We start from the raw sequence: 72,089 nt of genomic DNA, 5'->3' as shown, positions 1-72,089 counted from the left end.
AAGAGAGAGTGGCTGAGATCAGAGAAAAGCTGAAGGCCGCCCAATCTCGACAGAAAAGCTACGCAGATAAGAAAAGACGAGAAATAAGCTTCAACCCAGGAGATTTCGTTTATCTCAAGGTTTCACCCATTCGGGGAACTCGAAGGTTTTAGGTACAAGGAAAGTTGGAGTAGTAGCGTACCGTCTAGAGCTACCCGAAGAAATGTCGGATATACACCCAGTGTTTCACGTCTCATAATTAAGAAGATGTTTGAGGGTACCCGAGGCAGAACACGTGCTAGTAGAAACGATAGATCTGCAGCCAGACCTGCGGTATCAGGAGATACCGATCAATATTCTAGACACTGTCACCAGGAGGACAAGAAACTCCGAAGTACGGATTTGCAGAGTCCAGTGGAGCAGACATGGAGTAGAAGAAGCGACATGGGCACGTGAAGATGCTCTGAATAAAGAATTCCCCCATCTGTTTATGAGCCAGCCGAATCTCGAGGACGAGATTCATTTTAAGTGGGTTAGGTTTGTAACATCCAGGAAAATTTACTAAATAAATCACTCGCTAAATTATTTTTAAAATTATTTCATCATTGAGCTCAATTAACCCTAAACCCTAGTCCCATCCTAGAATTTTCCGCTGTCCTGACATCCGTTTTCAATCGTCGTTCCATCTTTCCTTTTTCCGCCGCCCGAACCCTCCCTCTTTTTCCTCGCCGCCATCTCATCCCGTACCGCTCGGCTGCCTGTCGGCCACGCGCGACCGCTCGCCGCGATCGGCGCCGGCGCATCTCTCTCTCTTTCTCTCTCCCTTTCTTTTCTTTTTCCTTTTCCCTTTTCCTTTCCTTTTCTTTTTCCTCCTCCTCCCTTCCTTCTCTCTCCCTCCTCCCTCTCCTTCCGCGCGCTCCCGAGTGCCGCTCAGCCGCGCACGCCCGGCTCCGGCTCCCCGACCTCGCCCCGGTGCATGCGCCCCGCCCCGGCCCACACGTGCACGCGCGCGGTGCTCGGCGCACCGAGCCGCGACTCCCGTGCCACGCCGCGGCCGCCCATGCGCCGACCCGGTTCTTCGCCCACATGCGCGCGCACGCCCGCACCCAGCCACCCCACGCGCACCCGCGCGTGCGCCACACGACGCGCGCCGCCCACCGTGCCGCTCGCCGCTTGCGGCTCGATGCCGGCCGCCCCCGGTCCCGCTCGCCCTTGCTCCCGGGCCAGCCCACGCACTGCTCCCACGTGCGCTCGCCGCGCCGCTGTCGCCTAGCAACAGTGCTGCCCTGCACGCCGAGCCCCACGCCGCCGCTGCCACATCCCTGTGCTCGCCACTGCTACCGCTCACGTCCCGTCACCCCTCTGCCGGCCTCGCCGCCCGCACGCCTCTCCGTGATGCGCGAATGCGGCCGAACGCCATTAAGGCTCGTCGCGCCACTCGCCGGTAGCCACCACCTGGCCCGCCCGCTCCACCGCCTTGCTCGCCCTATAAAAGTGGCCCTGCAACGCTCCCGAACCACACCACACCGCCCAGCCCCCGCGCGCCCCCTTCCTGGCCTTGCAGCGCCGCCGCCGCAGCCACCTCCGCCCACCGCCGCCGGCCCTCGTCGCCCCACCTCCTCACGCCGTCCCAGCCCGAGGTAGGACCGGGAATCGAGTCCCCATAGCCCCCTCCCTCTTCCCCCCCACCCCAGCCGCCGCCATGGCCCGGAGCGCCGGGATCGACGCCGCCGGCGCCCCTATTTCCCCCTCCCCTGTTTCGGTCGGGAGGAAGGAGAAGACAGGGCAGTTTTGCCCAAAGGCCCCTGGCCTTTCTCTCTTTTATTTAAAAGCCCTTCCACCCTTTTTGTCTTTTGCAAAAGAAACCCCCATGTTCTCCCTATTTAAAGAAAGACCCTTCCACTATATAGAACTAATTATAGATAGACCCCTACCCCTTTCCAGAGTGTTCCGGATATTTTTAGAAATTCTATTTAAGTCCTGTCACTCCCAAAAATAATTACAAATAGGCCCCTGGACTCTGATTTAGCCCATAAACCTTTATATAACCTATCATTTTATGTGCCAAACAACCTCCGATCGATCCGAAACTTTACCATGCCATTTCTAGCATAGTTCTGCCCATGCCATTAGGAAATCGTCCAAAAATATTAATTCTATCTCCATACCTTATTTGTTTCTGAATCGAGCTCAACGATAAAGGTTTTAGTTCTTTTTCTTGATTGTGTGCTTGTTTGTATACGTCGTAGATCACGGTGTGAATGAAGGAGAGCCCGTCGACGAGTAGTACTACGAGCAAGTGAACGAGGACCAGTTCTGCGACCCCGAGCCCGAAGGACAGCACCTCGATCAGGACTTCCCGGAAGGCTTTGAAGACGTCAAGTTCAATCCCATCCTTTGATGCATGCTTTTGTCCTAGTTTTTATAAACACAACCTATTGGCCTGTTTTAGAAAATTACATATGTTTTGCCTGCTGAAAACACGGTTGGATAGCCACCCCTTGATTTGTTATTACCATTCCTTGACCACCTAGATTAATGTCTGAATGTGTTGTTTGGACGTTAATCACTGCTCGAACGCTTAGGACCGCATACGCAATACAACTTGTTTTATAAAGAAAATGTGTGTGTGCGTGGGAAGGGAGAAAAGTGGAATTTCAAAAGATGAATTTAGATGGGATGGATGGCATTTCTGTGTGATTTGCCGATGGGTGTGCTCGTGCCTGTGTGGCAGAGCAAGGAAGGGAGATATCCATCTTGTCACAATTAAGGACCGAGTTGGTGTGTCATCTCACCTAACTCCACTATTGTGCAAACCACTTGACCGTTGAATGGGCAACGGCTTAGCATAATCCCCACTAGTTAGTCTGATAGCCATCAGGAGAGCTGAGAGCAACGGGTGATCAAGCAGAAGGGATTAGCTCTGTGTGACTTATGCCCCGGTTAAAACCTCTGTGATAGGTCAATGACCCTTTGGTGGATCCCGTGATGGCTAGTCAGGTCTAGCTAAAGTATGGCTTTGTTGGGATCTACACCGACACTACGGTGTTCGAGCTGTGATACCCCGCTTGTGGGTAAAGTTGCACACCTCTACAGAGTTAAAAATCTATTCGAATAGCCGTGCCCACGGTACGGGGCGAGTTACGGTGTGGTCACATAACTAGTGTTTCTGTTGGGATGGGTTGGCGTGAGTTGTTTTGGGAAAAGTGTCCAGCAGTTGTGCCGTGTGTTACGGCGGATGAGGAGTCCGGTAGCAGTTTAAAACTTGGATCCTGTGTGGGTCAACACTACATGTTACTCGGTGCAAGAAAAACTTGCTTTAAAAATCCTTTCTTTCAAATGAACCCCTGCATAAAATATTGCTTTCCGCAAATTAAACCCTAGCCTTATCCTTGATTTACCCTGTGCATTATATTCTGTTTATACCCCCTCCGTGGGTGTGGTTGGACTTGCTGAGTACGTTTGTACTCACCCCATTATTTTTTTTACAGAGGAAGATCCAGACTTCGTTCCTGACGACACTGAGTAGGGGTATCGTCCTGTACCCAGCCTTGCCTGTGGTTAGGGTCACCCACAGGAAGTTCCGCATGGCGCAAGAATCTGATGACCCCCTCTTTGTAGTTAATGTAGTCGTGTGGGTTTTAGTTGTAATCCTCGCAATAGTGGCGCTTCACTGCCCATTACCGCATAGAGTTGTACGGTGATGAAGCATCTGATGTAATAAATGTGTCATCAGCCTCCTGGGACTAATGTTGGTATCACATTTAAGTCTTCTCTTATGAGGGGACGCTTCAATGACGATGAGTACAGAATCTTTGTTGAAGGCAGAGATGGTCGTGTATTTGAAAATGAAGATAACGTCCCTAAGGATTGGGGCAACTTTGCCATGGATGAGCTTAGGGTTAATGATGGTCATGACAGTAATTGGGTGTATAACCAAATAGAGATCACAAGTGGTCAATTATTTCATGATAAGAAGCACTTGTAGCATGCTGTTAAGAAGTGGTCTTTCTTAGAGAAGAAACCATTCAAGGTGGTCGTTTCCAATCCGACCACTTATGATGTCAAGTGTCTCGCCCCGAGTTGTCCCTGGCACATTCACGGGTATCTGTCGAAGGCTGAGAGCAACTTTGTGGCCTCGATTGTTATTGGCCACTCGTGCAAGCTTTCAGAAACTGATGTGAAGCATAGAAACATGACAGCAGAATTTGTGGCTACTCAGCTGTATGGAGAAATTGTGAAGAAGACTTCCATATCACCGTTCCAGATTATGCTTGCAATATCAAATAGGTACTCCTATGAAATATCATATGACATGGCATGGCGAGCAAAGCAAAAGGCCCTTGAGTGGAGGTTCGGGTCGTACAAGGATTCGTACCACCACCTCCCCCATCTCCTGGCACTACTAAAGAGTAGAAACCCTGGAACTATAATCGATATAGATGACTATCAGAATACTAATGGTGATAGAGTTCTTAGGCATGCGTTCTGGTCCTTTGGTTGCATGATTGAAGCTTTCAAATAGTGCAGACCGGTTCTTTGTGTCGACGGTACATTTCTTACAGGAATGTATAAAGGTCAGATGCTCACTTGCATTGGGGTGGACGCAAATGACCAGGTTGTACCGATTGCCTTTGCTTTTGTCGAATCTGGAAATGCTGAAAGTTGGTTGTGGTTCCTTTCACTGATCAAGCGGGCGGTGGTTTGTGAGCGGCCAAACGTGTGTGTCCGCCATGATCGCCATAAGGGCATACTGTCAGCTGTGAAGAAATTGCAGAAAGGCCGCAATGTTGACGTTGCTTGGCCCGACTTGCATAGTCGGTGGTACTTGCAGCATATGGGTGCAAACTTTTACTCGTAGTTTAGAAGCAAGCGTCTCGAGGATCTCTTCAAGAAAATGTGTAAATAGAATCAGCATTGCAAGTTCGATGAATTGTGGGCCCTTCTCGATAAGCTGACAACCAGCCATATGGAGGATGTTTGTAAGAAACCTGTTGTGGCACGTGAAGAGGAACCGCGGGAGTTAGAACCAATTGAGGGTGAGCCTGCACGCGTCACAAGAAGGAAGAAGGGGGGAAGATCAGTCAAATGCTTCTCCGAGTGGATTAAAAATGAGCCCCTAGAGAAATGGGCTTTGATTGCAGATGCCCATGGTTCAAGGCACGGAATTATGACAACAAATCTTGCTGAGGTCTACAACTGGGTGCTAAAGGCATGCCGCTCCCTTCCTCTGGTGGCAATTGTCGAGTGCATTCTTCGGGGTATAGTGGCATATCTTCGTGAACGCTTTCAGGAAGCTTCGATCGCAGTGCGAAATCCTCAAATGGTGTACTTCTCCAAAATGACTGAGATATTAGACAAAATAAGTGCCAAGGGGACGCTTCATCGAGTCGAGTTCATAGGCAACCAGGATTTTGTTTTTGAGGAGACGGTGCGAGACAAGGGTGGTGTGGGGATCGGCAATACTATAGTAACAATGGAATGTCAGCTATGGCTGGAAACAAATCAATGTGTGTGCTCATGCAACAAACCAAAACTGCTACACTTGCCTTGTTCACATGTGTACGCAGCTCGGGGGAAGGCAGGAATTGAGGGGACATACGTCTCGCCGTATTATCTCAAGGAGGCAGTGCTGGCAACTTGGAGTGGCGAACTTCGTGGTTGGAGAGCGCTAGCTGACTTTACTAGGCCTCTGGTGAATGGCCCAGATTGGATACTGGATCCGGACACCAAGATCACTCAACGTGGCCGTCGGAAGAGTCGTCGTATTAGAAATGATATGGATGCTTCGGAGGCAAGAGGTGGTGAAAAAGTTTGCTTGGCATGCGGTGAAACTGGCCACGGTCGCAAGGATTGCGAGAAGTACCCAACCCATAGGGTTGCTGGGGGGCGGCGGAAAGGCATGTTCCACAACGCACCACTAAGAAGACGTAGTAAGCAGGCCGTAGATGTGTCACAATCTAGACTATGTGTTGTACGTTTGCACCCTATGTGTTATTTATGGTTGAACTGTATGTGTTGTTGGTTTGTACCCTAAGCGTAGTTTATGGTTGAACTGTATTTGTGGTTCATTTGTACCACATGTGTTATTTATGGTCTAGACTTTATGTGTTGTACGAATGTTTCGTTGTTGCTAGTCTATATTTCAATGTTGCTATTTTATATGTCATCGTTGATGTTGTATAACTCATCGTTTACAGTTTTACATAATGTCATTGTTGCATTACATTCAATAACAGACATGTGTTATCGTTGTAGGTATGGCGAACCTTGAGCTGATCGATCCGGTGATTGACGCGAAGCACCATTCACACTTGGTTGACGGACAGCTTCCTCCGGCTCTAAGGTTACGGACGCACGACAAGTGCTGGAGCCTAGATGCACGTTGGCTCCCTAGGTATAGCATTGTCTTCAAAGTGAGCCATCATTTTTATTTTTATACTTTCAACTCTGTAATTAATACATTTTCGTTGCAGGTTGAGTGCATCCGGGTTGCTACCGTTGTGCCATTTGGTTGAGCCCACAAGGGAGGGCAGTCTTCGGTTCCCGGTCGATCGTGCAGTGCTGTCGGCCTTGGCGGATCGGTGGAGACCGGAGACTCACACGTTCCACTTGCCGGTTGGTGAGATGGCTGTGACACTGCAGGATGTTTCTTTTCTGCTTGGTTCACCACACGCTGACCGAGCAGTGGCCGCCAGGGCTGTTGGAGCGCACTGGAGGCAGGAGATCTTGGACAGGTTTGCTGGGGTTATCCAGCCAGCCGAGGGCCATCCTGCTCAGATGGAGTTCACTGACAAGCACGGGCCAATGACGGCTTGGCTCCTTCAGTTCCGTCTAGAGCACCTGACTGACGACGCCGAGGATTGGAGGGTCAGCAGACACCTGGAGGCGTACCTGTTGTGGCTCTTCGGGTAGGTGATGTTTACTAGTTCCCACTATGACAGCGTCGACAAGCACTTGATTTGGTATGCTCAGCAGATTACCGACGCTCCTAAGGACAGAGTTCCTCAGTTTAGTTGGGGATCCGTGCTGCTTAGCGCAACGGAGAGAGCCTTGTGCGACGCGTGCACAAGGCGCACCTCCACCGGTACGTTGGCAGGTTGTCTGTTGTTGCTTATGCTGTGGTCGTTCGAGAGGTTCGACATTGGACGGCCGCAGCTTAGTACCTACGAGCCGTACGAAGATTTGATGTACCACGTAGACGCCGACGGTGCCTTCGACATCATTGATAGGCCGACCATGGGGACGATCTGGACAAAAAGAAACGTACGTACAATTTATAGCATTTTTTCGTTTCATACAATGACCCTACGTGATATTTAATTCTGAGTACTAAAATATCTGCAGCCTAGGTGGGCCACAAGTACCGGACGTTTGACGTATACAGCTTTTGTCGTGTCCTTTGACTAGTTGACTGCGGACAGGGTTTGGTGGAACCCTTACACTGCAGCCTTGACGGCGGCACGTGCTCCACGAGGTTTGAGCTTTTTGTGCTACTAGGACCAGCAGTACTGGTTCACGAAGAAGCTTTGGTTTTTGATATTTTTGTGGAGCCCTACTGCGTGCATCGAGTGATGCAGCAACTAGGTTTCCGACAGGAGTTTCCGCTGCCACGCGAGAACATCGACAAAACTTCGCATATGTAAGTCTTTGTAAAAGTTGGTTGTTATGTATCAAAGCATATTGCAATATTGTGACACGATGATTTTGTGCAGGCTGACGAGAAAAGTCCAAGGTGTCGCGTACGAGGGTATTTGGGCGACGAAGATGGAGACGTGGGCTGATCAGTGGGATGCAGCTTTGGATAAAATGCACCAGGCCGTTGCACCGTACGATGCGTCCACCTACGCCGCGTACCTGACATGGTACCACGGCGCCACATGGTGGCGGTGCTTCCCCATCCCGGAGGACCCCGAGCCCCACCACACAGAGATTACGGACACGTTTGCCACAGAGCCAGTAGCTGCTTTCCACGCTCTCGTGAGTGCTCCAAAACTTTTATTTTTCAACCCAGTTGTTAAGTGTTTTATTATATATGTGTGTTAATAGATAATTGTACACTTGATGTTCCAGACGGATATTTGTAGCGACGTGAGCGAGGAGTTGATTGTGTACGCAGGACGTCTTGAGGCAAACCCGCCTCGTGTCGCGAGGATGGAGTTAGCGAGTGGCCTACGATGACTCGCACAACGTTGCATTCCGGGAGTACGTCGTGCTTCATGCAGGGGCATGGCGGACGCGGCCGTTCCACAGCACAGGCCGAGCACCGCGCGCACCACACACGCTCCTGCGCCTTCGACAGCTGCTGGTCCTTCGACAGGTGAGTTTTCAGGCACCCATACGCTCACCGGATCAGCTGGTACGCTTAATTGTTTTGTGTTACATTTAAATCCAATTCATCCGATTCTGTGTCTAATGCATATTACTTTTCCTCGCGGCTGTACATGTAGCTTCAGGTAGCGAGCATAGTTTCTTTGCGGCCGATCAGGACTTGTGGCCTCAAGCATACCCTTATTCTGTGATATGGGCACTTGCAATAGGGATCAGTGCAGAGTACCTCCTGTAAATTAGTATCATTATTGTTGATATTATCTTCCACGTAACCGGCGCTCACTTCCCTTTCTAGATCGAAGATACGATTCTGCAGGTAGTAGATGTACTCCGCATGCGGATGAATAGGAGGAGGATCGACTCATCTAGCGAACTTGCAGCCTTTCGAAGCCTCGAAAGACTAAAACAAATAAACCCGTGTTAATTTTAGAAAACATGAGAAAAGTGTTGTGGAAACGAAGAGTGATAGCAAGTACCCATGCTCGTGGGCATCTAATGAAGCGACGACCTTTATCCGTTTCGTCAGTAATCATCTGCACTACGCAGTCCTCACCATACGAATATTTTGGCCACTCTTCTCTGCGATTATAGTATCCCCTCAGTGGGCTATCTTTGCTGAAATCATACTTGCACTCAACTGAGAACTCATACACAGCTTCACCAAAGAACTCCGGACCAACAGTAGGTCCGTCCCACACTATAGGAGGACCCTTCCTGCCCCCCTTTCCGCTCTCGCGGCCGAAACCCTTTGCATTAGAAGACCCTTCAGACATATCTACTTCAGTTGAGTTGTGGTTTTGAAGTTGCATCTCAAGCGTTGCGTGTATATATAGGCACATGTGTAGTTGGAATTGTTCCAAATTTTTTATTCACGGTCCATGGAAGAATTGTTCCAATTTTTTTAATTAAGGTTCGTGGAAGAAAATACCTGCCTGCTTAGTCCTGGCTGATTTGACCCTGTGAGTGACTGGTCATGCCTTGCGATGATAGCCCTGCACCGGCCTAGCACTGATAGCCCTGCACCGGCCCTAGCGCTAATAGCCTTTGCAATTTTTTATTTTCGCTATTTAATTATGCAATTAACTATTAAAATAATGTTATTTAAAAAAATTCCATGTTAACATATTATTATAGGCGTGCAAGGGGACTAGTCGGCTCCTCAACGGCCGACTGGCCTTTACCGCCGACAGGGAGCCTAGTCGGCTCCTCAATGGCCAACTGGCCTTTTACCACTGACTGGCCGTTTGGCGGGACGAGTCGGCTCCTCAAGGGCCGACTGGCCTTTATCGCCGACTGCATTGTCGGACCGACTGGCCTGTCGGCCAAAAAGGTGTTGTCGGCTGTTACAGGGCCGACAGGCCCAGTCGGCGCCGACAGCTCCCGCAGCAGCGGTCAAACGGGCCAGGCCGGGGGGTGCCACGGTGGCCTGCCACATAAGTCGGCAGCCCAGAGGCCGATAGGTCACTTCTCGGCTCTTGGCTAGCCGACAGGTGCATATTTTTACAATTTTTTTCGCTATTTATTTTTGCGATTAACTATTAAAATAATATTATTTTTTAAAAAAGTCATCAATGGATGACGATGGCGGGCCAGTGACAACGCCAACGGGTAGGATAAAAGGTTAATTGGATTTATATCATTATAATTTTTATATAATTATAATTTTCAAAGTTCTGAAATCTATCACTACAATTCACCTATTTTAGAATAAAATATGCAGAGGCAGCCAGCGCTTTCCTTGACGACCTTATATTTGGTCTCGTAACTTTTTGCATCTCTACATATTTTACTTAATCCTTTCCGTTGCTCCTCCGAAAAGTACGAAGCAATCCAATATCAATCCTATTTATTATTTCGGTTCCTAGTTTGTTAAGAACCGAACGAATACTCATGTGCTATTCTATATCTTAGATGTACCAGTTTGCTCCACGCCAATAACTAAAATGAGCAGAATTTCTCAACAAATTTTTAGTCATTCAGTAATCGTCAAACTATTACTGAACAATATTCAATAATTTGGTAAATTTAGTTTAGTATTTTAATGATTATTATGGTACGCGTACAATAATATTCTACACCTAGGGAATATCAACTTATCTCAGGAAAAATGGATCGAACAACCTGATGAAAATTGCTTAGCACTTGAGATTAATCAGGAAACGAACTTTATTGATTGCATGTATAGCCATGCACGGCCATGGGCCGTGTCGACCACGCGACAACTCTCGCTTGCCGCGCTGGTGGGCCCAGCAGTGATGCGTGGCGTGGAGGAAAAGGCCCGGCGAAGTCGCGGAGCGCTGCGCTCAACCTTATCATCTCCGTCACCTCGCTCGTCTGTTGCTCGTTTTCTCGGTCCAGGCAATGAGCTAGGCAGGCATCCACTCACCGCTTAATTTCTGTCTCGTCTATCCTCCTCCCCTGCTGCCATACAACAGCCGCAGTCGCTCGGACATCTCCTTCTCCAATGCCCTTTAGCAACTCAGTTTTGAAGATTTGATTGATTCCGGCTATGAAATAGCTAGATTGACCATCTTTTAACTTAGAAAAGGACCGGTTGATTATTTCGAGACCGGAAAGATATAAGTAGGTCTAGGTCCTCGCCAGTGATTGACCATCTTTTAACTTAGAAAAGGACCGGTTGATTATTTCGAGACCGGAAAGATATAAGTAGGTCTAGGTCCTCGCCAGTGATTTGAGTATAGATCATACCGGTATTTGGTGCTAAGAATTGATATCGTCACGTGGCCGTAACAACATGAATGCAGGGATAGTACAAGCTCGCCAATGACGAATGACAGCAAGGACGTCGGCAGAGTCAGCCCCGGTTATTGTGGTACTGGTTGATGTCGACCGTGAAGCTGCCGTCCGTTTGATTTCGACAGTAGGGGATGGAAAAGTAGTCATATCAGCAATTCAGCATTGAACTCAGTCAATCAGCCGTAGACACTTGCTCCTCGCCCACTGGACCCACGAGAGAACATGACCTGTTACACAAATGACGGCAAATAAATGACGCAAAACAGTAGATCAATCACAGAGGACATGAAGATTTAACATGAAAAACCCTCCCAAGACGAAAGGGAAAAAACCACGGGCGCCAGCCAGCAAATCTTCACTATATCGAGTGCGGTTACGGAATGCCGAACGGCTTAGGCTGACCACAGCGGAGGGAGCAAGAGCAAATTTGCTCCCTCCTCGTTTCCCACGCCCTCTCTGTCTACAGTGCCAAATAGTGCATCTACAGTGTCAAACAGTGTATTTGCTCCTCCATTTGCTCCCTCCACTGTGGACGGTCTTACAAGAGGTATTTATAAAGGAGTAACCCTAATGACTGAATTTGGATCACAACTCAATAACCATTACAAGATATATAAATTTGGCATGCATTGTAGAATGTAGATGTGGCTGTTTTAATACTACTATGACCCTGTTCTGCTGTTCTGCTCCAGCACTAGCCAACAGTGTTTTTCTCTCACACCACTCCAGCAACAGTCTCCAGCCACTAGCCAGCTAGCAGTGTTTTTCTCTCACACCACTCCAGTAGCAGCCTCCAGCACCAGCACTGTAAACAGGCCTATGTGTTAATGGTAAACATGTGACCACTAGCGAGCACCAATGTTTCCATGTATATATATCGCGGCCTCAGATGAGATCCTGATCGATGAGATGCTTCTTGCTCAAGGACAAATCGTCGCTTATGGCGGCACCAATCAAGTTTCTCAACCTCCCCTTGCTGATTTTCCCCATCCTACTCCTTTTCCATAGAGCCTCCGGTGCGGGCGGCATTGCGTCGGACACGCTCAGCAAAGGCGGCAACATCACCGATGGCGAGACGCTGGTCTCGGCCGGTGGCTCATTCACCCTGGGCTTCTTCTCACCGGCCGGGGTGCCAACCAAGAGGTGCCTCGGGATCTGGTTCACCGCGTCTGGTGTGGACGCCGTCTGCTGGGTGGCCAACCGCAACACCCCACTCAACAACACCTCAGGCGTGCTGGTGTTCGGCACCGGCGGGAGCCTTCTCCTCCTCGACGGCCCTCGAGGCCAGACCGCCTGGTCGTCGAACACGACTACCGGCGCCTCCGCCGCCTCTACGGCGGCGCAGCTGCTCGACTCCGGCAACCTGGTCGTGAGCGAGAAGAGCAGCGGCCGCCGCGTCGTCCTCTGGCAGTCGTTCGATCACCCGTCCAACACCTTGCTCGCCGGCATGAAGTTCGGCAAGAGCCTGAAGACCCGCGCAGAGTGGTCCCTCACGTCGTGGCGCGCGCGGGACGACCCGGCGACGGGGGACTACCGCCGGGTCATGGACACCAACGGCCTGCCGGACATCGTCACCTGGCATGGCGACGCCAAGAGGTACCGCGCGGGGCCGTGGAACGGCCGCTGGCTCAGCGGCGTCCCGGACATGGCGTCGGACTTCAGGCTGTTCTCCGTCCGGATGGTGAACGGCCCCGACGAGGTCACCTACGCCCTCAACGCCACCGCCAGCGCGCCCATCACCCGCGTCGTGCTGGATGAGGTCGGCGTGGTGAGGGTGCTGGTGTGGATGACGGCAAGCCGGGTGTGGAGGCCCTTCCCGTGGCTGCCGCGCGATGCCTGCGACGAGTACGCGTCGTGCGGTGCGTTCGGCTTGTGCAACGTCGACGCCGCGTCGGCGACGTTGTGCAGCTGCGTCGAGGGGTTCAGCCTCGTGAACCAGTCACGGTGGCCGGGTAGGGGTGGTAAAAGCCTAACATTTTGAATTAAAAAATCTAAAGGCCGGACCCTAAAAAGACCAGGCTCTACTCATATATAATTTTGAGTTAAAAAATTTAAAGGCTTTGTTGGACTATGAAGAGACCACTAGGACTATGCCCATTACCACCCCACCCAGAAGGGAATCGGAATCCTCCGGCGGGTGCCGGAGGGACGTGCAGCTGGAGTGCAGCGCCGGCAACGGGACGGCGACGACGGACCGGTTCGCGGTTGTGCGCAGCGTCAAGCTCCCCGACACGGACAACGCGACGGTGGACACGAGCGCGACGCTGGAGCAGTGCAGGGCGAGGTGCCTCGCCAACTGCTCGTGCGTGGCCTATGCCCCCGCCGACATCCGAGGTGACGGTGGCGGCAGTGGCTGCGTCATGTGGAAGGATGGCATCGTTGATCTCCGGTATGTGGAAAATGGGCAGGATCTCAACGTGCGGCTGGCAAATGTTGAATCAGGTAAGCAGAAGCTGCACCAGTAATAGATTCAGATTCTGAGGCAACACTCATCGTCTTTATCTGCTATGATTCAGATTTCCTTTAATACATGTCTGCAGCTACCAGGAAGGGGACGAATGTGGCAAAAATTGTGCTTCCAGTTATGGCGTCTGTGCTAGTCCTCACGGCCGCTGGCATGTACCTTATTTGGATCTGCAAGCTTAGAGGTAGAATCAGAGCCACTTCACTGCAAAGAATGATTTAGGAACAATGTTTCTGTACTAGTACAAGCTTTAATAGCAAATGGTATTGCTTTCCTGTCAGGCAAACGTCGTCAGAGCACGGATATTTTGAAGAAGGCGATTCTTGGATACTCGAATGCGCCAAGTGAGCTTGGTGATGAAAATATAGAACTTCCATTTGTCAGCTTTGGAGATATTGCAGTTGCAACAAACAATTTTTCTGAGGACAATATGCTCGGGCAAGGTGGCTTCGGCAAGGTTTATAAGGTTAGAAAAAAAAACAAACCTTTTAGACAATAGAGATATCTGAATTATGAGCTATAGCACTGCTTCTTCAGTTTAAAGAATGGTGAAATCATGCAGGGTACGCTGGGACAGAACATAGAGGTTGCAATCAAAAGGCTTGGTCAGGGTTCCAGACAGGGTGCAGAGGAATTCAGAAATGAAGTTGTTCTGATTGCAAAATTGCAGCACAGAAACCTCGTTAGACTTCTTGGTTGCTGCACCCATGGAGATGAGAAGTTGCTGATTTACGAATTCTTACCAAACAAAAGCTTGGATTTCTTTATTTTTGGTATGTTTGACCTTACATTTTTTTCCCAAAAAAGAATCATCTGTCTGACATATAGATACCTCTGGAATTGCTTATATATGAATCACCATTATTTCAGATGCTGCAAATAAATATCTCCTTGATTGGCCAACACGTTTCAAGATAATCAAAGGAATATCTAGAGGACTTCTTTATCTCCACCAAGATTCAAGGTTGACTATAATTCACCGAGATCTCAAACCGAGCAACATTTTGCTGGATGCCGATATGAGCCATAAGATATCAGATTTCGGTATGGCAAGAATCTTCGGTGGAAATCGACAAGAAGCTGTAACGAACATGACACCATTTATGCCATTTCGAGTGGTTTTGGTGATCGAATGACAACGCAATCAATGGGACTAATGGTGTTATTGAGTGAACATTTCTAGATCCCAGGGATGAAGTAAAAAGGCCATACAAAGCAATACACGAAGAAAGAACTCAAAGAAACGCTGAATTGGACGAGTTATACTGTAATCAGTAGCACCGGAAGAACCGATGCCTAAGCATCAGTGCATCCGATGGTTGTCGGAAGAACCGACGCCCTGGCTTTGGTGCAAGACTGAGCGTCTCTGTAGATCAAGTGAAGAAAGAGTGTAGCACCGGTTGAACCGATGGTGTCAAGTCAAGCATCGGTGCAATCAATATACTATGTTCCAGAGACGATGTCAAGCGTGAAGCAGCCAAGCCTTCAGCACCGGAAGAACTGACGCCCACCGGAGTATAGCGTCGGAGCAATGACGTCAGCAAGGGTAATGGCTACATGAATATCAAGTGTCAATGGAAGTTCCGACGCCATAGCATCGGTTCATCCGATGGTCCCTGAAGTTGCTGCTGCTGTGTCAGAGAAGCCAACGGCTACTTCAGTGCACAGAGTGACAGGAAGAACCGATGCCCTATGCACCAGAAGTTTCGATGCCTACGCAAAAAACTGGCCAACGGCTAGTAACGGCTCTCTTGAGTTGGTGGCCTATAGATACGCCTCACCCCGGCTATTTTGAGTTTGCTGGAGTTCCAAGACATCACACACACATCCAAGAACAGCTCCAAGCCATCCAAGAGCATAGAGATCAAATCTTTAGTCCTTAGCACAAACTTTGTGAGTGTTAGTGCTAGATTAGCTCATGAGTGAGTAATCAAGCAAGGTTTAGATCCATGTGCTGTGGTTCTAGAGTGAACTAACCTTGTATCTTGGTGTGCCGGCCATCCTTGGAGTTTTGGTGGCTCGTCGGCAAGTCTACGACCCTCCGGCTTGGTGTGGAGCGGCGTCGACAACATTGTGCGGGGGACGGAGACCCCTTCTTCGTGGACAATCTCCCTTAGTGGATATCGGGATCAAGATGAGCGTGATTGTATTCACGGAAGAGACTTGATTGCCGGGAAGCGATACTCTTCGTGAGTGCTTCAACAACGTGGATGTAGGGGCGCCTTTGTGGCAATCCGAACCGCGGGATAAATCTTCGTGTCGAGAGTTTGCTTCCTCTCATCCCTCCTTTAAGCTTCCGCATTTCATATTGATTCTTTGTGCCTTTACTTTCATAGAGTAGTATCTTGATAGGATTGACCATAGGATGCTAAACTCTTTTGGGATGAGGGTTTCACACTAAGATGAACCGTAGTTGTACATCTAGATAGTTTGTTTTAGATTAAGTTTTGTGAAAACTAGTTGGAGTCATAGATTAAGGTTTTAAGAGTGCCTAATTCACCTCCTCCACCTCTTAGGCTAGAGCACCCGATCACTTTCAGAAGCAAATACCAATCGAGTTGTTGGGACATAGTGAGTAATCATGCCTCGATGTTTAAAATGAAATTTAATTTTCCTATACTAATTCAGATTGTTTGAACTTCTTTTGAGCAGTGGCTATATGTCTCCTGAATATGCAATGGATGGCGCCTTTTCTGTCAAGTCAGATACATACAGCTTCGGTGTTATAGTCTTGGAAATTATAAGTGGATTGAAGATCACTTTAACTCACTACAAGGGCTTCCCTAACATACTTGCATATGTAAGTACGGTGGTATGCTTAAACTTTTCACATTTCAAACAAAAGCAAATTACTGAATTTCCTGTGACACATTTGATTCCATCGGTTCAGGCATGGAGCTTATGGACAGATGGCAAATCGATGGATCTGGTGGGCTCATCCCTGGCTAAGAGCTGTTCCCGAACCGAAGCTTTACGGTGTATCCAGATAGGACTTCTGTGTGTGCAAGACAATCCAAATTACAGGCCGCTCATGTCATCGGTGGTGACTATGCTGGAGAACGAAACTACACCACTTTCAGTCCCCAAACAGCCTGTGTATTTCTCATACGCGGGGACCCAAGGAACGACAGGAGAAAACACAAGCAGCTCCGTGAATAACATGAGTCTCTCAACAGGGTTGGAGGGACGGTAGATGGTTTAGGTTATGCTTGTGGATGTCTCATACATTATGTAGTATTATTTATAATGTTTTTAGAAACTAGCATAGACGCACATGCAACACATATTTGATTTTAAAAAACCTAACTAGATTTTAATTTGAAAGTTGTATTGAATTTAGTATTAATTAAATTAATATTCAAAATAAATTCCATAAACATGCATGATAAACGTCACTACTTAACATTTGTCATTGTTTATCATGTTTACCGGTGTGAAACCACGAGCCCTAATCATATTATTTCTATTCCCTATATCTTTTCTGTGTGTGAAGATTAATGGCTAGCAATGGCTAGCACGGAGTTTGAATGAAACCATTGGAGTGCAGGTTGATTTCTTGTGGGAATTCAAGTTTGCACGGCTGCCCATTCAAAACCAGGGGGACAGAGAGCAGCAGGATCGAGTTTTCAGACATTGTCCATTCGTATCGACACTCACCGAAAACAAAATTGATATGCCTTCCTATCTTTCAAAGTTGTAAACTTGTAAACAATTAGTACAAATTAACAATTGCGGCCTGAAGAACAAACAATTACACGGCCTGAAGAATAGCGGCGGATCGGAGGCTCACGTCGTTGGATTGGCCGCCAGCAGCCGCCAGCACAGATCTGTACGGAATAAGGGATGGGGTATATCCCATACCCTAACTGTTGCAACGTACTTGTATACAAGTAGGACTAATCAGAACAGAAGGAAACTACCCCGATTGTGTCCGGGTAGGATTCCTAAGTTAGTATCGGGCTATATAAGGGCGGTTAGAGACTTCCTCCAAAGCATCCACAACCTCAAGCCATACAAACCACTGAACAGGACGTAGGGTATTACACAACTTATGGTTCAAACATGTCTAAATCTTGTGTTGCTTGCACCTTCGAGTTTCTGAGCTCGACGACACTCCCACCTACAAATCAACCACCTCGGGGTATCCCTCGGTAGGCTTAGTGGTAAAACACCAACAGCTGGCATGCTAGGTAGATGTGCTCATCGATGATCCACTAGAGAATTCGACGACAGCGCTCAACTCCACCATCGTGCTCGAGGAGGGCACAATTTTCATCTTCGGCTCCTGGGTCTGCATTACTAAGGGCGCAGGTGATTTCAACAGCCACCTCGTTGACACGGGGAGGCCGAAGGCATCGGTACCAACATCCAGTCGTGACATCGACAAACTCGCCGATGATCTCGGTGAAATCAAAATTTCTGATCTAATCGGAAACCACGAGAGCGAGTCCGGGTTCATCCCGACTTCTACTCGTGACGGGTCCGGACTCTACCTTCCGTTCGGACTATGCAACAGTGCCACCGTCTACTAGGAGGTGCTACAGTCTGAGTCCTTTTCCGCATTGGAAAAGGACTTAGATGACTTGCTTCAACTCGGAGCGGAAAAGACGGGGGAAGCCGCTGCATGCTTGGAGGCTCCAATCTACAGCAACTACCCGGATCCTGATAACAGCACCGAGCCCTTCATGGGCGGTCATCGGGGTCTGATGATCACTTCGACTCCACAAGACCGGTTCGTGTATTGGAAGGATATGGAGCCCTCCAAACTACTTGGCAACGAGGCCCGCCTTGTGGCCTACTTCGAGGAATGGCCTTATCAGGAAGGCAGGTCCCTTTCGCCCATCCGTGAGGATGCAGAGGGAAACATAGTGCTGGTCGACTACAGCTCCGACGAGCACACATCGGATCACCACGTCTACATGGCGACCATTAGCAACCCGAAGGATATGGGATAGCCAGTACAAAATTGAGCTACGCATTTTTTAATGAGAGGGGGTGGGGGCTCAATAATGAAGACACATAATAAGTTGCTCATTCTCTCATTTCTCTCTTGCTTAGTCCATAGACCAGTGGAGTTTAGGCTGAAGTAGCTCATCTTCGGGTCCCTAAGGTTGCTTGGGAGTTTTTGCATGTGTTTGGCTCTTATTTTTCTTTGTAATTCTCGGATACTGTAATAGATATATTGTCACAGAAACACCCTTGACAATTAATGAAATGAAGAGACCACTAAAACATAACCAAACACGGCAGCTGAGCCTACTGAGCCGGGTTTAGTGTCATGGCACTGTGCCATTCTAGGTTTCTTCCGCATGTGTAGCTACTAGTAACAAACAAGACGAACTAATTATACACTATACACGTTAGCTTAAATCTATTGCAAGGGTAAGGAAGAATAATAAACTCAGTACAGAAATGTAGCCCTTTATTATTTCTTCCAAATGTGAGTGGTGCGAACAAGAAAACGCATCTTATAGCAGCATAAAAAGGATTATAAAGAGGGCTGTCTTCAACTAAATTGACTAGGAAATCTCATGGGTGGGGCGAATCCCCATATCCAGATCCATTGCCTCCACCACTGCCGCTCCCACCATTCTGACCATTTCCATGGCCACTACCCGTGCTATTAGCCTCAGCACTTGTGCCAATGAATTGATAGGTAATACCAGAGCTAGACCCCGAACCACTGCCACTACCAGTCCCATAACCGCTGGATCCAATATTACCTCCGGCTTGCCCGCTACCACCGCCTGCGCCGCTACCACCAGCACCGAGATGTCCACGATAATTAGGCGCAACCTTCTGATAAGAGGCCGGGGTATAAGAGCCCGAGCTGCTGCCGCCGCCTTGGCCATAACCATACCCACCATTCAGCCCGCCGCCACTGCCTCGGCCGCCTCCTCCAGCAACGGCATGGGCAGCTGGTCCATCGTTCCCATTCTCGGCTGTCCCAGTGCCACTCCCCGAGCCCCCGCCAGAGCCACTCACAAATCCACCACCCCCTCCTCCTCCTCCGCTGCCGCGTCCCTCGGCAGTGGCCGCTGATGGCTCTGCATTGGCAATGGAGCAAGTGCTCAACAACAAGATAGCGAAGCCAACAACTACTAGTCTAGTCCTATCCATAGCGAACTTGGTGGAATGAAATGTGGCCGGCCGTGCTATGGAAGCAGCTAGCGTATTACTTGGTGGAATGAACTTGGAGTAGTATTTATATACCGCTAGCTAGTGGCCGACTTGCCGTACATGCTATGCATTATACTTATATTCGTTCAGTTTCCAAACAGCACGGTGATTTGATGAAGCGGTAAATTTCGATGCGAGATCTTAGCCATTGAGGTCCAACACTACCTTCTTTTATTTGACACTGACCTCGACGAAGAATCTCGATTAGTTTGAAGTTTCCTTGTTAATTTCTTTCAACGGGTTCTCGAGATCTATGCATGATTACATTTCTGTATCATCATTAGGACGTTACTCTCCCCGTTTGAGTGAGGCGAGGGCGGGAACCTGATCCTTGTGACGTTGGCTCTCCAACGTCACAGGGGAACAGTATTTTGTTAAGAGAGCTACATTGATTTGCAATTATCGTTCGCTTGAATACTGTAGCGACTTCACTGTGCGTCAAAGTTCTATAGAGCTTTTAAACTGCTGGACTCATCCCTTCTCAAGACTTGTTCACCCACTGAAGCTTTACGGTGCATCCTGACTGTTGTGGGTGCAGGACAATCCAAATAGTAGGCCATTCATGTCATCGGTTGTGTTCATATTGGAGAATTTGTTTTTTTTTTAAGTTAGCAGGCTGCTCTGTCATTTAAGGAAGAGGAAGCAAGTTCAAAGTCTTACAAACCTGATATTACATAAAAAACAAAGTCTCTCGAACTCGATAAAACTAGACGGTACATAAGAAACTAAGATAACTCTGGCCCTGCACAGGCCAAGTTTTTTACACTGACATCTAGCTTTATTTCTTGCACCACCTCAGCCGGAGTCTTGTGTTGTTGCTCAAATACTCTTCTATTCCTTTCCTTCCATAGGTTCCAGGCACAATAAATCATCATCCCAGCTTTTAAGTTCCTTGTCTTCTTTGGCAATTGCAGGAGCTCCTTTTGCCACCAATAGACAATTTCCAACCCATTTTCCGGTCGACGAACTAGTTGCTGCGTCCAAACCTCCATTTTTTCCCACACTAGTTGAGCAAAGTTGCAGTGCAGTACTAAATGAGCTGCCGTCTCCTGTTCCTGGTTGCATAGGGAGCAAACTGGATTGCATGGCCACTGTCTTGCATCAAATTATCCGCTGTTAAAATCTTAGATTGTACCAGGAGCCAAGCGGAGAATGAGTTCACACCACTTCTCGCAACGGTATCCAGAAGCCCAAGGAACAGGAGAAAACATCGGCGGTAGATGGTTAGGTTATAGGAGTACATTTATATGTCAGTATGTACGGCGATGTTTGGTTTTTGGGCTGAAAAAGATTTCGCGAAATTTTTTTGCACCTTTGACCACTAATTAGTAGTATTAAATAAAGTCTAATTACAAAACCACCTGCAGAACTCCTGGTAAACTCGAGAGACCAATCTAATGAGGCCTTTGACCGCACAATTAGAGGATAGTTACTGTAGCATCACTGTATCAAATCATGAATTAATTACCGTTATTAGATTCGTCGCGAAAAATTACACCCATCCCTAAATTTTTTTGCAAATAGACTATATTTAGTAATCCATGTATACAAGATTTCCTTTTCGCGAAATTTTTACAATAGAAACCAAACATTGCCATGTGTGAATCACTTTGTTTTGACACATTTGTACTTTTGTGTTGAAGGGGCCGTATTCACATTGTTATGAGTGTATGTGTATCTCCTTATTGCATGGAACTGTATTTCATTTAAACAAAATTAAGGGTATCTTTTGCTGGCAATATGAATGACATCACATAAGAGTAATCTCATGAAATTTGTCCTGCATTCGGGACTTCTTTCTTTACCGTGTGAACTTGCTACAATTTATTTATTCAAACATAATTCACTCTGTTCTGCTGGCTGCCAGCCAGCCAACAGTATTTTTCTCTCACACAAAACCAGCACCGGCCACCAACCAGCCAGCAGTAATTTTCTCTTACAACAAACTATTCGCAGCCAGCAGAACAGAGTGATGACACAAAGGGTAAATGTTGTATTAGTAACATATATTGCTTCAGGAAGATTGGTTGATTATATCTGATAAAAAATATATTGCACATAAATATTGGTTAATGATTACATGCTGTCTGTTGGGCTGGAGCATGAATCTGTTGGGCTGTAAGCCTATTAGGCCAGTCTTAATGGGGGTTTTATAGAGAATTTCATGACATTAAATATCATTAATTTTGCTGACGTGGCAGGGAGAGAGAATGATGGAGTTTCATGAGATGTGAGGAGAGTTTCATCACCATAAAACTCATCTGGCATAGTTACCTAGTTCGCAGTCTATATATCTGTGTCCATAAAACTCCTATTGAGACTGACCTTAGTGTCAAAGCAGCAAGCTGCACGTTCAGTTTCCTTCCAGTTGGACTGTACTAACATGTGCAAAAATCAATTCCTGACTGGGCCACAACAGTCATGAGATGGGCCGCTCGGGACAGAGAAAAGGTCTCTACTCCTAGGCCCATCTGAGCGGGCGCCGCCAGAAACCTATGCATCTTCCGGAAGTTTTTTCTCAACATAACTTCCAGTGTTTGAGATTCGTGCAACTATTACCAACCATTGGATCTACACACTCAAACCTAACACTTCCTACTCCATCCTTCACTGTGCCTGCCGCCGGCGCCCCTACTAGGCCGCGCCGCTGCGCCATGGCCGCCCCCCCGGCCACCACCACCGCCGCCCCCGGCGCCTCCGGCCGCTGCCGCGCGCTGCTGTCGCGGCCGTGCCGTGGCTGCCGCCGGCCGCCGCCCCCGGCCACGGCCGCGCCATGGCCCCCGCGCGACGCTGCCCCCGGCCGCAGCCGCACCATGGCCCCTGCGCGACACCGCCACTGCCGCCCCCGGCCGCCTCCGCTGCAGCCCTCGGCCGCCGTCGCGTGCTGCTGCAGCGGCCGCGCCGTGGCCCCGCGCGACGCCGCCCCCGGCCGCATCCGCGCCATGGGCGCCGCTCCGCATCACCGTCGGGACACCGCCGCGCCCTGACTTGGCCACACGCGCCGCCGTGCCTAGCGCCGGCGTTTGGTCGCCGGAAAATAAGGGTTCAACATTTTAAATTTACCATTTCAACATTTGACATCTAGAATTTCAACATTTTATTTATAGAGTTTCAACATTTCGAACGTCAAATGTTGAACGTGTTTAAAAAAATATTGAACGTATTTAAAAGAAATGTTGAACAGTTACAGTAGCTAATTAGGTCAAAAAGAACTTTAAAAATGAATAGATTATCCACGTTGCACAAGATGCGAGCCCCCGCCGCGCCGCCACCCGTAGAGGAGCCGGGCAGCCGGCGTTCGCCGCTGCCTGGTGCAACGAGGCGCCGTTGGGGGAGACAGCGCTCGGGGGTCAAAGCGGCGAAGTGGCGGAGGCTGAGAGCTGAGGCGGAGGAGCCACAACCACTCCGCCCTTCATCCTATCGTTGTACAGGTACAGCTACACGGACCCTTGACGCCTCGCGCCGCGGCAGTTCGACACCCACCCGCGTCGCAAGGTCGCCGTTTTGAGTCCAGGTACTGCAGTCTACACTAGAGACTACTGGTCCACTATTATTCGGGGGCTATATATGCTCTAACCTGTTTGCTTGCTTCTGGTGCTGTGGGCTTGATGAATATTTAGGACTTGGATGTTATTGCCTTTCCTGCTTAGTTAAGTTTAGAGGGTAAAAACGCGTGCTACGCATTCACAGGAATTGGTGATCTTAAGGTTTTTTTTGCAATGCCTCTCCAAAACACAAAATCTCGGCATAACCACTGAATGTGTGAGCTTTACCTGTCAGTGGCGATTTGCTGAATTTAACTTGCAGCTAACCTTGGAGATAAACATCTGAATGTCTGGTAAACCTGGCCAGGCAAAGTATTTGCTGGTTACCTTCTACACGACATAGTGTACTTACTGCTTGCTCATATTATGCATACATCATCGTTTTTGGGATATCTTGAATAAAAAAGCACACATTAGTGATCGAAAGTGACACAATATTGGAAACAACTCTGAACTTGCTACTGTTTCTTTATCTGAACTTTGATGGTTTTTTACCTAAGAATAGATAACAGTTCAAGAATTTAGAATCTAATCCATATGAGGTACTGCCGTACTGCACGGAAAAGATTAGACAGCCTTCATCTTTTGGCATTTCTGCAACTGAAGAGTGAAATTTGATTGCATTCTTTGTTATGACACTTGGCCAATAATTCTCAATTCCCTATGCATTATTTGCAACTTTTCCATGCTGTAAACTTCAGTTCAGTATGTTCAGTACAGTAAGCTCACAGATATCCTTTTTTAAGACTGTAAGTTCACATATGTCACAATCACCTATGCTGAAATTCACATAACCCTACACAGTTCATAAGACTTGAGCATTTACATAGTAAATAAAGGTTGGTGTTAAACATCTAGCGTCCCTCTAGTGTTGTGATAATTGATGCATTCAGAGAACCTTCCATGTTTCTCCTTGTTTCTTCTGTTCCATTATTCCTTGGTGCAAAATACACAGGCTCCTTTGGTGCTGGAAGCAATGTTGTTTCATTCTCTAACATAAACACAACTGATGACATGAGTGGCCTTGCATTTGGATTGTCTTGGACACACAAAAGTCCTACATGAATACACCGCAAAACTTCATGGGCCGGACAATTTTCAGCAACTGATGAATCCACCAATTCCATTGCATTTCCATCTTCCCATAATGTCCATGTCTGGAAAAATGTAGATCTTGTCTCAATCAAATTAATATAGTTCTGTTTATGCTATTAAACATATATTTGAGTGTTCTGAACTACTCACATAAGCTATAAGGTTTGGGAATTCCGATATGAATTGAGTTGAGATGATCTTCAAGCCACTTACAATCTCCAAAAGAAGAACACCAAAGCTATATGTGTCCGATTTGACAGAAAATGCACCACTCGTCACATATTCAGGAGACATGTAACCACTGCTTAAACAGTATTTCAACATTAAAGGAAGAACAATTTGAATTAGACTTGAGTATAATAGTTGCATTATTGAGCATTGAACAGAACATGAATTACTTTATATGTCCCAACAACACGGGTAGTGTTTGCTAGTTGCTGGTTTCCACCAAAGATTCTTGCCATACCGAAATCAGATATTTTGGGACTCATTTCTGTGTCCAACAGGATGTTACTTGCTTTAAGATCTCTATGAATTATTGTTAATCTTGAATCTTGGTGGAGATATAGAAGGCCTCTTGCTACTCCTTTAACTATTTTGAACCGTATTGGCCAATCGAGCACATGTTTTCTTGAATTGTCTTCCAACAAGATCAGTTTTAAACAAAGGCTATCGTTAGTCATCATGAGTATACTTTCGGTGAATGTATGAATTGCACTATGTAATCCAGAGTCAGTGCATACCAAAAAGGAAGGCATCCAGGCTTTTGTTGGGCAAGTATTCGTAGATCTGTAACTTCTCTTCTTCATGAATACAGCAACCAAGTAGTCTAACTAGGTTTCTGTGCTGTAGTTTGACAAGTAGAACTACTTCGTTTCTGAATTCATCAATACCTTGCCCGGAACCTTGACTAAGCCTTTTGACAGCAACTTCTTTGCCACCTTTCAACATTCCCTACATGATTGCATCCTTCTGAATTGGAAAATGATAAAAAACTCAATTGTTCTTCTACTTTAGCTATTCTTTTTAACGCATATTGTCATGTAACTATCACTGCTAAATTTGCCATTACCTTGTAAACTTTGCCAAAGCCTCCTCTTCCAAGCATATGGCAGTCAGAGAAATTGTCGGTTGCAGCAACAATGTCATCGAAGCTAAGAAATGAAAATTCTACATTTTTGTCTCCAAGTTCATTGGAGTTGCCCAAGTATCCTAGCATCAGTTTCTTCTGAATTTCCTCTTTTCGCCATTTACCTGCTGATCAGGATTGATACCTTTTCCTTAAAATTTGTACAGAATAATATCACGTGTTGAAAACAACTAAACAAGGCACTTATTATTGTACCTTTGAATTTGTATATGCAGACAAGGGCTATGCATATGGGGAGCAGCAGGCATGCTATAACCGGGAGTACAATCTTTACTAGATTGGTCTTCGTTTTAACTGCCACAGTGAAACTTGTCAGAATATACTGCATTATTAATTGACTTTTACAAACAAAAAGTGGCCTGCCTATTATTAATGATACCAAGAAAACTAGAAATACTATATCTTTTAATGCTTGTTTTTAATTTCGGAGGCACTACTGCAACATTTTGAAAAATCCTTGCTTGACTTCTGTCATTGTTTGGTTGTATTCTTTTTCAAATGAATGATTGTGATCTTTCTGTTTTGTTTTATTGACTACAAAATTGTACCATAAGCTGCATTGTTAAAAATCAATAGCTATGATTTCTGGAAACGTGACCCCCGATCATGTTGTGCATTTATTTTTAAGAATAGCATCTCTGTGTTAATACATATAGGATGGTATTTCATATTTTCAGCCATTTCATTCTGGTGATACATGAAGGAAACAGGGCCAGTCGACATAGGAAAAATACCTAACATGATTAACTTTTATGAGACTTAAATGTTGTGTTCTTTAAATCAGATTAGTGAAAATCTTTTTTGAGTGGATGGTACTCATTATTTTCTTTTGCTTCACTGCTAGATGTATATATCTGTCAATATTGGAGAAACTATCCTTGGATCAACAAAGCGAAGAGGTACAAGAACAGTGCATACCAGGAGGGTTGGCAAGCCTGAGGTATAGCTCCTCGCCATAGTTGCTGCTTTTCCATGTATCGACAAGCTTCCCGGTCCAAACCAAGCACCTTGACTGGTCTACCACGGCACTGCTCAAGTTGGCGTAAGCATAGGCAGTGCACGAGCAATTCCGGCTGCATTCGGCCGTGCACTGCTCAAAGGTTCTGTTCCGGAGGAGCACGAACTTGTCAGGAACTCTCATCCCGGGCAGGGCCACGAAGTGACTTCCCTTGCTGCACTGCAGCGGTTCTGTTCTCCGGCATCCTCTGGAAGAGTTGAGACCTACGGACTCAAAGCCCTCGAGGCAGTGGCATGCCAGGGCAGCCCCAGTGAAGTCGCAGTAGCTGTTCGGGCCACACGAGTCATAAAGGCCGTAGCTGCCTTCAGGGCGCGCAGAGATCACCGTCCATGCTGATGAATTGCTCTCCCAGGTCAGGAGCTTCATGGTGCCTGTGTGATCGAGCATGATCCGCGAGTATGGTGAGCCGCCGGAGACCACAATTTCAAGGTAGAACTCATCCCCTTTGTTGACGATGGTCTGGTACACCATGGAGCTGGGGCTGCTTGGGTACATGCCGCCCAGTACACCGTTCCACACGCTGATGCGGCAGTATATCTTTGTCCCGTTCCAAATGATCAACTGGAGGTTCGAGACGGGGTCGAGGCCGAACGAGAAGTCTCCGGTGGATGGGTCATCAGGGCTCCTCCAAGAAATCAGGCGAGCCGCCGCACGAGCCCTGTGGATCAACAAGAACTCCATTCCTGGGAGGATGGTGTCAGTTGGGTAATCGAAGCTCTGCCATATGACCGTTGTGTTAGGCAGTTGGAGTACCAGGTTCCCCGTGTCGAGCAGCACCAGGAAAGCGCCGCTGTTGTTGGCAGCGATGATGTTCTTTGTTTTTCAGATAGTTTGGCCTTTGGAATCGTACAGCATTAGGTCAGAGCTGTTGCTGATGGCAAGCGTCGGGGCTGAAGAGGTGGCGGTTGGGTTGTCGCGGTTGGCGACCCTCACTATGGTGCGGTTGTGCTCGGGGATGCCGTGGAACCAAATCCCAACATACAGGCTCTCGTTGGAGCGGACCGGGGAGAAGAAGCCGAGAGCGAATACGCCATTCTTGGAGATGAGCAGGTCCCCGGGAGAGAGTGGCCTTGAGCTTGTCAGCTGGTCATCTGATTGGTGTGACGGAACCGCCAAATTAAAACTCTAAATTAAGTGTAACTAGCAAGGTGCCCCGCGCAATTTGCGCGGGTATCTAGTTTTTTTTTCTAAACTTTTAGATTTTCTTACATTAGAAAAGTTGAATACAAATAGTTTTGTTTAGTTGTATCTTGTGATTATCTTGTTCTAATGATCATGGTCCAGACACATAGGTACATCTTTATTTTTTTATTATATTTTGTGGTGTGTTTTTGGATTATAATTTAGAAAAAATGAATGCTTTATATAGAAATACATCTTTTGGGTATTTACTGAAGTAACTAAATATTTATATATTTTATTTTGACATCAATATTACTTTTAAAAAATACTTGTGATGTACGATTTTTCTTGAATGTTCTAGTTATGGTGCATGATAAATAAATTACTCCAAAATTTGTAGAAGAAGATTTAGGTAAGTGGTTTAATCTAGATACCAATAAAAGTATAATATACTTTCTTTTCATTATTCTCCAATCACCTATTGATATAGCCTCGTAATGCATGCTCTCGTATTATCTTAGGTATAGTTATCTCCATAATGATTCCAAGAACCTTTGCCCGCTATACTATGGTAACCGAAGATGCATCACTGATGGTGCACGCTATTACTTTTAAACACTACATTTGGCTTTCTATCAACGGGCGTGCATCTCAAACATCAATTTTCAAGTTGCTTTGTTCTACATCTCGCATCATCGCTCCATAATGGTTGTATCATCTATCGTGCCTTCTTCTCTTATAAATATTTTTAGCTCTCGGTCATCATCAAATGACAATATTACGTAGCAAAACATCACCATCTCAGTTTTTCTTGGTGTTGCTAGTGATGATCGTCATGCTTTGTTAATAGAGACAATGCAATCCATGTTAGAGCAATCATCAACTTGGTGATAGGGCTAATATTATGTCGTGGCTATGATATGGATCCACCACCATGCAGTCATCGCTATGCTTCTAATTTTGTTAGGCTAGTTATCTGTGTTTTTCATGTTTAGAGACTCTCATCCGCTCATCATTCTCCATATCAAAATCACTTTTTATTAGCAACTTTTCTATCTTCCAATTATGTAGAATATGCTACTATTCGGCTAAGGTTCTTCGTGGCTAACTCATAAATTTTTTTCTTTTTTAGTTAATACGGTAATTTTTAAATCATCTTGGCGAATGTGATTGCTTCTTTTAACACTTTGTTTAAAATTCATATACAAATTAACTACTAAGTTTATTAATTGAAATTCTAAATTTAGCTATTTATTAATTAATTGAACATGAAATGTTTGAGAACTTGTAGTCCCGTTTATAATTCAAATTTAGGATTTATTATTTGCATTTGACCTAAACTATTTATTTAGTGATTCTTAATCATTATACAAACTAATTACTAATTGTTTTCTATATTTTAATTCTTGCACTTATATATTTATTAGTTATATTCGATAAGGACCCTTTGCTGAACTGCTAATTTTCTTATATATTTAATTTTAAATTTAGCGATTTAGCTAATAGTAACTCTTTTATATCAAGTGGTAATGCTAATAATTCTAATTTTATTATTTTTATAATTATGAATTTATATATTTAATAATTGTATCCAACATGAACTCTTTGGGTAATTCCTAATTTCCTTATATTCTTCTAATTTCGAATTTATAGTCGCGGGTAGCTAGTTTTTTATTGAATTATTTTTTGTATTTTTACCTTAACAAAAAATATGTATTTGCTATTTTATTTACCTATCTTTCGCCCTCGTTTAATATTACATGTACCTTTCTATGTATAGAAGTTTATATCAATCATTTATTTCTATACCATGTTTGCATATTTTAATACTTTAATATGCAAAATATCAATTTGAGAATCGTATTTAATATTGGGTCATGTTGAATAGATTTTGATCTCGATTTGTACCTTGCAATATTTTATTATTCTTTAGCGAAAAGATCTCAAACCTAGTTGTTAGAATACCTAAGTAGCTTCTAGTAGACTTAGGTCTAACTTATTGTGGAAGCAAATTAAAAATAATCATGGATAAAATATTTAGAAAAAGGTTGGGCCACTTTGCTGGCTTCGGTCAAAATATATTATTTTTTATTCATTTTCACTTGTCCATACAAAACTTATATACATGCTATATTATTATATATCTATATATTAATTTTTATTCAGTGAAACCTATTGGTATTTTCCTCATTTATGTAGATTTTTTTATTTATTTTTAGCCCATCTGACTGATTGCATAATTGGTCAACTTCATACTTTTGTCATCTCGGCGATGTATAGTTCCAGACATGTCTTCGCTGTTGTTTCTAACTCTTTTCTTTTGACTTCCATTTTCTTGAGCTATTTCGATTGATTTCTCCATCTTCTGCTTTTTTCTCCACATAATTGAAATCAATTAGTGTATTTCACGTCCGATGCACCTAACGGAGTAGTTTCCTGTTTAGTTCGACTCACTTGCTGAGTTTAGATTGTGTCTCTTGCTATTTTTTCCTAAGCCAAGAGGAGAAACAACACCATAGATTGAATTATTTTGTTGTAGGCTATCAACTTAGGGCTAGTTTGGCAGGACTTCGGCTATGGCTGAAACGACTCCGGTTGTAGCTCCGTTGATGGAGCAACTTCTCTAATGGAGATGGAGCTTGGAAAATATTTGGTAAAACTACTTCTATTTTTCATGAATACATGGAAGATGTTAAATATGCAAAGTGCTCCTAGCTTATGATTCCTTACAGATAAATTTTATTATTCTCCTATAATTTATAATATGATTTTATAATAATATAATTTTATATGAAGTAACATAGTAGTAATATAATAATAGAATAAGCCAAAAAATTATATTTTCTTCTTTTTTCCCCTCACTTTTGTCATTTTCTCTACCTTTCTTTTCTCTTCTCTCTTTTTCTAGTTTTTTATCCGATCTACTTTGCTCCTTCTTTATCCTTTCCCCACACAAATTATGTATAGATTATGGAATATGTAATATTTTAAAACACGGTATAAGTCAAGACACTAATGGAAATATGGATTCTTATGCGAACTTTGTATTTGCTATGGGCTCTGTTTTGGTAATACGGACTTTGGGTAATTTAAAATATTGCAACTTCATTGAATTCAACATGAACTCTTCTAGTTAGTTTAGACCACGTTCTGTCTCCTTTAATACTATTACATTCGATAATAGATAAATAATTAATTATTATACTTAGAAAGGTTAATTTTTTCTTCATGTTAATGGAAATTAACGCTTTGCCTACGCATCAAGAATATCACACGTGTGTATGGTTCAGCGTGGCGCATGGAGGTATCGTGCTTTCGTCTTATTATGGATACGGGCTCAACCACATTGGTGCCTTGCTATTCTTAATGCGCGCTGCTAGCTTCTTGCTATTTGAATAGCTCAACATATAGTTTTGCGCACTCCACAGCATCAAAGGACAAACCCGCTGAATGTCTAAGTTGAAACAATTTAATATGGTGCAGATCGATATATGTAGGGCGAATATTTGAACCACAATTCTATAGCCCCCAGTCTTGGCATATGCAAGTCCTGCCTCTTATTCTTGTCGAATTGCTAGTCAGGCTGATCAGTTTCTGTACGCATAGCAAATAAAACAAATTAGGTTGTGTTTAGATGCTGAAAAAATTTAGACAAAATTCACTATAGCAATTTTCAACCGAAAGTAGAAGAACTAAACATGATCTAATTATAAAATTAATTACACAGATGGACGGAAAATCGCGTGACAAATCTATTAAGCCTAATTAATCTGTCATTAGAGATTGTTTACTGTAGCACAATATTATCTAATCATAGTCCAATTAGACTTAAAAGATTCATCTCACAATTACACTCGGGGTTATGGAATGAGTTTTATTAGTTATTCACATTTAATACTTCTAATTAGTGATCAAACATTCGAAATTACTGCATGTCCTAATTTTTTTTGGAATCTAAACATAGCCTTAGGATGGAAGCTGCAGCACTCAAATCGAGCTCATCATCCGCGGGATCGAGTTGTTTCCTGCCTAAACGAAGTTCTCATGACTTAATTTAATTACTTTTTGTCCAAATTGATTTTTCTCATCTGCGGATTGCGGCCTAGCCAACCGTCCAACCCTATCGAGATCTTGTTCTTTATTGGATTGAACTTTTTTTCATCAATAATTATGTTGCTAATTCTTGGATTTATTAGCTTGCATCTATCTAGACCGGGTGTCTCATTATCTAAAATTGAGCTTAAATCTATTTAATAATATGAGCGACGTAGATGACAGGATGCATGGGGGTGCTGTACGTGTGTGATTAGGGAAGGGAAATATGGAATCCATGTCCATGTTATCGTATTCGGCATGAACTCTTTGGTCATGTTCCAATTTTTTTTAAATCCGAAAATAGCTATTTTCTAATTGTATTTGATATGGACTCTTGAGTTGGTCTTGACCGTTAGATCTTCATAAAATCCAACGGTGCAAATCTTCTCTTTTTTATATTAACATGAGAATTTCTAGACTCTCTCGGCGAACGTGGTGGCTTCTTTCGACTTCTTTTAACCTTCTCTTATTAATATAATAGATGGCTGTCATTTGAAAACATCGGCCGCATTAGCTTAATGGTTTAATTTGACGGTCATTTCTCAACCCACGGCCCGATCGAAACAACACTGGTAGTCCCACGCGAAGGCGGGCACAGATGCTACAAGCACGACAAATATTTGAAATTATATTGAAATTATAAGAAGGCGATAAACCGAGATACAAGAGTTTTTACAAACCGAGTTCAAATACACAGTAGCTTACATAATTTTACATAAATTTAATAATTTACAAACTTTACAATAAGGATAACCAAGTTAAAAAGGGAAAAAGGACCTACAACTACACTAGTGTTCTGCCTTTGCCCAACCGGTCAAACCGGTTCTTCTAACCGGTCAGACCGACCTGTATGCAACCTCTGCGCGACCACCAGTCAGACCGGTCTGTGACCGGTCAGACCGGTCCAGCAAAACAGACAAGGTGCCCAAACCAGCCCCACGCATGCGCAACCCCACGTCCTCCTAGTCCAACGACCTCCCATCCCTCTGTATCCCGGCGGATGAACTTGGCGCAGTAGGGATATAAGTCAACATCCTAATGTCCTGTAACAAAATTTGGTGGCAACAAACCCTGAGCAACTAATACTCAGCAAGACTTACCCGACCAGTGAGTTTACTTAGCCCACATATCTAGACATGCAAGGCTTTTTGGCTGTGGTTGGTTTTGCAGAAAAGCACTAGAAGTGAGTCCTTATTTTCCAAGTTTTAGCTCCAATTTATATCAATAGATTTACTAATCATCTATGATTTGCAAATCTACAACAATCAGGGTGAGCAAACCATTAATTAAATAACATCAGTCCTCATTGCATCTCATCTCATTTTAAACCATTTCCTTTCTACGATGTGACCAAGAGATCAAGACTCTCATAACCGCGAGACACGGCCAATCGATACGATTTAACCTTGCAAGGTGGACATAACCAACACGGCACGCGTAAGCCCCGTCGGACCACACGCACCAACTATTCCCCTCCCCGCCTCGAACTATAGAACCGCCCTACCTGCATATAGTCAGCCGAGCTCAACGAGAGACCACCAAAAGTAAATATATGCACCCCAGTTCTCCACGACTACTCGACTAGCCCTAAGGGGTGGGTAGAAGTTCTGTACTTTCGAAGCAAGACAGTACTAGTCTTACGGGTTTCGACTACCTCCTACTCCCGGCATGCGGTTAGTACAATTCAATCCCCGATTAGCACAGCTAACAACGGAACGGTCCTTAATCGACACAGACGGGGCTACACCTTCCCCGTCCGGCCTTCCATTTCCCTTTTCTTCCGTTTCGAACTTAATAATTATGTACTGAAATATAAATACTTCCTATATCTCGCGAGTAACAGAAAATTACTCGTCTTCTACCGAGTCCTATTAGCAATGGCAAAGCTATCGACCTGCACATACTAGTATAAACCCAAGGGAACATAAGGATTATGCAACTAGGGTTTCAAACAATTCCTAAACGTAATGCACAAGTAATAGATACATATATAGGTGTCACAATTTAAATTATTAGGTTGTGCATCGGGGCTTGCCTTCTGGTTGCTGCTCAGTACTGGGGTGAACTTGGCCTTGGGCCGGTCTCGCGCCTTTCCTCCTGCTGGGCTTGCTCTGGCGGCTCTTGTGGCTCCGCAACCACCTCGTAGACAACCTCCTCCGCTGCGGCAGCTACACGTATGTATATGATATGAGAAATGCATGCATGATTCTAACTCTCTATTTATGCATTTATCAAGCTATAAATGCCTTTACTTAGCATAAACAAAATTATATGGAAAAAGTTGTCAAATAATACCATCCATGGCTCTATCCCATAGAGCATAAAAATACGAAGTTAACAAAACTGATTTTGCATTTTCCCCATTTTTCTACAATTTTCTATGTATTTTACAAGCACTAAAGGTCTGTGCTGATCGGATGATCCGAAGTAAGGCCGCATGATCCGGCCCAACAGTACTTTTTGCCTCTGGAAGGTGCCGGATGATCCGGCCATAGGCCAGATGATCCGGACCTGGGCGCGCGGGCGGCGTGTGGCAGTGCTCCGGCGAGGAAACTATGGGAAAAAGGGTGGGGAAGGTTGAGGGCTCACCGGGAATCGATTCTTGGGGTTCGGGGCGAGGAGAAACGGCCGGAGGGAGCAGATCGATGGCGGCCCTAAGCTTCGAGCGGCTCCAATGGTGACCGGCCAGAGGAGGGTCGTTCCCCGTCGATTTGGCCGGGGAGAAGCTCGGCCGGGGGTTGGGGAAGATGGAGGAGGGGTTGGGGAAGGTGCTCGCGCGAAGAATCGAGGCGGGGTGCTCGGAGGAAGGAGATCGATGGTGGTGGCGGAACGAGCTCTGCTTGGCTCCGTTCGAGCAGAGAAAGAAGAAAGAGATGAGAGCGAGAGAGAGAGTGCGCACGGGGTGGGTGAAGGGGGGGAGTGCTCGGCTTAAATGCGACGTACGGGAATGACCGGGGAAGGACTCGACGGCCGGCACGTGGCGGCAACCGGCGACGGGTAGGTGAAACAGCCGTTCATGGTCAGGGTCTGGAACATCCGGCTCCTATCCGGAATATCCGGGGCGTTACAATTGGCAGAAACAAATCACGAGCAGGAGGATGAAAACGGTGAGGCAGATCGTACCCATTGTGCCTTCTCCTTTCATCTCTGACGAGTCACGAGCGAAGAAAGTAGCATCAAGATATATAGTACGGTACATGGTCCAAGCCAAACGAGGAGTGAATGCACATTTGAAGAACAGACAAATTGGATGAAAATTAGATGTTGCCGTGTAATGGATTAAAATATTTGAGAATACCTTGACCTTGCCCGGATTCGATTTCAGAGAACAGAAGTAGCATAACATTACAAGAAACGGAAGCTACGTGGCATGAAGGGAGGTGTGGATTCAGAATAGACCAAATACCAAGATTAGTCCACATTCTGACCTCATCGATTAGGACATTAAGGAGCCAAGGAGGAAGGATCTTGACAAAGCAATGCAAGCATACATTTGCTACGTGGACGTGGGCACGTGGCACCACTCCATGTCTGCAACTGTGCTGCACGTGCAAAGAAAAACTGCTGCTCACCATTTGGTCGTGAGAACTGAGAAGGCGAAAATGAAACCCTGGTGGCTCATCAGTCATCACCTTCGACGTCCAGTTTTAATATAAATGTAGGCTAAATTCCAAATGTAACTAAAGCAAACCCTGTTCCAAGCATCTTTGGAAATTGTAACAACTGAGATTGCATAAAGAAAAATGATCTAAACACATATAGTATTGTCATGCTCGCGCCATTAATAAATGTATAAATGTATTTTCCTTTGTGCAAATTAAAGTATGTAGGTTGCTCTGGCATTGGGCGCAGAATGACCTCATTGTCCAACATGATCATGACCAAATGACCGATGGCATGAGCGGCCCCGTGCTGTATTGTTCTGGCAATCTGGCTGTCCTGAGCACACAAGAGTCCGACATTGACGCACCGCGTGACATCATGTAGTGAATAGTCAGAAACCGCTATGTACAAAATCTCCTTGGCGTTTCCATCTTTCAATATGTAACGATGCCTGAAACATGAGAACAAGTTTCAGTCTTTCAATCTCTGTATGGGTTTTTCTTTCTTTGTTGTGGGGCTATTCCGATGCCCCAGCCTGATACGATTTATTATCGAATCAGGTAAAACTTTGTTGCCTCTGGCGCCTGTATTGCTGCCTTTTCTTATTAATTAACGTCGGGATTCTGCCTTTCCAAAAAAATAAGTTTCAGTCTTAGTAGGTAGGACCAGTTGATGTTCAAATTCTAAGCATTTGATGATTGATATAGCACAGTTACGCAAGCTAAGAGATTTGGATAGTCCACTCAACTACAAGCTGATGTGGTGACTGGTGAGCTGATCGTCAATCCACTTAGAATCTCCAGGAGTAGGACACCGAAACTATATGTATCGGACTTGTGAAGATACCGTCTATATCACAAATTCGGGAGATTTAACTTGAATCATTGTACCAGTATATATACCAGGACATGAAAAAACCACCACTTTCATGAATTGTACGAAACTAGCCCAGGTCCATATTACTCCCTTAGCCAATCGCCATACTTGCCAGTATCTTTCCTCGTGATTACAGCATCGGTGATCGGGATTACAGCCTGCTCCTCGTGAGAAAGAACTTCCCTGGTCATTTCAGCCTTTCAGTTCAGTTTTCCCTTTATATCTGCACCAAGAAAAAGAAATCAAGTGACTTGAAAAGTTATAGTGCAAAGACGACTGAATAAAAAGCTCCATATGAATCCTGACAGAGGATTTGTAAATGCAATCACATGAATATACATGTGCTGGTCAGGTCATACACCGACTTACTTGACAATACGCTTACAGGTCTGCAGCAGACGTGAGCAACATCTAATCTCAAAGACATACAGGACATTCAGAACAACCATGTCATCGTTGACTGCTCAGATGCTACCTTGCGTGCTAATGCGTCAGAGTTTGCGAACAGACGTCCAGACTGTTTCAGTTGAAAGCCTGAAGCCAGCAGGGGCTCGCGATTGACGATGTCCTGCGGCCGGCCGGGCCCGCGGAGGCGCTGGACGCGCCGCTGCAGGCTGCCGGAGACGCGCGGCAGCCGGCAGAAGCAGCTCGCGTTGCAAGCGCGTGCGCTGCGACATCGATGCGGAGGACCCGGCGGCACGGAACGGACCCGCCGAGATCGCCGCAGCGTTCTCTGAGGCGGCGCAGCATGGTACGGGACGAACCCGCCGAGGTCGTCGCGGCTTGCTCCGCTCCGACGCGGCCGGCATGAGGGCGGCGCGCGACGGACCTCGACGCGCGAGGAAGATGAACAGAGGCCCTTTTCTTTTGCGATTATGCTCGTAAATCTCAGCCGGTCAAGTTGCATCCAACGGTTATTATAGCATCCCGGGCGGACGGTATTTCATTTACCGTCCACCCCGAGACGGTATTTGATTCACCGTCCCCCTTGGGGATATTAGATTCTTGAGAATATTCGAATTTTGAAGCACTAAATTCGGTTTGGACCCTTTCGAAATAGGTGAATTTCGATGAGATTCGATCAATTCGGACCAAATCCCAGAACCCTGGCTTTGACGAGGGAGGCGGGTGGAGGAAGGGATAGTCCTTTTTACGATTTATCGTCGTAAATCTCAACCACTCAATACACATCCGATGCCGAAGATACACACAGGGGTGGACGGGCCACCCCTGAGGCCCTGACGTCCAGGAGCTCTGGCGCTCCCCTCCGCGGCGACCTCGCCAGGCTCATCGGTGGCAACGAACCACGGCTTCGTGGCCTCCACCGCCTAGCTTCTACACGCGCTCTCGGACGAGCGTGTTCACCAGCGCGCTGGCCCGTGGACTTCTCGTCTCCGCTGCGCCCCTTCTTGCCAGGCCGGCATAGTGGAGTGCGACACCTTCAGCGGAAGCGCCGCGCCGCCATGGCCGGAGGCTCGGGCTCCCAGCGTCTTGCTATCTCGTTTGCCTGCCATCACGCGTGGGCGCGCCGCACCTCCAGTTCTCACCTTTCTTGGAGACGTTGGATTGGTGCCCGTGTGGGCGTCTCCGAGCGCGTGCTCACCGGCGCGCGGTAGCAGCAGAGGGCATTGAGGACTTGAAGCCCATAATGCACTGCTCGAGGCAATCCCACTGTGTTGACGCGGGAAGGCCATCCAACTGTCCAATTTCATGGCTGATGCGACCGACCAGGCGCGCGAATGCGCCGGACGCGGGGGCAGAAGCATCTCGCGTCCCAGGCGCGTGCGCTGTGACATCAACCTGGGGAGGGCCCGGCGGCGTGCTCCAACTCCGACGCGGCCGGCATGAGGGCGGCGCGCGACGGACCTCGACGCGCGAGGAAGATGAACAGGGCCCCTTTTTCTTTTGTGATTATGCTCGTAAATCTCAGCCGGTCAAGTCCGATCCAACGGTTACTACAGCACCCAGGGTGGACGGTGTTTCATTTACCGTCCACCCGGGACGGTATTTGATTCACCGACCACCCTTGGGGTCGGCCCGCCTCTTGTGGTCTCGTCGCCGCAGGACTGGCCAGCATTGCCAGACGACGGCAACCACGCCGGCATGCCACCCGTCACTCCGGCAGTGCAAGAAGACCATGGCCGTGGGGGGAGTCGATCGCGCACGGCAGCATATATCCGCGTCAGCCTGTCCGAGCTCGAGAACAAGCACCTAGGAGATGGGCACTGGCCACTGGATCATTCGTGACGGTATTTCATTTACCGTCCACCCCTGAGGCCTCTGATCCCGTCCAGGAGGCAGGAGCTCTGTCTCTCGCCTCCGTGGCGACCTCGCCTCGCCGGGCTCGCCATTGGCAACCACGCCTTCTGGCCTCCACCGCCTAGCTTGCGGCTTGCGCACGCCATCGCCGGAGGCTCGAGCGCCCCGCATCGTGCCACCTTCTCAGAAGCTGGATTGGTGCCCCGAGTCGAGGTCGGTGCTGCCCCGCTGTTGCCGTGCGGCGTGCTCACCGGCGCGCGGCGCTAGCAGACGGGGGATGCATGCGTCCAAACGTGACCGGCAGGCAATCCCACTGTGTCGACGGCGGGAAGGCCATCCAACTGTCCAATTTCATGGCTGATGCCAGATGCTGAAACTCTGAAGCAATGGCCTGCTCAGTGGCTCCTACGCTTGCTGAAGATTGGGGGATTTTTTGCAATCTGAAAGTGGCTTCAGGCTAGTCAGATGTTATCAATAATTTCAGAGATTCCCAGGTGCTCTTACTCTTGGGTGATGACTCTTCAAGATATCCAAGAGAGAACAAAATGTTTTGATTGTGCACAGTTTGTTTGTTCACCAAGGCAGAGACTAGAGACTGAAACAGGGAAGTCCATATGTTAGCAAATGTAGCTTGTAGCTTGTAGTCCCCGCTCCCCTCTTGTATTTTTTTTTGATACAAACACTGCTAAGAATGATAAATAAAAGCTCTGCCTTCATCTAAAAAACATCTTGGATTCAGATTATAATTGCCAAATACTGCACAATATTTGAGAACGTGATGTATTCTAATACCTGTCACACCCGGTTTTAAGGACAAACCAAATGTATAACTATATGTATGCCAGGATCAAGTTTCATACATATAGAGACAATATAAGTGAATAATCAGTAACAGTATCACGAGAAAGAGAATTAAATCAATTAAAAGACTATCAGAGTTATACTGCTTATCCTGGAAACGAAGGCTTCAAACTTCACAGGCAGCCGACTGGGGGTTGCGTACGCCTAGAACTCAACAACATCTTCAATAGACTTCATACACCTTTTCTTTCTGAGCAGCAGTAAGCAAGGGTGAGTACACTTATGGTTGTTATTCAGCAAGGCCACAAAAAATAACCAAAATATAATCCATCTTTAAGTTAAATTAATCATATGAGAGTCCAAGCCGCTCTTGACCGTGAGCACGGCTGATATATCAGTTTTACACTCTACAGAGGTTGTACACTTTTACCAGAATTCGTATTTCCCATGTCGCCTGAGGTAGCTAGCCTCTTAAACACTTCCTTTAGTGAGTGACTAGGGATTCACTACGAGGCCTTTACAAAGATTCCCTAACTCATGACAATCCGCTAAGGTTTCAAGCCAAAGCGGTCATAACCCTCCCTAATGAGGCGATACCTTAGCCAAGGACCATAAACAAAATCAAAGCCTCAAGAGGACCGAGCTATACCCTGACGATGCATCCCCTCTTGCCCTTTCGGTAAGATTGTCATAAGCTAGAGTTTCTAATTAATTAGCCAAGACCAGAACCATATAGTATTGTGGTTGTACTGTTTTCTTGGGTGGTTCTCCATGTTCCAATTAAACAAAATATTCTTATAAATAAGCATAGATGGAAGGATGGTTAGGGTCACTTGCATTTCACCAATGAAAAGGTACTCTCACTGCTTTTCAGCTTTTGCTCACTTGAAATTCTTGATTCTTCAATCTTCGAACAACGATTCTTCTACTTGAAGCAATGAACGAGCATCCATACAAAGCAAACAACAAACACAACTAAGAACAGCAAACCAAACAAAAGAAAAGCTTTAAATGAGCGTACTAAACGATAGGGTTCGCTGCTACGGTTACGAGAGTGCAAGAAACGCGGAAAACGAAGCTAGGGTTGAAAAGAAACAACTATTAAAAGATTTGAATTATAAAAGAAAACAAAAAAACTATAAGCTTCATTTATTTTATTTCTAGATATGAAGGATATTTAAAAAAAATCCTGAATTATAATTAACTCATATTATATTTTTATTTGCAAAGGCCAAGTTGAACTTAGTCAGACTTTATACCTAATTGTCTATGTAGAAATTACACTAATTAAACAATTAATTTGAAAGAAACTTGTGAGAGCATCTAAACACACAACTTTATATGATTCATGTTAAACTAGCAAATTAAATTACAAACACATATGGGTTGATATTAATCAAGTTAACATAAATTATGAAAACCGGAGTAAACATCTAATTAGCTTTTAATTAGGAAAAGTAGGTGATAGAATATTAATCAAATTAAATATATATTTAATTTTAAAACAAGAACTATGATACAACAATGCTTCAACACGATAGCTTACACTAAAACAAATCTAACGCAACAAAAATGGATCGAAACGGCTCATAAATGTGGAAACTATGGGATAAACTAGGCTGCAAGGACCTAGTTGTGATTAACTAAAGATGTCAAGGGCTAGCTGCAGATTTTTACAAGACTCAGAAAACTGAGCTCGCAAATAAATCAAAAGTCAGGGTTAGATCTGCAAAAGATAGGACTAGGGCTAGGCTGAAAAGATCTAATCTACTAGAGAGTTTTCTGCAAATTTTTGTAGACTCAAACGAATCTACAAAAAATACAGAACTTTATAGAGACCAAATTGCAAAAGATCGAAACAGCCCTGATGGAGAACTAGCGGGCACTGTATCACAAATTCCCACCATTCCAGGGCACGGGAGAGCGCGGGATGATGGGGAATAGAGAGAGGAGATCGAGGGGAATCCATCACGGGAGAGCGCGGGATGATGGGGAATAGAGAGAGGAGATCGAGGGGAATCCATTTTACCGTTTACCCATGGCGGAGATGGATCGAGGCTTTTGGAACCGAAACCGAAAGGAGAGGCGGCGGCTCTGTTCGTGCTTGGTGGCGGTGCACTGCTCCACGAGTTCCTGGCAGCGGCGCACAGGGGCTTGCAGACCTGGCAACGCTGGGCATCAGGTGACATGCGCAGGGGGAGCGACCACGGCATGCAGGGCTGGGCACTCGCCCCTTTGGCACGCGCGGCAGGGAGGAGGCACGGGGAGTCGCGTGCAGGGGAGGAAACGTCCGTGGCTGTGCAGGAGAGGAGCAAGAGGGAGTGCATCGGCGCATGGGATGGGGCGGCGTGCAGGCGCATGGGAGGTCGTGGGGAGTCTCGGCCTCGCGGCCAGGCGAGCGGCGGCGCTGGCGTTGGTGCGTCTAGCGGCGGCGCACAGGGAACAAGGAGAGGCCCGCGAGTCAGGTAGGGCACACGGGCCTGGGATGGCCGGCTTTTATAGGGGCACACGATGGCCTGGTTTGGCACGCACACCAAAGCAGCTGCGGCACCATGCCGTGCCCTGGCAGGGCTCGATCGAGGGTCAGGGCAGCTTGCAGGTGCGGCTCGGGTCAAACTACAATGAAACGAGTTCGTTCGGGGGTGGGGCCGAAGTGGGTTCAGTCTTAGGTCGAACAACATAGCGATCGAGCTGACGCAAAAGAAAGAGTAGAGGAAAAAGAGGCTAGCGAAGCCGAACGAGTCGTACGAGAGCATGAACCGAAGAAAGAAAGGGAGACTGATCGAGCACAATGAAACTTCACGAAGCAGATTGACGGGATTGACATGCCGAGAACAACAACGTGAGCCATCCATTGTCACATGAAACCAAAACGGCACGGACGACCAACTAGTTTGGCCTGTAGGTGGTTTGTGGGCAAGGTCAGGCACGCGGGGTCGTACCGAACTCGGTCAGCTAGTCATGGCACACACATTACAAAAAAAAAGTAGAGATTAAATCGGGACGATGGATAGAAATAGAGTCGCGGAGAGAAAAAGTATCGTAGCCGAGGTAGATCGAGTCGGGTGCCAGGTTTTAGATCCACGGTGTTGGTCATCGGAGTTGATGATAACACAGTATCACCGAAAAACATCAAAACGAGATAAGTCTCTGTTTTGAGCATAATTTGATTCTGGAGAAAGATTAGAGAACAGGGAACCTGAACGAACATTTTAGGGCATTGAATATGACAAAGTAAAAAGGGTGGATGGTGATATAGCGGAACAGTTCGACTATGATGTGAAATTAAGAGTATTAGAATGAGGAAAAGATAGAGAAGGGAAACGTGCTTTGAAGTTTCATCATCTCATAGGAAAACTTCTGGATAACTCTAACTTGGTGAAGGAAAACGATCGACGGTGATTGTGAATCAGCTAGCTTCAACGAACTACTAAACTTTGGAAAGAAAAGGCAAAAAGGCGAACATACGTTTCGGTACAACAACGAGAAGCTTTTGATTTACTTTTCGTCGATGGAACAAATTTATGGCTTAGGTTGGATTGGACCGAAACGAGTTGAATCCATCCCAAGAAGAAAAGAAAAAGGACTTTATTATTTTTTTGAATATATTTCTAGGCTTAAAAGAAATCTAGATAAATATTTTAAACCCTAAAAATATATTTCGAAGATTCAAAGATTCTCGGGAAAATCCCAGAACACAGTTTGGGGCACGATAAGTCCAAGTAAAATACTTGGGACTCGTGAAAAGATTTTAGAGCTTTCCAATAAATGGATTTAGCTCTCAGGAAATATGAGAATAATCGCCAGAAAAATCTGAAAAAATTCTCGTAAATACTAAAGATGGGTGAGAACATTCTAAAAGATAATCACATCCTAAAATTAAATATTTTAGGGTGTAACAATACCTGTTTTTATTCAGACGTATTCTTAATACATATAGTTGCACCGAATAAGGGATGCAGCAAATCTGCTAAAAAGGAAATTATTTACACATACAACCATCTAGCGTCCCTCTAACACTGTCAGGTCCATATTATTCATAGAGCTACTAGTGTTTCCTCCTGTTTCTTGGGCTTCAGAATACCTCTGAGAAGTAAACAGGCTGTTTTGGGACCGAAAGTGCTATAGTTTCATTCTCTAGCATGAACACCACCGACGACATGAGCGGCCTACTATTTGGATTGTCTTGCACACACAAGAGTCCTATATATGTGGATGCACCTCAAAGCTTCATTTGGTGAACAACTCCCAAGAAGGGATGAGTCCACCAGATTCATGGCCTTTCCTTCTTTCCATAAGCACCAAGCCTGTACCCGTTAAATCAATTTCATAAGATATCAGTAAAACTTGTCGCATCGTGAAAATTTCAAGCATGCTACCGTACTTACATAAGCTAATAGATTTGGGAAGTCCGTAATGTGAGTTAAACTAATCTTCAAACAGCTTATAATCTCCAAAAGTATGATACCAAAGCTGTATGTATCAGACTTGACAGAAAAGGCACCATCCATTGCATACTCAGGAGACATGTCACCACTGTTTAGAAAAATGTTAGTACTAAGTGATATAAAAAAATTGAATTATGTGCAGGTAAATAAAGACTAAATTTTAACAGTGAGGTGTGTGGACTACTCACTATGTCCCAACAACTCGATTAGTGTTTGCTTCATGCTGGTTTCGTCCAAAGATTCTTGCCATACCGAAATCTGATATCTTAGGGCTCATATCTGCATCCAACAGTATGTTGCTTGGCTTGAGATCTCTGTGAATTATCGTCAATCTAGAATCCTGGTGGAGGTAAAGAAGTCCCCTTGATATTCCTTTGATTATCTTGAACCTTGTTGGCCAATCAAGCACTTTTTTACTTGCAGAATCTGCAGTTATCTTATAAGTAAACACGAAACTGCAGCAGTAACAATGGCTACTCTCCATTTTTTAAATTAAAAGGAGAGAGAGACTGAAACATACAAAAAATGAAGGAATCCAAGCTTTTGTTTGGTAAATATTCGTAAATCAACAACTTCTCATCTCCATGAATACAGCAACCAAGAAGTCTGACGAGATTTCTATACTGCAACTTAGCGATCAGAACAACTTCATTTGTGAATTCCTCGCCTTGTCCAGAACCCTGACCAAGCCTTTTGATTGCAACTTCTTTGTTCTCGTCCAGCATACCCTGCATGGTTCAATCATTCGTAAACTGAAAAGGCAGTGAATTGCCCAGTGGTGAAAGCTCCAAGGGAGGAGCTGAGCCGGCGGAACCCCCGCCCTGCATCTGGTCTCCAAAGAAGACCGCGCAGGGAGAGCCTTTCAAAGAAAAAAAAAAGAAGGCAGTGCCACATATTTCATACTAGCATTATGGAAAATATTTTTTATTATCTTATGTTAGATTTATGGGCTTGGCCCATATAAATAATTCTAATAAATCTCAAAGGCCCATTAGCGCTAAGAGGAGGTACACCATCTATTAGTCCCGTATTGCTAATGGACGAGGGTGTAGGAGATTTTCCTCCCAATAAATACGGACCACCTTCCTCATGAAAAAGTGCACCATAGATTGCTATACGTGGAGTCCCCTAGGTTTGGGAATTCATAAGAAAATCTATTCGGAGTTAGGGTTTTGCCTTCTCTCGCTACTGCGCCGCTGCTGTAATCTTCTCCATCCCGAGCGCCAGCGTGCACCGGCGAACGGGAGAGCAGATCTCCGGAACCTTTCGCTCTTGGGATCCTGCACCGGGAGAGGGCGAATAAGATTTTTGGGAAGCGCCTGGCGCGACTGCTCCACGATCTTCGCCACGGCTCGTCCTCCATCCAAGTCTGGTGTTGCGGCGTATCGTCGCCTGCGACGTCTGCTGCACTCTGTTCGTACGACCACCGTCATCCTGTCAGCGCCGTTCGTCTTCCCGAAGGCAAAAGCTCAGTACGTACACTGCTATTTAATTCAGTGTTTAATCATGTTTTCTGAGATCATGATTCTTCTGCGTCTTGCTACTAGTATGATGGGGTTGTTCATACTAGTTCTAGACATATTCATGATTTATTTATTTCAGAATTTAATCAGACAATTGCCTAATTATTCAACACCTTATAAACCTTTCCAAAGCCGCCTTGTCCAAGCATATTGGCTTCAGAAAAATTATCTGTTGTAGTAACAATATCCTCAAAGCTTACAAATGGAAGCTTTAGGTTTTCTTTCGCCTGAGCGCATTTTTTATTAAGAGGAAAGAAAGCTCCAGGTTTTCATCACCTAGAATCTCTTTCTTCTGAATAATATTGTTGTTTCGACGTTGGCCTAACAGAAACATCATTCAGTATCGTCTGTTGGTAGTAGGTAGTACATCGATCCGGAACATTGCAATCTGATCATTCTGAATAGTGAAGTAGCTTTACCTCTAAGCCTGCATATCAAAACAAGGTACAGGCATGCGGCCGTAAGTGCAAGCACAGACGCCAGAATGGGAAGCACGATTCTTGCCACATCCATCCTCTTCTCTTTAGCTGAAGCAATGCGTTGCACAGGAAAACATCAATGGTAGCCTTGAAATCAAGAAAATTAATTCGCTCATAATTCAATTTTCACAGTCTGTAACTTATGCTTACCAAATTCAGATTTTGCCAACCTCACGTATAGATCCTGCCCCTTGTCTACGTACCGGACGTCAACAATGTAATTCGTCCACATGACGCAGCCACTGCCAGCGCCTCCTCCCCGGATGTCGGCAGCGGCGTAGGCCACGCACGAGCAGTTGGCGAAGCACCTCGCTCTGCACTGGTCCAGCGTCGCGCTCCTGTCCACCGTCGTGTTGTCGGTGTCCGGCAGCTTCACCCCCCGCACCACCATGAACCCGTCCGTAGTCATAAGTTGCCGCACTCCAGCGGCACGTTCCTCCGGCACCCGCCGCCGGACTCCCGCATGGACCACTGCAAAGGGTTCACGGGGCCGATGAAAGCGATCGGGTGGTCTAGCCTAAGAGGAAGAAGGAGTGAATTAGACACTCTTAAAATTTTAACTTATGACTCCAACTAGTTTACACAAAACTTAAACTAAATCAAACTGGAGTGAATTAGACACTCTTAAAATTTTAACCTATGACTCCAACTAGTTTACACAAAACTTAAACTAAATCAAACTATCTAGATGTGCAACTATGGTTCTTCTAGTGTTAAAATCTCATCCAAAAAAAGTTTTGCAACCTATAGGCAATCATATCAAGATACTAAACTAAGAAAAAGGCACACAAGTTGCAATATGAAATGCGGAACTTTAAACAGGAGGGATGAGAGGAAGCAAACTCTCGACACGAGAATTTATCCCGTGGTTCGGATTACCATAAAGACGCTCCTACGTCCACGTTGTTGAAGCACTCACTAAGAGTATTGCTTCCCGGCAATCAAGTCTCTTCCGTGAACACAATCACGGTCACCTTGATCCCGATCTTCACTACGGGAGATTGACCACGAAGGAGGGGTCTCCGTCCCCCGCACAAAGTTGTCGACGTCGCTCTACACCAAGCCGGAGGGTCGTTGACTTGCCGGCGAGCCACCAAGACTCCAAGGATGCCGGCGCACCGAGATACAAATTTGGTTCACTCTAGAACCACAGCACAGGATCTAAACCTTGCTTGATTACTCACTCAAGAGCTAACCTAGCACTAACACTCGCAAAGTTTGTGCTAAGGACTAAGCATTTGATCTCTATGCTCTTGGATGGCTTGTAGATGTTTTTGGGTGTGTGTGATGTCTTGGGTCTTCAGCAAACTCAAAATGGCCAGGGTGAGGTGTATATATAGGCCACCAAATCCTGTAGCCGTTGCTCCAACGGTCAGCAGAAAACAGCAAATCACCGGTTGAACCGATGCATCTGCATTGGGTAGCGTCGGTTCAACCGGTCACTCACAAACAACAGGACTAGCCGTTGGACTTTCTGACACGCTGCAGGACCCTCGGTTTAACCGATGATTAGGCGTCGGTTAAACCGGTCACTCACAGCCTCTGGACTAGCTGTTGGACCTCCTTATTCTACTGACGTCATTGCACCGATGGGTTGCTCCGATGCACCGCCGGTTCAACCGGTGCTGAAGACGTGGCTCCTGCGCATTCTACATCGTCTCTGGAACAAAGTACGTTAAATGCACCGATACCTATCTTGACGCCGTCGGTTCAACCGGTGACCTGGCTATATTGACTTGGTCTTCGCTTGATCTCCATTTGGTGCTCAGACTTGCACCGATGCCAGGGCGTCGGAACTTCCGACAACCATCGGATGCACCGATGCTGTAGGCATCGGTTCTTCCGGTGCTACTGATTTCAGTAGAACTCGTCCAATTCAGCGTTTCTTTGAGTTTTTTCTTCGTATTTTGCTTTGTATGATCTTTTTATTTCATCCATGGGATCTAGAAATGTTTACTCAACAAAACTATTAGTCTCATTAATTGCGTTGTTATACGATCACCAAAATCACTCGAAATGACATAAATAGTGCTGTTTGTTACAGCCGAACCCCGCGATGCAGCTGCAGAAGAGCGTGGATGCCGTGTTCACGTTGCACAGCCCGAAGGCGCCGCACATGGCGTAGTCATCGCAGACGTCCCTCGGCGCATGCGCGAAGGTGTTCCAGACACGGCTGACCGGGTCCCATGCCAGCCGCTGCAGCACGCCGACCTCGTTCAGCACGAGCCGGGAGAAGGGCGCGCCGGCCGTGGCGTTGAAGACGTAGGCGACCTCGTCGGGGGTGGACGACCACCTCGTTGGAGAAGAGCTCCGAGTAGGACGCCATCTCCGGGACGCCGCTGAACCAGAGGCCGTTCCAGGGCGCCGTCCGGTACTTCTTGACGCTGCCCTGCCACGAGACGCAGTCCAGGAGGCCCCTGGTGTCCATCACCCGGCGGCAGTCGCCCGGCGCCGGGTCGTTGGGCGCGCGCCACGACGTGAGCGACCACTCGGTGCCAGTCCGCGGGTCCACGCCGAGCCTCATGCCGGCGAGCAAGGTGTTGGACGGGTGATCGAACGACTGCCACAGCACGGCGCCGGCGCCGTCGCCGCTCTGCTCGCGCACGGCCAGGTTGCCGGTGTCGAGCAGCCGCGCCACGGCAAGAGCAGATCTCGTTGTGTTCGAAGACCACGCGGTCTGGCCAGAGCCGCCGTCGAGAAGGCGAAGGATCCCCGTGGCGGCGATCTCCAGCACGCCGGAGGTGGTGTTGCTGAGCGGGGCGTCGTGGTTGTCCACCCAGCAGACATCGTCCGGGGACGCGGTGAACCAGATGCCGAGGTATCTCTTGGCTGGCACGTCGGTCGGGGAGAAGAAGCCCAGGGTGAAGGAGCCGGCGGCCGAGACCAGCGTCTCGCCGTCGGTGATGTTGCCGCCGGTGTTGAGCGTGTCAGATGCGACGGCAGCGGCCGAGGCTCTGAGAAACATCAAGAGCACGGGGAAAATCATGGCGAGATGCTGGTTGGGAAATCTGCTGGTTGTTGGTGCCTCCATAATGGATGAGGCCAGTTGCCAGATGCTCGCCCTTGCACAAGAAGGCTCCCGGTCTCACTCTCACTGGACAGAGCTTTATATATCAGCAGTCTAAAAGCTCACAAACATTGCTGCTTCACTACTTTCCATTGGTTGTGCGGAAGAAAATGGCATCCTGATCGTGCACACGCGGTGACCATCTTACGAGTAACTTACTTGGTCCTGGATGGATAAGTTGTAAGATGGGCAAAGAAGCTAGGCTGCTCATGGGCGATACGTGACTGCCAACTGCTATGTCAAGTGAGGTCACATCCATTAGCCCTTTCTTGCTTTGTCAAGCATAGGGCATCCACAGGCCCCAGCCAAGTAAAGATGCAGAGTTCAACGGCAACTAGCGCCCTGCCCCCAGGGAAATGAAAACCAGATCGACTGGGTTAATTAGCTGCATCTTCAGTGCCCGTGTCCAGAGCGGTCCAGCCAATCGTGACAGAGGGTGTCTTGTTCCAATTCCAAATCAAAACCATCAGTCTGAACTCTGAACTTACTATGATGCCTGCGATGCGATAGCTCAGCCTGTGGGCCGCGATCGGGATCGCCCTCGACCCTCGTGACGTGAGTAGGCAAGACGAGGATCAGACTTGATTACCACATTTTATATCAGAGAAGGAAGGCAACATATTAGGTGCAAATCAATCTTTCTGTGCAAATTATAGAAACTTCAGTCTGAATTATCAGATCAACATTCAAGAGGCATGGGGAATTGAATAATTTTACAATCTGGACCTGCCCTTAGATTGGGTAATCACACTTTTGCAAATCCCCCTCCCACCTCCCTACGCCCCTTCCCTTGTATGTTGATCCGATGGTCCAGATTGAAGTTTACATAGTTTGCACGGAGAGGTTGGTTTGCACCTAATATGTTCCCGAGAAGGAAACATAGGTTGGAATAACATTAGATCACACCGTACCGTTTTCGAAAAAAAATCACACATTCACACGAATCTTGTAATATCTTCTTGCCGGTGCTTGGAAACTTGGAAGGAATAATGCTGACTTTGTCTAGCTCTCTTCGAGACATCTATCTATTCCTGTCGTCGCAGTCTCATCATTACTCTACAAAGACAGCGTGAACCAGAAAGCCCTTCCATTAAAAATTACTTGACCTCGCCGAGCAGATCGTCACTTCATCAGTACCCTTGCTCCAACGTTTCGTCGAAAATTTGAGTGATTCACAAGTACGCGACGGTTGGAAAATGACGCGTGCGCTGTCGACCAGGAAGCCATGAGGAACCGGTGCATGGGAGAATAAGAGCTCCTAGCAGAAAGAGAACTCCACTTGGACACACTTGCATGGATCACGGCAACACGGCGGGGAGCAGCGGGCATTGACCCAAGGTGAGTGATGACGACGGCCAGTCCGGGACGAACTCATATAGGAGTAGGGACATTTTCAGCCACGAACTCTCTTTCAGTTGGCAAGAGTTGGGCCGATTCTGTCTCAAAACTCAAAAGGGCGCTACAGCCCGTGAAGGCTGAGATAGAACTACAGAATGGGCCGTGCGAAGCCTAAGTGCAAGTAGGTCCATCCTAGCCGAGTGGACTCCGCAAATTCTATATATCTTTCGGATTCGGAAGATTTTTCCTTCCCCACCTTTCAATATTTGAGATTCGTGCAAATCACCTCAACCGTTAGATCTCCTCAACCCTAGCTTTCTCCTTCCTCCTACTCCCTTTCTCGGGATGTGCCGCCGCCCCGCCGCCGGTCGCAAGCACCGCATTCACCCGTCGTCCGCCGCCGCGCGCCTGCCCGCCGCGTGCCGCTGCTGCCGCGCTACTATGCCACCGCGTTTCTGTGCTGCTGCTATGCTGTTGGCGCTGCTGTGCTGCCCGCTGCCGCGCTGCTGCGCTGCTGTGCTGCGCGGCTGCCACCGCTGCTGTGCTGTTGCTGCGCTGCCCGCTGGGCTGCTGCTGCCGGCACTGCGCGCTGCTGCAGCCGCTGCTGTGTCGCGCGCTGTGCCCGCGCACGCCGCCGTCGAAGAAGCTCGTCGGAGAAGAAACCTCAAATATTTTTATTTTAGCATTTACAACATTTCGTGTTTTCAATTTCAACATTTTATCTTTACAGTTTCAACATTTTGAAAATTAAATGTTGAATATGTTTAACAAAATATTGAGTTAATTCTATTAAAATGTTGAATATATTTGCAGCAGATAAATGAGCCAAAGTGGGCTTTAAAAATAGATGTTTTATCTATCTTCCACAAGATAGATAGGAACCCCAGTGGACTCTCCTCTCATCTCTATACTCTGTATATTGGGTACGAATTTTCCGAGCCTATTTTTTAAGGATTTTTTTTTGCGTTCTTCAACTTTGGGCAGAATCGGCTTTTTCTTCCTGAATAATGAAATCGTCCGTCTAGACTCTTCAAACTCGTAAAACTGTTCACATGACCTCTCTGAGCGGTTTGAGGATGAGGTTGCAGCAGTTTTTTTCTTTTTCTTTTTCTGTTTATTTTGACTGAATTTTTAAAAAATTATAGTAAATCATAAAATGGAAAATTCAATTTTGTTGGACTCCACATGAGTAGATCTACGCGGTGATCATATTATATGGTATACTTTAGTATAATTTTTCTATTGTAGCTTTAGATATATATTTTTCTATAATTAATTTATAGCTACAGTTTCCGTCGTCCAATTATGGTGAAACTTTTATGGTGGGGTTAATCATTATATAATTGAGCTGTAGTAAAAGTTTTATGATTATTGAATCATGTATGACTAAGCTATAGATTTATTTATAAGCCTAGATAAATCTTGATAAATGGCGCGCCACACTGCACTGTTTTTTTTGTAAGCAGTGCTGCATCTAGGTGTACTGTTGTTCTATCATCTATGTAGTAGCAAGTCATCAATTAAGTCACATATTTACCACTATAAAAAAGTTAACCATTGTGCCATAATATTCGAGGAAACTAAACTGCTACACCTAAACAAAGGAATGAAACAAGCTACAACTCACTTTTCAGGAAGCACGAGTAGTTATAAGCTTGTCAGTTCATATGTTTTTTTTTCTGTGATGTATTGCCTTCGTTTTAGATTCTTTGTTTTACGACGCAACCAGTTTTTGCTTGCCAAGCTAAGTGTAACGAATATGGTACTATTTATATTATTTCGAGTTATTTTGGTGATCGTATGACAACGCAATCAATGGGACTAATGGTTTTGTTAAGTAAACATTTCTAGATCCCAGAGATGAAGTAAAAAAGGCCAAACAAAACAAAACACGAAGAAAAAACTCAAAAAAACGTTGAATTGGACGAGTTCTACTAAAATCAGTAGCACCGGAAGAACCGACGCCTTGGCATTGGTGCAAGACTGAGCGCATCTGAAGATCAAGTGAAGAAAGAAGTGAAGCACCGGTTGAACCGACGGTGTCAAGTCAAGCATCGGTGCATTCAACGTACTATATTCCAGAGACGATGTCAAGTGCCCAGGAGCCAAGTCTTCAGCACCGGTTTAACCGATGGTGCATCGAAGCATAGCGTCGGTGCAATGATGTCAGCAGAAGTGGGAGGTCCAACGGCTAGTTCTGGCGCTGTGTGTGACCGGTTTAACCGACGCCCTATGCATCAGTTTAACCGATGGTCCCTGGAGTCGCTGCAACTGTGTCAGGAAGCCAACAGCTACTTCAGTTGCTGTGAGTGACCGGAAGAACCGATGCGCCTGCACCGGAAGTTCCGATGCCTACGCAGAAAACTGCTAACGGCTACAAACGGCTAGTTCGACTTGGAGGCCTATATATATGTGCTCCCCCGGCCATTTGAAGATTGCTGGAGTCCCAAGGCATCACACACACATCCAAAAACACCTCCAAGCCATCCAAGAGCATAGATATCAAATCCTTAGTCCTTAGCACAAATAGAGCCTAATTCACCCTCTCCCCCTCTTAGGCTAGAGCACTCGATCGCTTTCAATTGGTATCAGAGCCAGGTTCTCACTTCTCTCACAAAGAAAGCCAATTTCATTGGCAAATTTGTGTTTACCGGCTCATTAGATCAGTAGGCTTCACCGCCTAGTGAGTTAGCTCTTAGGGGGAAAGGATGGATCCTTTTAGACCTGCTCCACGGTTCGACGACACGGGCTTCCAACGATGGAAGATTTTAATGCAAGTCCATCTCCAAGCAACGGGGTTGAATGTTTAGAGAGTTGTGAGTGAAGATGTAAAATATAATGTTCAACATGAGAAGCAACATGATGTCACCGGTAAATGCATAATCTTATCTTCTCTTAGTGATAATGTGTTCAATCGTGTTTATTCTTGTGAAAATGCTGAAGAGATATGGAAGACTATCATTGAGAACTATGAGGGCACAGAGGATGTTGGCAATAAAAGATATCATGTTCTTATTGATAAGCTTAATAGCTTTAAACAACTTAATGATGAGAATGCCGAATCCATGTACTCACGATTGAATACTCTTGTGAATGAGATTAATTCTTTAGGTGTGAAGCAAATTGAAGATTTGGAACTCATTCGCAAGATCCTTCACTCACTCCGAATGCGGGACTATGATTTGGTGACCACAAGTCTTTATGAGAAAGAGCTCAACACATTGACACAAAATCAAATCCTCAACAAGATGATCGCCTATGAGTTACGCAATGACATCAAGATAAAGGCGCCATCTTCTTTACCAACACATAGCGCACTTGCATGCAAGCAACTCAAGAAATTGAAGAAAATGACCATCAAAGGTAGCTCAAGTGATGGGGAAGAAGAGGATGCAAGAAGCTCCTCAAGTGATAATAAAGATCCAATGAACTCCAATCTCTACAAGCAAGTAAAGAAGATGAACAAATGCATGAAGAACTTCAACTCAATGGGGTATATGGTCTTCCTCAAAAATAGGCCTCACCATCAACATATGAAGGTTGAGAAGAAGTTCAAGAAGAACAAGCAAAAGAAGGAGAAGAAGCTAAAGCATGAATCATATGCCATATTTGGTGAATGGGTAAGCGGTGGTGAAGAATCAAGTGCAAATTCAAGTGATGAATCAAACAAGAAATTCACCACCCGCATGGGATCATCATCCAACACTTGCTTTATGGCCAAAGGTATGGATAGCAATGTAAGTGATGATGACTCCGACTCTCCTTCAATTGATGAACATCTTGACTTAATTCATGAACACCAAAAAGTCATTAGGAAACAATCAAAGGAAATTAAAAACCTTAATGCTCTCAATGATCTAAATGCTTCTCTTGCTACAAATTATGAAAATTTCTTGTGCAAATTGAAATTGCTTAGCAAGGAGCATGAAGGGCTCAAATTAAAACTTGAGAGCATTAATGATACTAACGACTCTTTGGAAATGAAGCAAACTATCTCGTGTGCTATTCCTATCTCTAGGGTAGATGCTTCAACTTCTTGCATTGATTTAATTGATGAATCTTGCTCTAACCCTTGCAATGAGAAATGCAATGAGAATGTTATTGTAGAATCATGTGACGATATCATTGCTAAGGAGAATGATGAACTCAAGCAAGAAGTAAAAAGGCTCATGAAGAACTTGTATAGATTAAAGGACAAAGGCATAGAGAGCAATGTCCAACCTTCTCAAAATAATCGTGAAGACATGGTGAAGAAGCTTGAGACGGGGTCCACCGTGACTTGCTCCAAGTGCCACAAAGAAGGCCACAAGTCCAACAAGTGCCCTCAACCAAGGAAGAAGCTTCCGGATGAGAAGAACAAGAAGAAGCTCACAATCAAGAGTTCTCTCATCTACCCCAAGGCCAACCGGAGGAACAAAAGCAATATCACCTCCTATGTGATAAAAAAAAGACCAATGACAAGATGGTTGCTCACAAGGTTGGGAAGAAGGAAAGGAGTTGGAACCACTCCATTTGGGAGCCCAAGGACATCATCACGAACTTGAAGGGGCCTCAAATGGTGTGGGTTCAAAAGAAGACTTAAATCCAAAAAACAGCTTCGGGGGATTTGGAGGCTTAGCTTAAAAGTTGAAGTGAAGATTCAAGCCAAAACAAGCTAAACTCACAACTTGGATATTTGTTGCCCAAGTCCCCCATAAGATAATAGTAGCTAGATTTTAATTTAAGCATCATGTAACTCCATTGCTCTTGTTAGGATATTTGCATGTTTTGCATCTTCTAGTGTTATATATGGTGGGTTGCCTGTGTTATGATTCTAACCCATGAGCAACCTACATAGTTTGGTAAGTGTGTAGAAAGCTACACAAGTTTACTCTTCGTGGTACATGGACCTCATGAGAAATGTATTTCATATGTGTACTATGAGCACAAGCTATAGGGTAAACTTCCCATTATTGTCAAAACGATGTGTATACATATGCTTGGTGATTCAAACACTAAATGCATACATTTAGGGGGAGTTCATCCTATGGTTTGTGATTTTGAGACTAATATGTTTGCTAGTTTATCTTTTGTAGTCTCACGAAGGAGTTAACACTCTAAGAAAATGTTATTCATGCTCAATATGAACAAACAACTCTATAAGAGTGATTAGATAATTTGTGCTTCATGCATTTTGAGCCATGCTCTATTGAACTTAAATGCTCATATCTAAGTTCATAGGCTATGTGCTCATACATTTGCTTAATTTTGGTGTACCAAGTGCTCATCTTCTAAAGGCTTCAATTGTGACAAGTCACTCTTAATTGGTACATGCAAGGTAAACAAAGGACCCCCGGAGTTATGCAAGGTTCTAATTTCATTCAATTGGTATCTTTGTCAAATCTTTGTTTTTATAAAGTTACCTCCAAACATGATATGTTCTAAGCCTTTTTGATGAAACATCTAGTTGTGCACTTAATTTTCACATTATCATTTTGTGTACACACTTGTGGAAAACTTAGCTCCTGTCATATTAGTTTTGTGATTTTGTGATCCACCATAGTAAATTTTCAATTGGTATCTTCATTGATATCATACCTTTGGATCATGAGTCATGAAACAAACTCCCTAGACTATTAATCTTCTCTTGAGCTATATTGTTTTGCAAGACCTTTTTAGGTACAAGATCTTTTAGGTGATTTGATTCCAAAGGGGGAGAGATGTGGATCAAAGCAAGGCATGTTCCCCATAAAAGGGGAGAGATGTTCCCAAGAAGGAAAAGTATATTCCAAAGAGGAAGAAATGCCAAGTGGATCAAGTCAACATATGATAGAGGAGTAGCAAAAATGGGGAGGAACAAAGAGGGAATCATGGTTTTAGGGGGAAGCCAAACCATCATTAGATGGTGGTAAACATCCAACCGAGTGTAAGCGGTTAAATTTGTTAATTTTTGCAAATTTTATGATTGGTTTGATTGTGTTGTCATCAATCACCAAAAAGGAAGAGATTGTAACAACATGGCACCATTTATATTATTTCGAGTGATTTTGGTGATCGTATAACAATGCAATCAATGGGACTAATAGTTTTATTAAGTAAACGTTTCTAGATCCCAGGGATGAAACACGAAGAAAGAACTCAAAGAAATGCTGAATTGAACGAGTTCTACTAAAATCAGTAGCACCGGAAGAACCGATACCTATAGCATCGGTGCATCCGATGGTTGTCGGAAGATCCGACGCCTTGGCATTGGTGCAAGACTGAGCGCCTCTGAAGATCAAGTGAAGAAAGAAGTGAAGCATCAGTTAAACCGACGGTGTCAAGTCAAGCATCGGTGCATTCAACGTACTATGTTCCAGAGACGATGTCAAGTGTCCAGGAGCCAAGTCTTCGGCACCGATTTAACCGATGGTGCATCGGAGCATAGCGTCGGTGCAATGACGTCAGCAGAAGTGGGAGGTCCAACGGCTAGTTCTGGTGCTGTGTGTGACCGGCTTAACCGATGCCTTATGCATCGGTTTAACCGATGGTCCCTGGAGTCGCTGCAACTGTGTCAGGAAGCCAATGGCTACTTCAGTTGCTGTGAGTGACCGGAAGAACCGATACCCCTGCACCGGAAGTTCCGATGCCTACGCAGAAAGCTGCTAACGGCTACAAATGGCTAGTTCGACTTGGAGGCCTATATATATGTGCTCCCCCGGCTATTTGAAGATTGCTGTAGTCCCAAGACATCACACACACATCCAAGAACAACTCCAAGCCATCCAAGAGCATAGAGATCAAATCTTTAGTCCTTAGCACATGCTTTGTGAGTGTTAGTGCTAAGTTAGCTCTTGAGTGAGTGATCAAGCAAGGTTTAGATCCTTGTGCTGTGGTTCTAAAGTGAACCAAACTTGTATTTCGGTGCGCCGGCCTCCTTGGAGCATTGGTGGCTCGCCGGCACATCAACGACCCTCCGGCTTGGTGTGGAGCGGCGTCGACAACTTTGTGCGGGGGACGGAGACCCCTCCTTCGTGGGCAATCTCCCTTAGTGAAGATCGGGATCAAGTTGACCGTGATTGTGTTCACAGAAGAGACTTGATTGCCGGAAAGCGATACTCTTTGTGAGTGCTTCAACAACGTGGATGTAGGGGCGCCTTTGTGGCAATCTAAACCACGGGATAAATTCTAGCGTCAAGAGTTTGCTTCCTCTCATCCTTCTCTTTAAGCTTCCGTATTTCATATTGCAACTTGTATGTCTTCACTTTCTTAGTGTAGAATTTTACTAGGATTGGCTATAGATTGTAAAACTCTTTTGGGATGAGGGTTTCACACTAAGGAGAACCGTAGTTGTATATCTAGATAGTTTGTTTCAGTTTAAATTTTGTGCAAATTAGTTGGAGCCATAGGTTAAGATTTTAATAGAACCTAATTCACCCCCTCCCCTTTTTAGGTTAGAGCACCCGATCGCATTCACTAAGGCGTAGTTGATTGATGATACCCCTGTAACTTCATCTGATCGTGATGTTTTCAAGCATTATATTGTGGCATAGTCCGCCGCTTAACGTGCCAAAAGTCACATTTTCTGTCAAATTTTAAATTGAAAACCGGTTTGTAATAAAATTAGTTTATTGACATACCACCAATGATAAGGTTAGTTGACTCTGTCTCTCTGTTCTTGATAAAAACCAAACAAACCGACCTCATATGTCTGTCGTGAAACGTCAATCGCTGTTGGATTCTTGTTAGAATGTCATCTGACCGGGCCCAAAGAATAGAAATATCTAACGTAGAACAAACAGGATACGTTCAAAGAACTGCTGCAAGTAGTCAATTGACTTGCAATTCCAGTTGGAATTTTTTTTTACGGGTATTCCAGTTGGAATTTTAATGTCTCAAATCTTGCAGTATGCAAGGCGCTACAAACCAAGAAAAACATTCCAACGTGATGCTGTCCGGCATGAAGGTCAATTGACTGCCGGAGTTGGTATTCCAGTATGCAAGACGCTACAAACCACGAAAAACATATAAAAGGTCATGTGTTCGACCTGGCTTCGGCACTTACCCTTCACTCAAAACTTGAAGTACTTTGTTTCTTTTTTAAAAAAAATTGTGTAAGATAAGCACCATAATTAGTTAAATACAATAGTGTCTTCATACAAAACTTTCAGCTGCCAAGCATTATGCCTGCGGCTCTAAGCTTTCTTCCTCATCCACGTCTAGCTCGGCGCTTATTAGCAAGAGCCATACTAAGCCATGGAGACAACAACCTGCAGCCACCTTCTCGGCCTTGTCGTCATCTCGTTCATCCTAGTTCCTCCCAGGGCCTGCGGCGTTGCCGACACGTTCAGCAAGGGCCGCAACATCACTGACAACGAGACGATCGTCTCGGCCAACGGCGCATTCACCATGGGTTTCTTCTCCCCCGGGGTGTCAACCAAGAGGTACCTCGGCATCTGGTTCACCGTGACGCCGTCAGCTGGGTGGCCAACCGCGAGAGCCCCATCAACGACAACTCCGGCGTGCTTATGGTCAGCGACACCGGGAGCCTTCTCCTCCTAGACGGCTCCGGCCGGATCGCATGGTCGTCAAACTCCAGCAGCACATCTCCCGTGGAGGCGACGCTGCTCGGCATCGGCAACCTAGTCGTGCGCAACCCCGGCAGCACCACTGCCCTGTGGCACTCTTTCGCCCACCCCTCCAACGTGATGCTGTCCGGCATGAAGGTGGGCAAGGACTTCTCGAGCGGGGACGAGTGGTACCTCACGTCGTGGCGCTCCGCCGCCGACCCGTCGCCGGGGGCCTTCCGCCGCGTGCTCGACACCAGCGGGCGGCCCGACAACATCGTGTGGCAAGGCAGCGTCAAGACGTTCCGCTCGGGCCCCTGGGACGGCGTGCGCTTCGGCGGCATCCCGGAGGTGCTGGCCTACCAGCAGGGCCTGTTGGAGTACCAGATGGTGATCAGCCCGCGGGAGGGGACCTACGGGCATAACGTCAAGCCCGGCGCCGCCGCCACCTACGTCGTGCTGACGGACACCGGCGAGGTGAGGCGCCTGGTGTGGGACGCGAGCAGCCGGGCATGGCAAACCACCTACCTGGGGCCCAGGGACGTCTGCGACGCCTACGGCAAGTGCGGGGCCTTCAACCTGTGCAACGTCAGCGCGGCGGCGGCGGCGTTCTGCGGATGCATCAGGGGGTTCGGCCTGACGTCTCCGTCGAGGATCGCCGGCAGATGCCAGCGGAACGTGGCGCTGAACTGTGCGGCCGGCGGGGTCACGACGGACGGGTTCGTGCTGGGCGGGCCCAGGATTACAAGTGTGGGTATTCAAAATTTTCAAAGGCTATTTTTTTTACAGCCTAAAGTGTACTCCTTCCATGACAGCCTAAAGCTCCATGACAGCCTAAAGGGAGTATATATAGATTTATAGCACATAATTCACTGCTACTCTTTCATGGTACACAACAGCTTTTTCGAAAAAAAACTTATCAAATAGTGATGGCACTGGCACTCTCCTTTAAAAATTTGGCACAAATTCACTATAAATTTATCACAAACGTTTTCCTCACTACATAGCTATCAATTCATCAAAAGCTCACAAGTATTCACCAATTGCAATTATTATTCACAAAACAAGACAATTTCTCAAGTTTGTAGTATCCATAACCCATGTCTTGTTGCCGACCTGCAGTGCTGCCGCCGGCCGCCCACGCGACCCTGGGCATTGGGCCGTGCGTGGTCCTGGCGCATGGGCGTGGCGCTGAGCACTGTGCAGGGCTGCAGGCAGGTGGCTCTGGTGGTCTAGTGCCGCCGCCCGCAGGCAGGTGGCGCTCGTGGTCTAGTGCCGCCGCCCATCGAGCGGAGAGTCGGAGCCACGGTGGCCTGGCTGCGGTTCGCCGCCGTCCGCCCATCCCTCGTCCGCGGTAGGGGCCGCTGACAGGGATCCGCCGCCTGTTCTTGGCGAGTGGGCACGCTGGCCGCTGGCCGGCTGCAACTCGGGAAGTCAGGAGAGAGGAAGCGGCAGCGGCAGGCAACACGCACCACGGCACCAATCAAGTTAGGTGCCTGTGTGGGCTATGTGGGCTTCGGGTCAGCCGACGGGGAAGGGAGAGGAGGTGGACTTACTATCGTTTATGGGCCTGAATGAGAGGAGGCACAGACAAGACAGACATGTTATTGGTGAAATTTTCATTTTTTTTATTTATATACATGAAATACAGTATATATACAAAATGTTTTTGCTAAAAATAATGGGTATTCAGTTGAATACCCTTGAATTGAGGTGGGCCCGGTGTCAGGAGTGAAGCTTCCGGACACGCCCAACGTGTCGGTGGATACGGGCATCACGGTGGAGGAGTGCAGGGCGAGGTGCCTCGCCAACTGCTCGTGCCTGGCCTACGCCGCTGCGGACATCAGCGCCGGCGGTGATGGCAGGGGTTGCATCATGTGGACTGATCATCTGCTCGACATGCGGTACGTCGACAGAGGGCAGGATCTCTACCTGAGGCTGGCGGAGTCTGAGCTCCCGCCACCGCCGCCGCTGGCCCTGCCCCCGCCACCGCCGCCGTCACGGTCTCGCGCGTTTCCTACTGGCCCCTTCATTGGTGCCGTAGGTTCCCTCGTCGGGATTCTTCTTGTTGCTTTCTTGGTCCTGGTTGTGATTAGGAGGTGCCGGCGCCGGAGACCTTCAAACACAGGTACTCCATGTTGATTCAGAATCTAAGATTAGAAAAGGAGGACAAGTTCCAATGCTAATCTCTAAAATTTTGCCAACTGCCTTTATTTAATATTTTTAATTAGTGGTCAAAGTTGTAAACAGTATCCTTTCTTGAGTTTCTAGAGCAAAACCAAACAAAGCCATTATTCTGCCTGCAGGTCCAACTACCCCTGATGGTTTTATTCAGCATACTACCCCTGCCCCGACCGTGCCTTCTTCTGAACTGTCTAGTTTGAAGAAGGCTACGGGAGATTTCTCTGAAAGCAACATCATTGGTCGTGGTGGATTTGGAATCGTATACGAGGTTCGTACTACTAATTATGGTTTTCAGTGCTTAATCAATCGTATTCTGTCGCAACATTTATCTTGGACCGAAGTATTGTACTTTACTGTTCAAAAAAGTCGGCAACATGACATTAAGGTTGCACAATCACCAGGGGCATTTACCTGATGGTAGAAAAGTTGCTGTAAAGAGACTCATACAGTCTTCTCTTACTAATGAAGGCGATAATGCTTTCACGAGAGAAGTGGGAGTGATGTCAAAGCTCAGGCATGGCAACCTTCTTCAGCTCCTTTCTTACTGCCAGGATGGGAACGAGCGAATCCTAGTCTATGAGTACATGAAGAACAAGAGCTTGAACCTCTACATATTCAGTACTTAATGTTATTTGCTATACTTAGTACCTCTGTGTGTGTGTGTGTGTTTTGGGGGGGGGGGGTATGAATATATGATCATAATCTTTATGTGAATTTGAAGACCTCATATGCTTTCTATGGAGTTGTGACTAGCCTTGCAAATGTGATGTGATTCTTAGGATTATCTTGTTGCCTTCACTTTCTATTTTTTTAGTTTTCTTTTCTTGTAATTTTGAAACCTCTTTGTTTATTTTAATATATATCCAGTAGGGGCGTGCTGCTCCTGTTCCCATAAAAAAATAATGCATATTTGAGAAGGTTCTAGAATAATTTAGAAACAGCAAGAGAAAGGAGTTGTCATGTTTTATGGCAAGATAAGAATTCTCTAGAATTAGATATTATGCATAGTTAGATAAGAATGAGAAAAATTCTAAATATACATATTTTACGTAAAGATGAGTGTGAAAGTTGCTACATGCATGGCAACAGCACAACACTCATGAGCACCTATAAATAGAGGTGCTTCCTCCTCTCTTGACATAACATGACATAAAAAGTATCAAGTAGGAGGTGGTATGGTAGCATGTAGTTTAGATGTGTTATGGTAGGGTAGCCACATATACAGTGCAAGAGCCTTGTGTTGTATTAAGTTATAGTGAATAAAGATTTCCATATACCAAGATACATATTGTGGGAGTCGGAAATTTTTCCGTCTGACTTTACTAGGATATAAAACATGACTTGCTTATTAGTTTCATATCCCTACCAAGTGAACACCTGATGATCCTTTCCTATTTATCTCTCTCAACTCTTATTCAGAATATCCTTAATATAATCAACAGGCTGCTTCTGCATATCACCAACAAGAGCAGTGAGGGACCTCCTCGTATAATTTCTCAATGCTGTAGAAAGTGAGGCATAGCCGATGTTCGTTGTAGCTTCCAACTGAAATCAAGTGGCATAGGTGGGAATCTATGACATCAACTAACCGTGTCATATGATGACCCACCATTACTTTTAAAATCCTGGTGATGATTTCATTTGAACCTTCAATCCTGGTTTCTAAGGCCGGCAATAGCTTTGTTGCTATCTGTGGTTGTGCCACATTTCCATCCTTATGCTAGGGTGTGCGTGTTTTTTCTATTCTAGGTTATGCCACAAATTTTCCCATGTGCTTGGGCTCTGGAGTTGGTTTAGACCTAGTTTAGCTAGGTGGTTGTTGAGGTTTTAGCCCGGTTTTCCCAAATTAACCGAGCAATGTGGGTTTGTCTCATTTTCCCTAAAAATGAGGCCTTTGATCGGTGGTCTGCCACATCTTTTGAATACAATTCAGGTGGGGATACTCTCCCCTCGGTGACCATTCAAAAAAAATCCTGGTGATGATTTTATTTGAACCTTCATCCTCATATACTTGGTTGCAAGTTGGATCTCTTTATCACACAACTCTCAAACTCCTCAAGATATTATCCAATATCAAGGATCTGAATAAGGCAAGTTGATAAACAGCTATAATGATGCGACAACGAGCTTAGGTAAGGCCTCTCAACTATGTTCTCGTAAAAGGAACATCCATTGAGAACTTTAACTGCATCTCAAAGTAACTTCTCATTGATCACCAAACTGCTCCATGCTCCCTCTATTAGCCCAAGGATTGTGTCTTTCAACTCACACTTTAAATCTGGAAGTGAGAGAACAGTAGACTGGAAAAGTTCAGCCCATTCAAACCTAAGTTCTGATACTGGAAGGTAAACATGTGTTACCACAGGGTATTATTCAACGGACCGGCACTAGTGAAAATATAGATATTTTGTCATCAAATAGTTACCAAGGATGGCCTTCTTTGTCTGATGGCGAGTTTAGCACCAAATCCACCACGTTATGCAAGTGACCCAACTACAACTATGACCTGCTAGGAATCACAAAAACTCAGTCAGTTCTTCACTCTGATGGATATTGAGGTGATTTGCAATATACCATTGAGCACTAGACGACAAGATGATTTCTGGGCATGCAGGGGCGGAGCCAGGCCCCGTGTTGGGCGTGCTGCAGCACGGGCCTAGCCCAGTTCAATCCTTTAAATTTCTATAGTAATTAAGCTAAAAGCAATATTATTTATACAAAATTTTAATCAACCTAGCACTTGTCTACTGATTTAGCCCAGGGTTGGAGGACATTTCTAGTTCTGCTCCTATGGACATGGCATTAGAGAAGAAAGATTTTTTTTCTCAGTTCGATCGGCTTATTATATGCTAGTTCACAGTAGGGACAAAATGTCATTGTGGCTGGATGATCGACCAGTCAAGTCTGACTTCAAGACACAAGAGAAAGAATGGACATCATTATGATATGTACAGTTGATGTCCAAAATCAAGATATTTCTCTGGAGGGTGGCTCGGCAAACGCTACCTTCATGTGACGTTTGCATCACAGGAAGATGTCCCCGAGCAACATTTTCACCTTGTGCGGCTCGAGCGACTCATGGAAGCGCTCACTTCTGGAGTATACTATGGCCTGATGTGTTTGGGCTCTTGAGAAGGAAGATATTGCATACTCGGGATGCGCATGTATGGCTAGCAGCTGCATGTTTGTCATGGCCTCTATAGGATCTAGTCTGGTTGGCCGTGACACTATGGGTCATCTGGTACGCGAGAAGGAAGGACATTCATGACAACACGTTCCAAAGTCCGTTGTTGACTCATTGTTTCATGAATCGGTTCGTCGAGGAGTTGGATCTAGTGAAGCCTAAGCAGCATAGAAGGGAGCAGACTTGGGAATGGGAACCGCGTTGGATCCCCCCCTCGGCCATGTTTGGAAAAGATCAATGTAGGTGCCGCCACTTCCAAGAATTTAGACTCGGCTTCAATATGTTGCAGCTGTTGCTCGAGATGTTGCAGGCCGTTTCCTAGGAGCTTTAACGATGGTTTTCTCTTGAATTTCTGATCCGAAGACACTGAAAGTTCTTGCCTGCAGAAAAGGATTGGCCCTTGCAAATGATCTCTTAATCCAGAAGGTCCGAGTGGCAAGTGATTGCATCAATGCACTTCGGAGTATTCAGGAAGTGACGATGGGGTCACAAGCCCAATATTGTTTCTACAGTCGACCGGTAGCAGGGGAACTCATGGGCGATCGACCGCCAATGTGGTCGGCTCGAGGCCCACGTGATTATATCCTCCCGCGGCCAGCCTCTCTCTCATTCCCTTTCCTCTGCCTCTCTCTTTCTTTTTTTTTTGTATGGATCTAGCAGGGAAGCCTCTCTCTCTCTTTCTTCTAGCAGGGGAACGCGAGCTTCGCCCCTCAAGGGCGAGTGCGCGCGGCGGCTCACACCCCGGGTGCTCGCCGCCGCCGCCGGCGGCACGATCCTTCCCTCCAGGCGCTCGCGGAAGATGGGGGAGGCGGCGGCGAGGGCGCTCGCCGGCGGCGGCGGCAGGGTGCTCCCCCTGGAGCTCGCCTCCAGCGGCGGCAAGCTCTAGGGGTAGCCGCGTTCCCTCCCCACCCCTTTTTTTCGATTTTTGGATGTAAAAGTTTTTACAAAACTTTTTTCCCAAACTTTTACTTTGGTTTTGGATGCAAATGTTTTTTTTTCAAAATGTTTTCAATTTTTCTCAAAACTTTCTCTTCCAAATATTTTCTTATTAATGTTTTTTTCTTTTTTTCTCCAAATTTTTTTCCCAAAAAATTTCTCTAAAAGTTTTTTATCAGGACAAAAAAATATTATAAAAGGGGAAAAAAGATGGTCAAAAAATTGTCCGTACGGAGTCCTCCCAACTGTTGCCTGTAAATTAGAATTCCTTAAGGTCAACTGTTGGGAAAAAGGTTATTTTGCCTGCTAGCTTTACTGTGAGTCAAAGGTACATGGTACAAAACTATCAGGATGCAATGGCGATCTGTCGATTTTATGGACCCCTAGTCCTGTTTATTACTTTTACCTGCAATCCAAAGTGGCAGGAAATAGCTGACGCTCTTGCACCGTATTCTAGGTTTGACTAACTACTAACATTTGAATCTCCAAATAAATTTAATATAAAATATGTAACATAATTAATCTAATGACCCTTATTTTCTAGCATAAATGGTAATACTATTTTGTATGAATTCCAGCCAAGCATGAAGTTGTTTCACTCTTCAGAAGTGAGAGTTGCATTTTTCCAAGATGGAGGGAGTATATAAGGAGCGCCATGGCGTGCTACTGGAAGGCCTCTCACTCTCTCAGGGCAGTTTTGGTTTTGGATGTACAACAAGTAATTGAGCGCCCTCAGCAGAAATCTGAGGTCTAGAAGGAGAAATCGGTGCAAATCCAGCGGTCTGATGCCTTCAGGAGGGTTTACAGCAAGTTATTTCATTTTTATTTAGCGTGTTAGATCTTCAATTTAAACTTTAAATTAATTTTATTTTACCGCTCTTTTAGTTTGTAGTACCATCATTTTTAAACAAATTATATATACATATTATTAGGCTTATTATCTCTTTTGCCATGCTATAAATAAAAAATAACTTGGCCTCCTCTCTCCGCATAGGTTACTCAACCATGTTAGCAAATTTACTGATGTGGCATAATATTTAGTGCTCGTCGCACTCCTATAACACTCTCATTAAAATTGGCATCAGCACCTGCCATTTGTCCTTGCTGTGTGCCAGTGCGAAGTGACATAACAATTTGCAGTTGGCACCATCAATATTTAATTTGGACTGCCCCACCATCTCACAACTTGCAGTTCTCCCCACCAATATTTTTTAGGATTTCTTTCCTTGTTGTCTACCTTATAGCTGTATCCATGCATGCATGTGCCTGCCTATTTATAGAAGAAAGTTCTGAACATGCACCTCAAACACGGTCTCCTTCCAAGCCGGACATAGAGTAGCACAAGGTAATTCGAGGTCTCAAGGATCTCGTCATTAATTGTTATTGGTGCACATACTCACATAGCCACCGTGGTGTATCCCAGCATAGGTGCGGCTGCATCCCCACTCAAATATTCTATGCACTTTCTAGCACTCGTCCCTTAGCTTTCTTGCTTTGTTACACTTTTTTCCCACTAAAAGCTTTGAATGCCCATGTGAAAAGTGCTGCACCAAATTAGGAATGAAAATTATCAAGTTTATTTTTGCAACTAAACGATAGTAACAGCCCAAATCTGAGAGAACGTTCCCCTGTACATTCTATTTGCAAAAGAAAATATGCTTCCATTGATTTACGTTATATGCCAACTTGTCGTACCAGTAATATGGACAAAGGAAAGGCCATCAACCCATCATGGAGGAACCGGCGTCCAAGAGTTCACACGATGATGGCTCCGTGGTGCAGGTATTTCTGTTAGTCAACAACAGCACCATCTGTTCTATATATACGCCATGGTGCGCATGCTGCTGGTTAGTTAGCCTATATATGAATATGTGCCTGAACGGGAATTACTTCAATTTATTAGTCTACCTACGCATGCATACTTAAACTGTATTTACGTTTTCTTTTTTTAATTAGGATCAGGTTGTAGTTAACATCTCACGCAAAGGCATCCTCAAACAAATCACTAGTCAGATGGGGGCGATCATTCGTACTGAAGGGGTGTATAGGTTAGATAAGAGTAAAAAGGTAGCCTGGCTCACGGTTGAGTCCCCCCCCCCCCAAGCCCCCAAAAGGCGGAGAAGGCGTGGTAGAGGTTGAAGGTCTCTAAGGAATCCCTTGCATGACAGATTATGAAGCTCAAGAAAATGTTTCTGAAATGGCAATTGCTCATTTCGTAACAAAGATGAATGTTACCATTAATGATGTGAATCATGCTCCATTCGTGGAAACATATAGGCAGTTGCACCACTATATGAGCTTGTCCATGGTTCTTCAGATCAGACATGAAACTTTGCGTATAGAGAAAAACAGATTATTCAGTGCCCACATGGAACTTTGAAGCGTTTGAGCTCTATTTGTATTAGATACGGTGGTATCCTTCCCTTAGTGCCTTGTGCTTCACCACCACAACCTGCAAGCAAACCTATGGAACCTGTCATATTATACACAGGATTGAAGCCACCAAAGACACTTCACGAGCTGCTTGCCTGCGAATTATTCAATATTGTGCAGGAAAACACCGCCAATGGATGTCCAATTACTGACTAAATGGTAGGCATGTTTGGTATGTCACGTTTGGTTACTTGCTTTGTCCTCACAATGGTGCAATAATTAAATATTCCTATGTGCTATATATCTTGCAGGGGTTTATTAATCACCCAAGGATAACAAATGGGGTGCCTTTGAAGCCAAGTGCTATCATAATAATATCCTTTGATTATGCTGCTCCCATCTATCTCATGCCATGTAGCACAATCTCGCCTATGTGCTAATGTCCCTACGGCAAAGCTTTAAATGCTTAGAGATAAATGTAGGCACTTGTTAGGGGTTTTAATAGCCGTACAATGACCTATGTACTAGGTACTTAGCAGTGTGTAGAACATCAGCTCTCTATCTATGTTGGGAGCATGTAAGGTTGTCCACTATATTGCTCTAAATGCTTGTACTATTATTGCTGCTGTTATTGCTGCTTCTGTTACTATTATTCGTCCAATCGCTATAATTATTACTCCTCCTGCTACTTCTGCTGATATTATTATTATTATTATTATTATTATTATTATTATTATTATTATTATTATTATTATTATTATTATTATTATTATTATTATTGGTAACACTTAAACCAATATTGCTGGTCCTAGTATAATTAGTAGCAGCATAGCTGATATTAGCAGATTGCATGGCTTCATATGATGGAATACTTTGCACTATTCTTTGTTGTAAATGTCCATCATTATATTTTGGTTATCATTCGTCGGATCTCTCTATACATGGTTGCTATGAAACCCATAGGCATTTGATCTTTTTATACTTATAAAATCTGACTAGATAATCTGTTGTTCCCTGTGTACCTATTGCAACTCTGTCTTGTGTTATTTTACCAAGAAAGTTCCTGTAGGTAAGGAATTTAGTGCAAGCACATTCTACAAAAAAATAGCTCTCCCTCTCTAATTGAAATACCTGATCCGTGCACATAAGAACTTAAGCTACCGTTGCCTCGTATGAATACCCAGCTAAACATTAGGCGTCTGCTCTATATAGACTTAGTTAATTAGTTAACCTTTGAATCAAATGTACCCACGTACTATATTATTCTCCTAGTGCTCAACCTATGCCTACCAGGAACCTAGGGTTTATGGAATCAAACTTTTATTTCTGTATGCACCTACTCCCTTCGTCCACAAAAGAATGCAATTTTAGGATTTGAAAGTTGTCCACAAAAGAATGCAACTCTAGCATACTTATTAACTTGGTAGCATGGGACCAACTAATGAATGGATCACTTCATCATAGGTGCTTGGTTAAGATCTAAAGCCATGGGTGCTAAATGGAAGAAGACATTGGTGTGCAAGCTATGTCCACCACACTTTTATAGGCCAAACAAGGGAGGGAAACTGACGGGAGTTTGAATTTTGCATTCTCTTGTTCGTGGATATTTTCAGTAGCTTCCCGTAGTGATGTGGTGATTTGGTGTTTGAGTTTATCTTTCCTTTAAAATATTGTTGTGTGGAGTGACATATGCTTTGGAGAAGCATTAATTTAGCCATTATTTAGTGCAGTATTTTATTGTAGTGTGCAGCTTGAAATCATTCGCTTTGGTGTTTGAACCATCAGTTCAGAGGATATACTAGCGACACATCACTACGTAAGAAACGACCTATAGTGACGTGCATAAAAATGACCTGCCGTTGTTACTCGTTACCCCACAAGTAGAGATGACGGGCTTTATCTCCGCGTGTCACCCTCGGACCAGTTTGGGCCTCGCGAGGCCTTGGCAGAAACGTGGCCCGTCACCTTTGAGACAGGATAGGTGACGGGTCTTAACAACGACTGTCACCTATACTGGAGGTGACGGTCCACATTCTTTGACCATCACCTAGATTCCTTTCAATGGTGACGGGCCATGACTAAAGCTGCGAAGGTGACGATCCACATTCTTTGACCGTCACCTAGATTACATCCAATGGTGACGGGCCATGATTGAAGCCACGAAGGTGACAATGTTTACTTAGCCCGTCACCACGTCTTGTGATGCACTTAACCTATGCTACTTGAAAGGTGACGCATTACACGTATAGTTCGTCACTTATGTGTATGCGTCATCTTACCAGTGGCCACGAACTTAGCCATTTTTTGTTGGACACGCACGTCGCCGCAGTTCTAACAGAACAATGAAAATTGAGAGGTAACAATGCTGAGAATAGCGCGAGATAAGAAAACCTTGGAAATTGCGAGATTGTTGCGAGATAACAAGCAGACAGAAGTTCATAATATATATATATATATATATATATATATATATATATATATATATATATATATATATATATATATATAAAGGGAGCTACATACAAACTACGATATACATAGTTTATGGCAGCCCCCTCATAGCTTCCGCCACCATGAAGATGGCGTAGACGTATCCGGCGACGCTCGGCACGATTGGCGCGTTCACCGGACATCTCCCAAGGCTGTGCAGGGTCTCGTTCAACGAGTTGAACGAGTCCCTCAGGATGCTGGTTGCCCAGGCGTCGCCTGGGTCGAAGGGGTTTGGGTTGAAGACGTCCTCCACCGGCGCAGAGGCCGGCGCCGGGGCCGGAGCAGGGGCCGGCGCAGGGGCCGGCGCCGGAGGTGATGGAGGACGAAGGCGAGGGCGACGAGGGGAGGAGGGGGCGGAAGACGGCGACGAGGACGACGAGGACGACGAGTCCGCCGCTTGAACGTAGCGGTGGCGGCGGCGGGATCGGCGGGAGGGAGAGCCACCCGACATCTTAGCGTGCCGCGGTGGCTGTGTGCGCGAAAGCAGTTGTGTGATCTGAGGTGCGCGAGAGCAACATCCGTGGCGAGTGGAGAAGAAGAAGAGGCCGGGAGGCAGTATTTATAGGGCCGGCAGAATGCGAAAGGGTCGACGGAATTCGAACGGGCGCGCGGCTGCGGAGAGGGCAACCGGCGGCTGTTGCGATTCTCGAAAGAAACAGATAGGTGACGGGATGTATGTGGAGCCCGTCACCTATAACCATTTGCAGGTGATGTTGGCAATGGGCAGCGGTTGCGATTCCCAAGAGAGAAGATAGGTGACGGGCGGTATGTGGAGCCCATCACCTGTAATGATTTTAAGGTGACGTTAGCGCTTTATCATAAGTGACGGACCTCAATGTCGCCCGTCACCTGAAAACATTGCCCGTCACCTGTAACCATTTCAAGGTGACGTGAGCTCTTTATTATAAGTGACGGACTAAAAAAACGTCCGTCACCTGTAAACGTTGGCCGTCACCTGTTGATCTTAACCTAGTATTTGCCCTCGATCAGCCGCCGCTCGGGCAGCCAGTCGCCGCTCGTTGCGGCGCAGAGGTGGCGGGAGGCGGCGATTTTTGGCGACGACGCATTTGGGCGATTTGGGGGTCGTGCAAGGTTAGTGCTCCAAATTATCCCTCTTGATCTGCCCATTCCATCCTCCTCGATCTCCTCTTCCTCGATGTTCAATTAACAGTTACAAAATCTTGTGTTTTGCGAGTAGATGAAGAATAGAAGTTGGATCAGCCTTTCTAGCCATTGTTGTCCGCAGTACTTGAGGGGGTTGAAGTCTTTCATATAGATTGCCAGGGCTGACATGGAAGCGAGGTCTGAAACAATAATGTACTGTCCGTGCTTCGATTGCGGAAATGATAAGAAATACTCTGATTGTGAACTGGTTTATGCACATTTGATCGTTTGTGGATTTGTACCAAATTACACTTGTTCGAATAAGCATGGAGAGGAAGGGCCTATGGAAAGGGGGGAATGGGTCACCGATGCCCAAGAAGCAGGGTGAAGGGATGATGATCAATATGGGCAAGGCAACTGTGATCAAGAAGGGTGCAGGGATGACATCAATGAGGAGTGCATTCTGGAGTTTGGTGACGACCAGTTTGATGCCTTGGTCGACAATGTTGAGGAGATGATCCATGATGTCAGGGGAGAAGATGAGATGACTGAAGCTGAGTTGCGTAAATATAAGCAATTTGTTGAAAATTCCAAAAAACCTCTTTATCCCCATTGTGAGAAGTACTCAAGGGTAACCGGGGATCTGAAGCTTCTGCAACTAAAGGTTACTCATGGTTGGACAGACAAGAGTTTCAAAGCATTGCTTCTTCTCCTGAAGGATATGCTGCTAGAAGGGAACTTGCTACCGGATACTGTGTACGAGGCCAAGCAGATTGTGTGTCCCGTGGGATTGAAAATTGAATAAAATTCATGAATGCTGGAATAATTGTGTCTTGTTTCGTGGAGAGAATGAAAATTTGGACAATTGCTCTGAATGTGGAATATCGAGGTACAAGCATCGAAAGGATGGTGGTGATGATGGAGAGGACAACATGGATGAGAGGAAGAAGAAGGGGACTCCTAGAAAAATTGCATGGTACTTTCCTCTGGTTTCCAAACTGTAGCGGATGTTTGCAAACAAGAAGGAGGCGAAGTTGTTGCGTTGGCATGAGGAGGGCCGTAATAAAGACGGAATGCTACGTCACCCTGTAGATTGTGGTCAATGGTGACATTTTGATAACACCTATGGCTGGTTCGATGATGATCCTAGGAATATCAGGTTT

General features: G+C 45.7%; 2 protein-coding genes and 2 pseudogenes across 2 annotated transcripts; 2 read left to right on the top strand and 2 right to left on the bottom strand.

Moving 5' to 3' along the window:
- Positions 1–11,975: 11,975 nt before the first annotated feature.
- LOC120640632 (G-type lectin S-receptor-like serine/threonine-protein kinase At4g27290) lies at positions 11,976–16,768 on the top strand. The gene is made up of 9 exons (XM_039916534.1): positions 11,976–13,014; positions 13,184–13,509; positions 13,608–13,715; positions 13,813–13,997; positions 14,094–14,304; positions 14,402–14,613; positions 16,053–16,102; positions 16,184–16,331; positions 16,422–16,768. The coding sequence occupies exons 1-9, from the start codon at positions 12,008–12,010 to the stop codon at positions 16,722–16,724; spliced, it is 2,550 nt and encodes an 849-aa protein (XP_039772468.1). The 5' UTR covers positions 11,976–12,007; the 3' UTR covers positions 16,725–16,768.
- Positions 16,769–24,510: 7,742 nt separating this feature from the next.
- On the bottom strand, positions 24,511–27,651 carry LOC120640630 (G-type lectin S-receptor-like serine/threonine-protein kinase B120). The gene is made up of 5 exons (XM_039916533.1): positions 26,420–27,651; positions 25,697–25,795; positions 25,424–25,608; positions 25,095–25,305; positions 24,511–24,991 (listed from the first exon to the last, which is right to left on the bottom strand). Exons 1-5 carry the CDS (start codon positions 27,198–27,200, stop codon positions 24,720–24,722), a joined length of 1,548 nt encoding a protein of 515 aa, XP_039772467.1. The 5' UTR covers positions 27,201–27,651; the 3' UTR covers positions 24,511–24,719.
- A 15,480-nt stretch (positions 27,652–43,131) lies between these two features.
- LOC120640631 lies at positions 43,132–49,141 on the bottom strand (annotated as a pseudogene).
- Positions 49,142–58,302: 9,161 nt separating this feature from the next.
- LOC120640049 lies at positions 58,303–60,841 on the top strand (annotated as a pseudogene).
- Positions 60,842–72,089: the final 11,248 nt, after the last annotated feature.

Source organism: Panicum virgatum, chromosome 7K (genome assembly GCF_016808335.1).
Source record: "Panicum virgatum strain AP13 chromosome 7K, P.virgatum_v5, whole genome shotgun sequence".
In the NCBI taxonomy this organism is placed as follows: Eukaryota; Viridiplantae; Streptophyta; class Magnoliopsida; order Poales; family Poaceae; genus Panicum; species Panicum virgatum.
Note: the sequence above shows the minus strand (reverse complement) of the source record. Positions and strands in the feature narration are given on the sequence as shown.

Coding starts and splice junctions, on each gene's coding strand:
- LOC120640632 (XM_039916534.1), top strand. CDS start 12,008: ATGGCGGCACCAATCAAGTTTCTCAACCTCCCCTTGCTGATTTTCCCC. Junction 13,998..14,093: donor GCTTCGGCAAGGTTTATAAG/GTTAGAAAAAAA, acceptor GAAATCATGCAG/GGTACGCTGGGACAGAACAT. Junction 16,332..16,421: donor TCCCTAACATACTTGCATAT/GTAAGTACGGTG, acceptor CCATCGGTTCAG/GCATGGAGCTTATGGACAGA.
- LOC120640630 (XM_039916533.1), bottom strand. CDS start 27,200: ATGGAGTTCTTGTTGATCCACAGGGCTCGTGCGGCGGCTCGCCTGATT. Junction 25,609..25,696: donor CTGCATATACAAATTCAAAG/GTACAATAATAA, acceptor AATCCTGATCAG/CAGGTAAATGGCGAAAAGAG. Junction 24,992..25,094: donor CCTGGATGCCTTCCTTTTTG/GTATGCACTGAC, acceptor TCTTGTTGGAAG/ACAATTCAAGAAAACATGTG.